The 72,089-nt window shown below is 37.1% G+C and overlaps 2 protein-coding genes and 1 long non-coding RNA gene across 4 annotated transcripts in view; 1 reads left to right on the top strand and 2 right to left on the bottom strand.

Annotated features, from left to right (window-relative positions):
* Positions 1-2,244: 2,244 nt before the first annotated feature.
* Positions 2,245-7,098, bottom strand: LOC147482302 (uncharacterized). Its single transcript, XR_015205006.1, has 2 exons — positions 6,488-7,098; positions 2,245-2,701 (listed from the first exon to the last, which is right to left on the bottom strand). It is a non-coding gene; the product is annotated as an uncharacterized LOC147482302 (long non-coding RNA).
* An 11,410-nt stretch (positions 7,099-18,508) lies between these two features.
* ARA6 (Ras-related small GTP-binding family protein) lies at positions 18,509-28,323 on the bottom strand. 2 transcript variants are annotated; one of them, XR_015203714.1, is made up of 9 exons: positions 28,120-28,299; positions 27,963-28,042; positions 27,791-27,874; positions 27,625-27,719; positions 24,104-24,209; positions 19,883-19,972; positions 19,651-19,737; positions 19,281-19,424; positions 18,509-18,639 (listed from the first exon to the last, which is right to left on the bottom strand). XR_015203714.1 is itself a non-coding variant. In XM_086575829.1 (8 exons), exons 1-8 carry the CDS (start codon positions 28,142-28,144, stop codon positions 19,386-19,388), a joined length of 606 nt encoding a protein of 201 aa, XP_086431955.1. In that variant the 5' UTR covers positions 28,145-28,323; the 3' UTR covers positions 19,244-19,385. The 2 variants fall into 2 exon arrangements, 1 of the variants encoding a protein (XP_086431955.1); XM_086575829.1 differs by lacking the exon at positions 18,509-18,639 and having other exon boundaries at positions 19,244-19,424; positions 28,120-28,323.
* Positions 28,324-65,550: 37,227 nt separating this feature from the next.
* Positions 65,551-72,089, top strand: part of LOC147482300 (TSL-kinase interacting protein 1-like) — a 10,881-nt gene continuing 4,342 nt past the window's right edge. Inside the window, 5 exon segments of the mRNA XM_086579275.1 lie at positions 65,551-65,784; positions 67,385-67,597; positions 68,247-68,329; positions 68,412-68,459; positions 71,133-71,242. Of these exon segments, the coding sequence (XP_086435401.1) occupies positions 67,480-67,597; positions 68,247-68,329; positions 68,412-68,459; positions 71,133-71,242 (359 nt within the window). The 5' untranslated portion in view covers positions 65,551-65,784; positions 67,385-67,479.

The following is a 72,089-nucleotide window of genomic DNA, read 5'->3' as shown; positions in this document are numbered from 1 at the left end:
ATTCCTTATATTTTCTTCTGTGATGCCTTCTTTCCCTGCCTGGTCGGACCTGTCTGGGATGGCAGTTTTTCTCAAATCTGCGAGGTCGGCCTTCCCTGTCAGGTCGGTCCAGTCTAGGATGAAGGTTTTCCTTATACTTTCTTCCGTGACGCCTTCTTTCCCTATCTGGTCAAACTTGTCTAGGATGGCAATTTTCCTCAAATCTGCGAGGTCGGCCTTCCCTGTCAGGTCGGTCTAGTCTGGGATGAAGGTTTTCCTTATACTTTCTTCCATGATGCCTTCTTTCGGAGGCGTTTGTATCGCCGTTTGCGGTAGCGGCGGCAGCGGTGCTGCTACAGTTGGATGTTGAGAATTGATCCTACCACTAGGAGCAACTCGATTGTTCAACGGTTCTTGCATTGCCCGACGAGGGTTGCGATTTCTATTGGCAGGAGGAATATGTTGTCTGTTCGGTCTGCTTCTCGTGCTTACCATCTTGATTGTTTTACGTGATAATGGATTCAAAAAACCCATAGACGGCGCCAATTATGTTTCGGCAGTAAACTGCTTCAACACAACGAGAGCAATGGTAAAGAACGCACTAAGAAACAGAGGAATTTGATGTTGAGGGAGATGAAACTGAACCAAATAATGGCTGCCTACGTACCCAAGATCTATTCTCTAGGGATCAAGTTTCAACGTAGTTCATTATGAAAAATAATGTGGTATTTATATATGTAGAGTAGAGAGTCCTTGTAGCTCAAGTAATCTTGTTGCTTGAGTAATTGTGATAGACTATAACTTTCAACTGATAATTATCTCTTTGATAATAAATGAATCTGGACATAAATCAATGTACATTAGTGGCAAGCCATGTGGCTAAGGTTCAGCCTTAGACACATGAGTTGATGGGCCTGTACATTGATTCATGGTATTGCAAATTGAACTTTAGCCCTATTGATTAAATGAATAAAATAGAGACCCCTAGTAATGGACGTTTGTCACGTAGGTGGGGGTCGAAACAATCTCCATTGGAGAACCTCAGATTGTAACAAGAACCCCTAGCTACTAGACCAAACAAACAAAACAAACCCAAATCAGATTAAGGCAGATTGTAACAAGAACCCCTAGTCACTCTATGTTTGGAGAGAGAATAGGAGAGAGGGAGAGAGTTTTGAGAACCCTTCGTAGAGATTATATTTTGAAATTTTGGTTTTTAAGTAAAGTCCGTAAATGGACGTCCGTCTAAGAGCCGGGCTATATATATATATATATATCAACTTGGGGCAATATTGGGAGTGTGGGTGGGGTTTTTTTGAGCAATTCTCGCCACTTTGTAAGGCAAAAGAAAGTTTTAATAATTAAAAAAACTAACTTGGTATCCACTTTTAATATAAAAGATGTTTAAAATGAAAATGGGTCTCACTATTAACTAACCAATTAGAGTTGGTCATTGTTTGAGGATATTTGTTCTCAAACATGACACTTGATGCCTCCACCTAGAGATGCTATTATATGACTAGCTTAACCAGACTACTAATCACAAACAAAAGAAAAAATATCAGACTTCGTACATTTTTTTAAGCCACAGACATTATGAAAGGAAAAACGGAAAAGCCCTAGGATTCTATATCGTTTACCAAGGAGCGCACTGCAATTGATTGTTAACAGTGCGTTACTTAAAAAAATTTATTGTGAAAGACTGAACATTCCCCAAATACATAAAGTAACAAAATTCCAACACTTAGGACATTTGTCTGGTATCGACCGTTTCTTAGATGCAATTAAAGACAAAAGCTTAGACTGGTAATTGTGAATTATAATTATCAAAAAAAAAAAAAAAGTAATTGTGAATTATCGCACTTGACCCACTACACTTGCTCTCATGCTACCACTCGGTCTTTTACTCTGTTACGACCTCAAAAAATATTAACGTTTTTTAAGTTGTCCTGGACGTGTGTTGTTTTCAGTTTTCACGGCCCTTTAAGTTTAAGAGGCAATCTATGTTGGACGAGAATACAACTTTGTACGCTACAACTTAAATGGAGCTTCTAGCACCTAAACGAACTAACTAAGCTGGCTATTAAGGCTTATATGATTAATAAGCAGACGACTGGGATTCCTTAAAACCATGGTCATGGATATGAATTTCCATTTGGACCAGCATTGGCAGCTATTGGTGGTTTGTTACAGCAAAATGGCACACTTTGTATTATGTAATTTATACACAAAGCAGGTCTCCGCAGGCTTAAATAGCACAATAGTATATAATCGTATTGCATTCTTCAATACTGCACTGAATAAAGAATCCAGAATATCTAATGCCTGGTAGAGTAGCTCAGTTCCACACCAACAAAACCAATGTAACATTATTGCTGCTTCTAGCCGCACAAAGGAACCCAAAAAGAGGTAACTGATACCTCAAAGCAGTTCCTTAATTTCCATTTCAACATGACAAACGTCATCCACATTCCTATACATAGTTACATACTATAAACTGTCCGTTCCATAAATAGGACCAGAAGTTCAGAAGTATGACTAGAATTTGAAAGTCAATAGACAATGGCACTTGCTTCTTAAGCACAGGTGATGAGTCTTCTGGGCACGCAGGCCACTGGCCACCTGTTGTAGACGATTACGAAATTGGTGAACCACCTTCACCTGAGCCTGGTACCAGTTATGGTAAATGGACAATCCAGATCTTTCCAATTCCAAAACCTTCCTGAACGTATGCACAACAACATTAGATTAGAAAAACAATACATATGATTTTTTATAATTTTTCTAAACTCATCGAAAATTGCTAATTTATAGAAAAAAATAGTGTTACCACTTACCAGACTATGATAAACATGTTACTCGTTAACTCACACTTCTAGCTTCAGTCTTAATACGACAAAAAACACTTCAACGTTGCTGCCTTCAACATCCTAAACTCTACTACTGGATAATAACAATCTTGTCACTTTTGCATTTACTTTCTGTGAGGTACACTTTCAGTAAAACAGGAAGGAAAATGGTTCCGTCAACCTCAACAGTCAGAAACGCACTCATTATAGCCCGTTACATTAACAAAGGGAATGTATAATATCTAGAAAAGAACGGGGGAAAAAAATAAAGTTTCCACAAATTAAATCAAATTCGTGAAATCTACAATTATGATTCCATGATGACGTTGCCCTTTGAGCTCCATCAATAATATGAACTTAAAGGAGGGGTGATGGAGCTCAAAGGAGGGATCTGTGGCATCCTCAAAAAGTAACAGCTTATAAGATAAATATTACGACTTAAACGTATTCCAAACAAGCTAAGGCTAGACTGAATTATTCTGACACAAGGCTCATGAATCACTTATAGTACATGTGGCACAGATGCACAAAACTCTGGTTGATGGAACTAATTGTAATGTATATATCAAATTTGCTAAGCCAGATCAAATTTATGATCAGTGCCTTCAATTCATTTTTTCCATGAAGTATAAGCAACACATGATACTAATAATATTGCACCACTAAATTCAAAAGAAAGTGTTACGGCAGAGTGTCTTAGTAGGGGGTAGTTTTCTCAAGAAAACTTCCTAGCAATAGTTGGTGACAGGGAGCAATTGCGAGTGACTTTCATTTGATCTCACCAGGTGTAGTGATATGTACACATACAGAAACCGATATTACACAGGTGAAAGGTGGTGTTCTTGGGGACCAAAGAGATCTCGAGGAGAGCATTATGGTTACACCTATCCAGAGTCACTAAGATATGATTACTCCTTTTCCCCGACTACCCAATAGACGAGAAAGAAATATGTATGAAGGGTTAGTTGCTGAAAATGAGGAGGTCGATGATATAGATGACCTATCAGATTATGAGGAAGAAATATTTAATGACCACTTGCCTAAAAGCAAGTCGAGGCATGAAACGTCTTCAGAGGATTGGTCCACTGTAAAGCCAAAAAGAAACAAAAGCATCCAAGAGCGTTCTTCTGGAGAAATTGAGCCTACTCTCGCAATGATGAAGAAGGTAAAGTCACTAACCAAAACTAAAATGAGATATCTTGAAGATTATACGAAAGAGTTTTGGGATGACACTTTGGGACTCACATACGTGTGTTGTGCTTGCGGGTGTTTTTTCTGTGACTATGAGAAAGCTCAACTTCATCTTAGGAAAGATCATCCTAAGATAGTAAAACAAGTGAGACGATTCCTATGAATACTTGATTGTGGTATGTGTAATGATTAATCTCAATTTTTTGAGGGCTTCATGCCTGCTGTAGTCTTTGTATGTTCCCTTTAATGATATGGGTCGAACGGCCGCAATACCGTCATGGATTATCAATAGGCCGCCTTAGTGGTATTTGCTCTCTGTCTTTGTTTAGGACTTGTGGATTGAAGGTAGACAGACGGTCCCTCAGGCTATGGTTGATGGGGTTGCTGATTGTAGTTTTCTTGCCAGTGTTTGTTCCTTCAGGAATGTACATGTAGGGAGAAATCTCAAGTGTTTTAGGCTTGATGTCTTATGTTATGTGTACCTCCCTCTAATGATCATACTCTTAGGGAGGGTATGTAATGTTTCTCTATGTGCAATAAACAGGTGGGGGTCTGCCTTAACCCCAGCAAACTTTAAAAAAAAAAAATAGTTGGTGACTATCAAATTCTAGAAGCTACTACTGGACAGTGTTTATCTTGTAGAATTTCAGCTACAGGTTCTCTATTGCAAGTTTGCAACTAACTGTTTTTCGATAATCCAAGTTTGCAACTAACTTAGTTTCAGGGTATATGAAACTTACATGAGCTAGAATCTATAGGCCATCAACTCTACCAAGCGGGTGGTGCAGCGGTCCTGAACAAGTTTCCTAACTCTAACGTGACAAACTATTTAGCAAAACATATTATTTTCTTCTTTTCCATAACTTCCTGTATGGAAATGAGCTCAAAAAATTATCTGGAAAATCGATAGCAGAAACTAGCCATAACATAACTCTCGGTGCGGCAGATAAAATTGTGTTAAGCAACACAAAATAATATTGAAAGCAAATAAGATGGTTTATGATATAACTGAATGGGAAACACAAATGTAAGTATGTACTACAATTTACTTAGTAAGTATATTAGTTCTCATTAATAGAAGAAATAAAAGTAAAAGACAAATCCATCGTAAGGTACACCACTGGAAAAAAATTGATCTGATTGCATCAAATCTGTATTTCCCAAAACATATAAGAGCAAATATCGGTCTGCACAGCAGGATTTCAGTCTGCATTAGGATCTTCTAAACAAGTATAGATTCCTTTATTTTCTTAATCTCCTAGTCTGAAAAAAATTATATTTAGAGTTCCATCTACAGACCAAAACTCCAATCTATCAAGATCTGAATCATTGGTGTGCACTACTCCTGATTCAAAACAGGAAGTTCAAAATAAAAGGGATTCAACAAGTAAAAAGTTGCCCTACAAATTTTAGATAGGAAAAGAGGATATGCAAATAAAAAAACGAAGGTTCACTAGGGATTACTCTGTGCAAGGTACATGGCACACGGAATGGAATAACCACTTCGAAAAATAAAGAATATTTTTGTGTATGTTCTTCTTTAAAATTATTCAGATGATGGTCAATCTTGTAACTGTGTGATATAGAGTCAGGGGTCACAAAGCAGCTTTTCATATTAGACGCAAGCCATTATAAACTTTCTCAGGGAAAAAACAATCGAGGGTCTTCTATTGACTATGTCAAGTGTGCGTGAGTCAGTTTACTGTCTTTAGACGATTTCTTAAGACTCTGGCGGACATGACTTAACGTATATTAAAAAACATCTTCTCATCATTCCTTGGAGGACACCTTCTAACATCAAGGAAGCCCTAAGTAATCTAACAAGGCATCATGGATCACGGAACACCTCCCTAGATCTATTGTTTGAATCTTGCGGAAGGAGAGAAATACAAGTATATTTGAGCAACTCGAAAAAGACATTCACAAGGTAGTGGAAGGATTCAAAGAGGAGTTATAAGATTGAGCATGTGCTGACTCATGTTTCAAAGGGGTGACCTACCAGGACTCTAACTGTAATTGGGATACTCTCGTACTATAAAAGGGCTTGGCCTTGTAACCAGGTACAGGGGATCTTTGCTTTGCGTAGCTCCTTGCTATGTGGGCAATTACTCATAATAGTGTAATACTACAATTTTAACACATTAATGAATTATATTTCACTGATTAAAAGAAATGGAATTTCAAAAACTGATATTCATCCTGAACACTCGAAGAAAAACTTTTCGATCAGCACACATATAATAATCTATGATAAGTTCACAAAACACAACAGAAATGTCCCAAATTGAGCAGAGTAGACAATTCCAACTAGTGTTCGAAAATCAATGTAATGCTAGTATATACTCTGGTCACTCAAATTGTTATAATAGTTCACACTTTCCAAACATTAGGATTGGGAACAAGAGAAGTATGATAATATAACGCATGTAAGGAATTAAGGGAGTTAGAGAAGAAAAAATATAGTATACCTAATTCTCTCAGATCAGCAAAGCAGAGATCGAATCGCCCTTCTCCCTCCTCTTTTATCTGGGCTTGGGACCAGCAATACAAAGTTAAAAAAAAGGTTACCTAATTGAAAACAATACAAAATTAATCCTTGACATCTTTGATCTTTCGGAGTAAATGGCCACAACAACATACATACTCAGCCAGAAAAAATAAAAAAATAAAAAAATAATAATAACCTCTGGAAAAAAAAAACGAAAAGCACACAATGTCTTTTGTAACATTAAAATTCAAACACGAATAAGACACTTTTTGTTCTCCATCAATAAACACCAACCAGATCACATGTTTCAAAACCAAAATATGAAGATAGAAAAACCAGGACATGCAACAAATTGAGAGATCACAAGTGAGAATTCACGCTTGTCTACAGTAAGGGTCTTTTTTATCCCACAAATCATTGAAATGGTTAATCTACTACATCTATAAAGAAGTCAGCTACTATTGAGATAATTGAAACCAATATATCTAAGTAAAGCTATTGTAACTGGACTTATCTATTCACATATAGCAAGACGCTAAGTGACTGCTTTAATATTCTATGAGCCCTACATAAACTTGAAAAAAAAAAACGGACAACCTTATTTTACATTGATTTCTTTTATCTTCTAATGCATAAACATCATAATTTGTCATCTAACGCGTGAAACAAAATCAATAAATAAATATTTTCCACCCATCGATATTTTTAAAAACTTCCCAAATAATAACAGGGTCGATAATAAATATTGGTTACGTTGAGAATCAAATAATATAAATGACAAGTACATTTTGTTGTTCCATAGTGTCTTTGGGAATTGTTGTTATCATAGCACCCCCACAAAGTAGGGGTGTCTCTTTTTGCCGAATTTCCGATTTTTCCGAAATCCGACCCGAAATTGTTCTGGGTGTAGTTTTTTTTCATGGGCCGATTTTCCAATTTCCGAAAATTCCGAAAAAAAATTGGATCGGATTTGGATATAATTCTAAAATCCGATCCGATCCGAAAATTCTGAAATTTCCGATATTATTGCCAATTTATTCCGAAAATATATACTTCTCTCACTATCCACTTGATTAGATCTCGACCGTTCATTCATTTTCTAGTTTTTTACTTCCAAAAACAAAACAAAAATATAACCTAGCCGCTACTTCTCCACTTGAATTGTTTCTCCACTTGAATTGTATCACTCTACTGTCATTACACCGTCTGCCATAACAACAATGATATGAAGAAAAAATGTCATTGAGTCATACAATGACTTCCAGACCAATCCAAAAGCCAAAATCCAATAGATAGAATATTATGTAAAGCTACTTAGAGTCCAAGACCATAATCTATTATTTATGCAGACACTTCACGCTTCAATTTTCACACACGAAAAAAGATTGAAACATTACAAATACCCAGACCTCAAAAGAATGCAATGCTTGCTATTGGTGGCTGCAGATTCTTTTTCTCGTTTTTTCTTGGATCACTTGTTTGAATGAAAATGGGTTTTCTCAGTAAACAAGTGCGTATTGTTGTTGGTACATTGGTGTTGTGGACATAGTTTTCTCTCCCTACAATAAACATTGGCGTATGATATTCCAAAAATAATTAAAAGTAAAGAGATCTTTGAAAATTTACCATGTATTCCGAAATTTCGAAATTTCCGAAATTGAAAATATATTTTGAATCCGAAAAAAAATTGGATCGGATTTGGCTAGCATATTAGGTTCCGAAAAAAATTTGGAAAAATTCCGAAGGAGGTTAATCCGATCAGATCCGATCCGAAGTCACCCCTACCACAAAGTAATAGTCAACTCAAATCGGTTAGTTACCTCTCAATACTGATTATTATGGTCTCTTCTAAAAAAATTAAAGCAACTTTTCAGATTTGCCAATCACATCTATATCTTAACATTAAAGCTCTCACAAGCGGTATTTTTCGAGCTCTATTAAAATTCCAAGTCATCAACTTAATAGTTAACTTAAAACGGAAAACCCATTTTTCTTTTAGAATCCAACTTTAAACGGGTATCTCTTTTCCTTTTAAAACAAAAGCTCAAATAGTAGTGTTTCGACCCCCACCTACGTGGCAAACGTTCATTAGTAGGGGTCTCTATTTTATTCATTTAATCGACAGGGCTAAAGCCTAATTTGCAATATCATGGATTAATGTACAGGCCCATTAACTCATATGTCTAAGGCTGAACCTTAGCCACATGGTTTGCCACTAATATACATTGATTTATGTCCAGATTCATTTCTTATCAAAGAGATAATTATCAGTTGAAAGTTATAGTCTATCACAATTACTCAAGCTACAAGATTACTTGAGCTACAAGGACTCTCTACTCTACCTATATAAATATCAAACTATTTTTCATTCAGAACTACGTTCTTGAGACTTGATCTCACTGATAATTTGGGTACGTAGGCAACCGTAAAGGTCTGATCTCATCATTCCCCCGATCACCATCATTTTTCTAATTACTTTTCTACGTTCTTCGTCTTTTTCATCAACACTTGGTGTTTTGATCATATTTGGTCGAAACATAATTGGCGCCGTCTGCGGTTCTTATACTACACCCTCGATCACGTCGAAAAGTTATGACGATACTTTCGAAGAGCTCAAGGTCCCGATGTGATTATTGGCGATCATCAATTAACATGATGGTCAAGGACAACTTGGCTAACAAAGATAATACCTTCTAATATCGTCGTTCCACCAATGCGCCAAATTATTCAATATGAGGTTATTGCCTCCGACGATTCTCCAAGATTCGATGCGGATAATGTAAGTCATATTTCTCGAGAAGCACTTCTTCAAAAGTTAAAGACTGTCCGCAAAACAAAATAATTACTACTACAGTGTCATCTTAAACGACGCTACCCACTCGTAGATGATGTTGTATCTGTCACACCACAACGTCACACACGCCCAACGACATAATAGTGTGTGGGATCGTTTAAGTGGTGAGGATGAGATTCGCGATATTCGCGGCAACAGCCATCAACGAAGTTAAGAGTAATGGGCTTAATTTAATTCCCGACCTCCGAGAAATCTCCACCCACTTGGTCACGCTTCACCGGTAGGCAAGGTAATCGCTAATAATCGTCCGACCGCACCCCACGATCCTACAAATTTTCTAAGAAGTCCCGAGGAATTCGAATGGCGAAACGAATAATGATTGCACTCATGATCGGAACCATCAAGATGGTGAAACTCTTTAGCAACGCGGTTCTTATCATTCGAACATTATCGCATCTTGAAAGCCCAACGCGTACCATCCACAATTATCTCTCGACATCGAAACGATGAATCTTCGCCGTTTTCTTCTCGCTCGTTCGCTCTCTCATAGGCGCCATCGCGGACTATGATCACGATCCAACGATAACGGATCGATGACTCCTCAACGTGTCGTCGGAGAAATAATTAAAAAGCTCTTTCCGACAACGATCCTTTTGAATCGACACTCGAAAATCTGGCATTTGAAGATGGTATTTTGGACAAATTTTCTCTCGCCGTCCAAAGGGCTACTCATAACAAAGACTTCAAACAACCAGAGTTTGATCAATATGATGATGTCGAGGGTTGCCCTATGCTTCATGTGATTAATTTCACAAACAAACTGGTTTTATCGGGAGGTGATGATGCTTTAAAATGCAAATTTTTCCCTTCTACATTAAAAGGGGAAGCGTTGGTATGGTTTAGCGAATTACCTCCGCACTCTATTCGTAGATTCAAGGACTTAACCGAAAAGTTTTCAAGACGTTTTCATCATAATCTCAAACGTCCAAATGGAGTCCGAGTTCTTTTCAACATCAAGCAACAACGTATGGAAACTCTCCGTAGTTTTATCGCGCGTTTCCGCCAAGCTGCAGCTGAGATTTCTGAACAATCCGATCTAATAGTGGTTTACGCTTTTAAAGAAGCTATCTTGTTTGATAAAGATGGGTTATACAACTCTCTTGTTTCGATATTCCATCTTCCCGACGTCGCGTTATACCAAATGAAGTTCAACAATTTATCAATGTTGAAGACGACACCTACCGCTTTCGAACTTCTCGTGACAAAGATAATAAAGGAAAGGATTTCAGATTGATCAAATAAATAAACGAAGAATCCGACTTTTGATCAACAAAGAACCCAAATTAAGCCTCCGTGATAAGAAAGAAGACTCCACGAAAGCAGGACCGAAAAGCCTTTTACTGATTTTGAATTAACTCCACTTAATACCAAATATGCGGTAGTTTACGACAAAATCAAGGATAAGAGTCTACTCACTCCGCCGTTTCCCTTGCGCGACGACACTAAAACAACTCACGATAAATCGTTATGGTGCAAATTTCATAATGATTATGGTCATGAGACGGAGAATTGTCGGTCTTTGCGGGGAAGAATTGAAAAGTTTGTGCAGAATGGGAAACTTGATCAATATGTGCAGAAGAAAGTAACAACTCAAGCTTTAACTATCACTGATCACAATATCATTAAGGTTGGACATGCCATCATTGATTCATTGTCCAATACTCACCGGAAAACCGCTTTCGTCGCTCTAAAGTCAAATATCCGCCTAATTTGTACGGTTAACGGGATCAATTTCGTGGAAGGTTTTCGCGACGGAGACTATTGAAGATGAACCATTATGTTTCACCGACTAAGATCTAATGGGCGTGCATGTTCCTCATTATGATGTTGTCGCGGATAACCGCTGCGAGATATCACCAGATGCGTGTACAACGATAATGATCGACACCGGTAGTTCAGCTGAAGCGTCATGTTTTCTCGGGTGTTATCGCAAGTATTCCTTTTATTGATAACTTGGTCACCCCCGAAAATGCTTCTATCGTTGGTTTTGATGGTACCGCTACTCATCATGCGTTGGAAAGGTGTCTCTCCGGTCACTCTTATGCGAAGAAGGAAGTCAATATTGATTTCTTATTGATGGATTGTAAATCCCTTACAATGTCATCCTTGGTCGAGATTGATTCATTATATGGAAGTTGTCGCCTCAACATATCATCAAGCCATCAAGTTCCCATTCAATAAAAAGTCCAGAAGGTGCGAAGCCGATCAACCGCATCTCTAATTTGCCGCGATAATGTTCTCGATGATTATAAGAAGTCCAAGTTGTTGGGACTAACTATTCGAAGTTCCAACGCCGTCAAATAGCAATTACAAAGATCCGGGACCTTCGGTTTACTCGCCAATAGAAATGTTGAAGGACCCCCGACGGTCGATCCACTTTTAGAAGTTCAAATTGGCCAACTCCCCTGAAGAGACTACTTTTATTTCAAAATTAACTTCCGTAAGAGAGAGACAAGAGCTTATTTTGTTATCAAGCGGAAGAATAATCACGTGTTTGCTTGGCTAATAGAGCAAATGCCCGGTATAGATCCGCGGTGGTTTGTCATAAACTCGACATTGATCCTAATGCAAAACCAGTTCGACAAAAGCCCCGAAGGATGGCCCCGATAGAAAGATGAAAGTGAAAGACTAAATCGACCGCCTCTCTTGTCCGTTAACTTTATAAGGCCCGTGACTTATCCAACATGGATGTCAAATGTTGTCGCAGATTGCCTAAAAAGAACGAAAATTACGTGTTTGTATCGATTTCACAAATCTCAATAAGGCTTGTCCGGTTCTTCCATATCCATTGCCTCGTAGATATCCGAAATGGTCGATGCAACATCCGGTTTTCAGCGTTTGTCTTTTTGGATGCTTATTCCGGTTATCATCGATTCCGTTATTCATTGAGGACCAAGAGTTCATCTGCATTCATTACGCATCAAGGCATTTATCGTTACCTGTAATGCCTTTCGGTCCGAAAATGCCGGAGTCACATATCAAAAGCTAGTCAACACTATTTTTCTAACATACTTGGAAAGACAAATAAATACATACATCGGCGACATGGTTGTCAAATCTACGTAAGCACCGATCATCTTACGATTTGCAAGCTGTTTGACGAACTCTCTCAATTTCAACATACGCGTTTGAATCCGGCTAAGTGTTCTTTTCGGTTTATCATCCGTAAATTCTTAGGATACATGATGACTAGACGCTGAATTGAAGCAAATCCGGATCGATTCGAAAGCTATCCTTGAAATGCCTTTTTCCGACGCCAAAGAAAGAAATTCAACGACTTTACAGACGCTTTGGCTGCCCTAAATCGCTTTATCTCGGTATTTCGATCGATGCCGCCCTTTTTCCAAACATTGAAAGACGATCAATTTGGACCAAGATCGCGTGAACTTGCATTTCGCCATTTGAAAGCATACTTAGTCCAACCTCCAATTCTTGCCACCCAAAGAACGGGCAGCCTATAGGTTCAGTATTTAGCCGCCAATCGATCATCATGCCGTAAGTGCCGCCTTTTATTTGTCAACGGTGGTGATGGTCGCCCTATATTCTTTGTTAGCAAAACTCTTTACAACGGCGCTGAAACAAGATATTCTCGAGTGGAGAAAATTGCATTGGTTTTTGGTTCATGCCCGGACGCCTTAAACCTTATTTCCGTGGACGAAGTCGCCAAAGTTTATCTGAGAATATCCATCGCGAAAACTTTTTCGCGAATGCCCGTGAATCAAGCCTCCGAGAATGGGAAAGTTACCTTTAGCGCTTTATAGCATTGTGTTTGAAACTTCGACCAAACGGAGAAAGGACAAGCTTTGGCTTTGCTAATGGCTGATTTTCCAATTGAGGATATTCTTATGTCCGACGCGATTACTAGGCGAAAAGAATGTCGTCGACAACACGCCATTACCTCTCGGGGACGATGATTTGCCAAACTTATCGATGTATCTGGCGATTGTTGGATTGTTTACACCGATGGTTCGCGATAATAAGTATGGCTCCGGTATTGGGTGTGTAATCTTGCAAACCGAATGGAGAAAAATTGAGAAGTCGGTCGTTTGGGTTTTGACGCTTCAAATAATGAGGCCGAGTCAATGAAGTCGTCATTTGCGGCTTGCGATCGCTCTTCTTCACTTGGGGCTTAACTAAACTACAATTATTCACAGATTCTAAGTTAGTCGTTAGCCGGTTTGGTGGATCGATGCAGCTCGTGGACGATAAAATGGCAGCTTATGTGGACTTAATTCATCGGATTGCTTTCGAAATTTTGATTCTATTAGTATTTGCGGCGTCCGGCGTCATGACGCATGACGCGACATCGCGGATTCTCTCGCTTTATTTATCCGCGGCAGTTAAGTCGATAAGCCTCGCCAGATTACCATTGAATTTCAAAAGGAACCGAAAGTATCGACCGTCCATCGAGGATGTGCGCGATATGTACATCACTTTCGAGTTGTTTTTCATCAAGACATTTTCTGAGGAATCACATTATGCCAATTTGATATCTTCTGTGCTGACTCGGAAGCGCAAGCATGATCTTGATAATCAAGCTATCATTGCAGAGAAAATGCTTGATCCACGACTTATGCTATCAGATGACCACAATGATCATGTCAATGATATTGTCTCGGTCCATACCGATAACGATCATGAAGCTGACAATGCTCCAGAGGTTCCTGATATAGAGCTAAGTTTTCCACTTACACCTTGTGACGAAGATGATTGGCGTCTTCCTTATATCACATATTTACATGATCACATCTTGCCTCCCGATCATAAAGTGGGTGATCGTGTCAAACGCGATGCTTGGAAATATTGTCTCATATCGCTTTGAATGGTCTTTGCAACTTTATCGCGAAAGGCACAAGTCTTAACCCTATGCTTTCATTGTTGTCTCGCCAGAGTCGGGCGTTTTGCTCGCCCCGGGCGGAAATTCATTCAGCCTATGTGGGAACCACTCCCGGGCTTAAGTCTCGCTTTATAGAGCAATGACACAAGGATACCGGTGGTCGATACATGCAAAAAGGATGCTAAGCGTTTGTCCGAGAAGTGTGTTCCTTGTCGAAATATGCTAACATGGGAAATCTTCCAAAGAACGGAACTTCATCTAATCTTGAGCCCTTGGCCGTTTGCAAAGTGGGGGTCTTGACATCGCCGGTCATCTTCCAAAGCTCCCGGCAGTGTTCGTTTTTACTCGTCGCGAATCGATTATTTTACCAAGTGGGGTGAAGCTATGCCCTTAGCCCGCATCCATGCTTCGGATGTTAAAAATTCTTATGGCGAGACATTGTTTGTCGTTTCGGTATTCCAACATCATTGACTTCCAACAATGGCAAACAATTTGATGTCAAGAAATTCGACAATTTTGTTTCGACTTGAAGATTAATCACAATTTCGGCACCATACCATCCTCAAGCTAATGGACAAGCCGGGCTACTAACAAATCCATTCTTGCAATGCTCGGCGGCGACTTCAACAGCCAAAGGAAATTGGGTTAAGGAACTTTCTGCGGTTATGTGGGCTTATCGAACCACACCTAAGCATTCAACCGGATTTTCTCCGTTTAATCTTGCTTATGGTGGAGGCGGTCTTGCCTACAGAGTTGATGACACCAACCACACCTAACTTCTAACGTGGAATTGGAGTCGAATGATCAAGCACTTGCTCAAGCCAAAGCCTTGATAGATGAGACAAGAGATGTTGGTCTTCAACGCTTAATTCGTTATCGTCGATATGAAACGAAAATATGATAAGAAAGTTCGACTTAAAGTGTTTGAGAAAGATGATCGGGTACTCGAAAAGACGAGGTTGATAGATTCCCAGAAATTTGAGAAAACCGGGATGTGTCCATACATCATAGATCGCCTCGCCACCAAAGGATCTTATTTTCTCCGAGATTTAGATGGGAATGTTCTCGATAAGCCGTGGAATGCGTTTCATCTGCGCAAGTTCTATAAGTAGATTTTCGTTGTGTTTTTCCGTTATCCTGGAGAAATAAAATAATACAATATTTAGTTTGTTTCCAGTTCAGGCATGTATTGTCTGTTGTTATCTTTGCATTTTTTAAGACTCGGTAATCAATAAAGAAGCAGTTATTTCACTTCAGTTCCAATGGTATGATTTTGGTTTTAGCGAACCTTATAATCGCTACAACAAAATCTGGTGAAATTACCATGTTTAATTTCGTCAGTTTAAGTGAAGTTGAATATTTTATTTCACTTAGTCGTTACTATCGCTACAACAAAATCGGCAAAATTACCACGTTAATTTTCGTCGCCTAAGTTGAGCGGCTTTTTTACGCCACTTAGTCGTTACTATCACTACAACAAAAATCTGGCGAAATTACCACGTTTAAATTCGTCGATCCTAAGTTGAACGCTTTTTTTTTCATTTAGTCGTTATTATTATCGCTACAACAAAATCTGGCAAAATTACCACGTTTAATTTCGTCAGTCTAAGTTGAACGCTTTTACGCTCGCTTAGTCGTTACTATCGCTACAACAAACTCTGGCAAAATTACCACGTTTAATTTCGTCAGTCTAAGTTGAACGCTTTTACGCTCGCTTAGTCGTTACTATCGCTCCGACAAAATCTGACGAAATTACCACGTTTAATTTCGGCAGTCTCAGTTGAATGTTGTTATGCTCGCTTAGTCGTATTATCGCTATAAAAACTCGGCAAAATTACCACATTTAATTTCACACCTAAGTTGAACGATGTTACGCCGCCTTAGTCGTTACTATCGCTCCGACAAAATCAGACGAAATTACCACGTTTAATTTCGGCAGTCTCAGTTGAATGTTGTTATGCTCGCTTAGTCGTATTATCGCTACGATAAAATCTGACGAACTTACCACATTTAATTTCGTCAATCTAAATTGAACGATGTTACGCTCGCTTAGTCGGTTACTCGCGCTATGTCAACATCTGATGAAGTTACCCCATTTCGTTTCGTCAGTTCTGCGTCGGAGCATTTTTTCGCTCAATCTAATTTTGCAAGCTTAAAGTTAGTATTGGGGGCGTTTCATTCTATTTCGTTTCATCTACATAACACAACAACATTGTCAGTTTTCCACAGGTATGTTATTTGACATCACAACGATATTTAATTGCCAACACATACTTTATTTTTATTTTCATCACAAGAATTTTTAGTTCTATGATATTACATTCACACAATCACATAATCATTGGTTTGGGAAAAGCCAATGGTTCCTTATCAGTTTTTTGCTTATATAACTCGTACAACTCTTTCCGTTTCAAGCGAAACTATATGCTAGCTTAATTTTTTATTTTATTTTTTCTAAGGCATTGTTCCGATCTTTCTACGAGAAATTTTTCGAGTAAATAATTTCAACAACTTCATGTCGATTTTTCTGAGCGAATCTTTCCGAGCGAATTGAACATTTCCAACAGTTTCATTATTTTTTCTAAGGCATTGAGCCGATTTTTTCGGGCGAATCTTTCCGAGTTAAACTTTCCGACAGCGCTATAAGACATTGAGCTGATCTTTCTCAACGAAACTTCTTTCAGCTTCTTTCATTCTTCTACGACATTAATTGACACCTTGTTACGCAAAACTTTTCTCCGTCGACTCTTTGTGCATTTTTCTCGACATTTTATTTTCATATCGTTTGCATTCACACGACATTTTGTTATACATTCCGCTCACTCTTTTCTTATTCTATTTTTTCCTCGATTTTTCTTCTCTTCTTTGCCATATGAACTTTGTTCGCATGCCAAAGAGGGGGTGGTGTTTCGACCCACACCTACGTGGCAAACATTCATTAGTAGGGGTCTCTATTTTATTCATTTAATCGACAGGGCTAAAGCCCAATTTGCAATATCATGGATCAATGTACAGGCCCATTAACTCATATGTCTAAGGCTGAACCTTAGCCACATGGTTTGCCACTAATGTACATTGATTTATGTCCAGATTCATTTCTTATCAAAGAGATAATTATCAGTTGAAAGTTATAGTCTATCACAATTACTCAAACTACAAGATTACTTGAGCTACAAGGACTCTCTACTCTACCTATATAAATATCAAACTATTTTTCATTCAGAACTACGTTCTTGAGACTTGATCCCACTAATAATTTGGGTACATAGGCAACCGCAAGGTACAGTCTCATCATTCTCCTGATCACCATCATTTTTCTAATTACTTTTCTACGTTCTTCGTCTTTTTCATCAACACTTGGTGTTTTGATCATATTTGGTCGAAACAAGTAGCATAAAAACTCTTTATTTCTAAATTAAAATGGTATCCCTCCCCCAATTAAAAAACACAGGTTTTTAAAACATAATTAAAACAATTTGTTAAGAAATTGAAATAGATTTTTAAGACTTGATTAAAAAAATTTGTTAGAAAATTAAAATAGGTTAGCAACGAAAACAAGAATCACGATTTATTATGATTGTTGAGCAAATTTTTAAAAGAGGCGGTGCATATACACGGGTCTACTTTATAGTCTAATAGTTATAGTTTATAACAAGGAAATGGTTAGAAATACTTTCATTTAAAAAGATTTTGAGGCCGCAAAAATAAATAGGAAAGTTTGCAGTTTCATTTTATATTCAATTACTTGTTGGAAAAGTTTGCTTCTTCATTAGTTGATTTGATCAACGGTCTCTAGTTTGAAATTGATTTACAGATAGTGACGAGAAAAAGGGGCTTGTACGTTACCTGCCCATAGAATAATTTTAGATGTCAGGTGGGTCGGGTTGTGCCCAGTCCGTTAAGTGAGTTTAGGCCAGAGGCCCAGAGTCCAAGCCGAAGCCTACTTCCGGATCCGATCTCACAAAATGTTCCGGGCTTAGGCCCAGATCCAATAGTCAGCAATCAACGTATCCAAGTACTGTTACTTCGTTAAAAACACTATTCACGACTCACAACTCACAACTCACAACTCCTATCCTATAGCTCAGTTGTGGTGACAAAACATTCCCCACGTATAAGTGTATAAAACAGCCACTACGCGTAGTAGACACATATACCCTATTTTATAACCAATTCCTTTGTGCACTGGATTTGCATACACACTTGGTCTGGATATCTAAATTTCACAACTAAAAACGTAAACACAAACCTTTCTTATCAATCCACGAAAAGACTCTGATCTTACAAGTGACAATAAACCATCCCAGGTATCTCCTAATGACCCATCTTTTACCATATATATTGTATAATTCACCTGGTTATCCAAAGCGTTTAACAAACACACCAGCTCCAAAGTGATTCCAAATCAGGTAACATTAACTACGTATACTAAGCACATATTGTTGTATGCAGATAAAAGAAAACAATAGAAGACAATGACAGAATAACAGGTAATAACCAAGGCACGGATTAGGCTGTCCTTAAGAAAATATTTCGCCCCTTTCAATGGTGCAGAAATGCAACAGTGGCGTCTTCCTCACAGGATTCAATGGTTAACAGCAGTCTGACTTTGCACTAAAACAGACTACCTTCTAGAACAGCAATATAACTCTCTCTGGCGGCTGACAGGAAGAAGAGAAAAAGAATAGGTGTGAATCTCTGTTTCTGAAAAGTGGGATGAAGGAAGAAGAGAAGAAGAATAGGTGTGAATCTCTGTTTCTGAAAAGTGGGATGAAGACTGATAGAGTATTCACTAAAAGCAGCACGACTTCTGGTATACACGAGTTCTCTCTCTCTCTCTCTTCTGTGATCAATTGGTAATCCACTACCCACTAGACAATCAGCCCAAGCCCGAGGCGGGCGGGCGCATGTGTGGCTTTGGGTGAGTCCTCCCTCCTAACACAAAACCTTTGTACCCTAAGAGCACGCCTTTATGCTAGAAGATCAACTCATATACCTCACTTGCTAGTGGTGGTTCACCAATGTGGGACTAAACAACACACAAGTATTTTGAAATACTCATTAGAGATTCCAACACATATTACATGCCAATTCACTATGACAAGCTTAATGGAATATTACACGAGAAAGAAATAGGTAGCATGATCAACCTTCCAGCTTTAGCAAATACTGCTCAAGGTTCTGTTATCATGAAGACAGTGTCCTTGGTAACCGTTTAGCTATTTCCTGTCATATAAAATAATATTAGCCTCGCCGATCACAAAGAATCTGAGAATATTAGACATTTCAAGAATGTAGAATGGAGATAACACTCAAACGCGGACACAACATATAACTCAACAATTTTCCATCAACCACCCTTGGGAAGGTAGCAAAAACAATGGATATGCGCCATATGGACCTTTTGGCAGTTTAAACTAAGACTTAAAGAGTACGGTATCAAGAATTATACCTCAAATAGTTGATTGATATTATCAGCTGTCTTTGCAGATGTCTCAATAAAGAACATCCCGTTCTTCTCTGCATAGTCCATGGCATCCTTCATACATACATTTGAATCAAACAAATTAGCTAAACTGGAAAGCTCCATCAAACAAACACTACAAAGATGAACCTTTCACCCATAATATATATGCTGTAGCAGTAGCTAAGTAGGAATCATATAATGAGAACAGAATACATACTTGAATAGGGACTTGACGACTGTCCTGAAGGTCCGCCTTGTTACCTACCAAGGCCATGACAATATCGGGACTCCCATGTTTCTGTAGTTCCTGTTAGATTTCAAAATCCAATTTCACTTAGAAATCACGTTCGTTTGTTTATCAAATGACATTAGTTACTTTGCCTTGATTAAATAATTTATTCTGAATGCAAGCTATGATAGTATATGTTACATCATCGTTTTCAGATAGAGCAAATGCAATATGAGGAATTAAACCACCACAACAGGCTATGAATTGTTGCCCTATGGCTACCTAGAGATATGCTGCCCAGACGCAAGCACTACCGACACTTTCATACAGATATGGAATCTCAGCAAAATTCTACGTAATTAAAGGATTTGCAGATACCTGGATATGGGTCCTCCGTATCATATTATTTTAATCTACACAGAAATTTATTTTACTTTTATTGAAGTGCCGACTGTGGGTGTCATATTCTCAGTGTCGTATCATGTGGATCTGGATACATAGGATATATTGAAGTATCAGGTATCATAGACGTAGAGTGAAAAACTAACAAAACTGGCTCAACATTTTGAAGAATTCATTGGCCATCATGAAGTTCATAAGACACATACAGTCAAATATTCAGACAATTAACTGGTAAAGCAATTATCTGATCAAAATTTTCAGATATTCAGCTCCCTAACAATCATAAGATATCTATTTCACTTTGCGAAGAAGTTAATAGGAGAAAAATAATACGAAAATCGAACCAATATCCTGCCATGCTACCCAGTTACTTCACGTTGTCCTCAAATATATCTTAGAGACACAGAAAAGCTAAGCTTTAAATAGTAGCACTATCTTCACAATGTATTGTCCCGGATCATGCCATTTGGGTATCATGGTAGTCAAAAATTATGAACTAAACTCCTCCAGATCAGTCAATTTCAGATTCCCTGTTACGTGAAAAACATGCTCGGCCTCCACTATTAGAGACTGAACGGACTTGGAAAAAAGGCATTAATCTTGTTTTCTCAAATGATAGAATTTGGCAATGACTGAAAAATCTATTGTCTGGGAATGATTTGTACACGTGAGAGATGTATGCTGTGAACTTGGGCAGATAAGCATAACGAATAGGTACGTCCTCCCATTATAAACTTCAATTATATGTCTTATCCTACCAACATACCAAAGGTTTAGAACAAGGCACACAAGTTTGTATCTTAATCCTTTTGGATTCTATGAAAAATTGTTTTGGCTGGAAATGCAACTGCAGGTGTGAGTTGTTTAGCACCTAAAGAACAAATGGTAGAGAAGGTATGCATACTGAATACAACTATGGGAACTTGAGTTTACAAACATAATAGAATAAGTCAACAAAGAAGAAATCAATTGTCAATGACTCCAAGCCACATGGCATTCTCTTGCGGTAGGAAGAAAAACTAAACATCGAGTCTCAACTGTCCTCTGGATACAATGAAGCCCCAACCAAAGTGGTTTGTTGGATTCAGATTGTGTAGAGTCTAACCAGAAAACACTCTTTTTGAGGTTCTGATGATGCCAAACACTATTCATGTATAGCAGTATAGAGAGTATGCTAGATAGAGACGGAATTGTTGAGCATAATTGGTTGAACAGGTTGAATTCTATGTTAACACATGTGCCTTTTCAACAAATGAGTACAAAAAACACTTTAACTGTTAAATTCTCATCGATTAAAGAACTGTCTTAAAAGCTCTTATTTTGGTAGCAAGTGGGTGAAAACATTTTAGTTAAAGCAATACATTTATGGGGAAGGATAATGTCACCCACCACAAGATAACCATCTCAAACAGTAAACCATAACAAATCCAAATGGTGTCTTTGACCTCGTAACAGATTTTTGTTCCATACACCAATCTTGCCATGGTTAAACAGGGAAAACCAAATTTGAGGGTGTTGCATCCAATTCATCCAAATTAAATGATCTACGTCCATAGCCAACCAAAAGGGATCAGCTACTGAAAATCTATTCAACTATGAATCTACCTAAAAAACGAATCCCATATATCTTTGCAAGAGAATATATTACCCATATTTTAAAAATTCCAATATTCCCCCACTAGTTCAGAATATGACATCTCCCCCAATATTTTGAAAATACTTAAAATCATATATATAGGCTGTGGTTGCTGACTAGCCCTTATCGGGATCAAACCATTCTAGTTCTTTATAGAAACCCCTCCAAAAAACTTCACAGAAAAGCAAGGCATTGATGGTAGAGACGGATACATAGTTGAAAGGTATCTTTTGGTTTTGAACCTTCACTTGGTGAGGACAACTTAAAGTTGTATGAAAGTCCTATGTTGAATGGATCTCGAACCAAGTACCTTGTAGATAAACAAACGCATCTCCCTTGATGGACCGTTCCTTTAAACCTGCACACTAATGGCCTTGCGTCATATCAGGATGTCATGAGGGGCTTTCTCAATGAAACATCCTTACTTCCTCACTCACAAGTAAGGTTCTACCAGGTGATCCTCCAAGTCATCATCTGTATCATGTTAAGTATCCAAGTATGAATCGAAGTTTATATAAGCTGTCTATTATTTTCATGTATAGTCATATATTAAGTTTTCATGTGCACGGCATGTGCCTATATCTCTCTAGAAATAAATTGGTGGTGTGTACAGATATCACACATACTTTTACCCTAAAATTGTTTTTGTTATCCTTCCTCTGATAAATATCCTCCACATAGAGACCCTAACATGCACAGTTTTCCTTTGACTTCTTCACTACTTATATAGTAAGCTCTAGTTGTCCAGGTATTCTTCTCAGCTGAAACTTGTACACAACAATATTAAAAGGGGTCTTCTTGGATAAGGAGCTTTTTATACTATTGTCAATAAGTTTCAGCTAGGAGCCTGAGAAGAATACATGGACAACCAGAGCTTGCTAAAAAAGTAGTGAAGATGTCAAAGCAAAATTGTGTACGTCAAGGTTTCCGTGTGGAGAATATTTCTCAAGGAAAGGAGCAGAGAAAACAGTCTAGGGTAAAAGTATGCGCATATTATGTACACACCAACAATATATTTATAGAGATATAAGCGCATGAGGCGCACATGACGACTAAATATATGAAAAAACATAAAATAATAGACTACGCAGTTTACTCTTTTGATGTATGGGACTGGGAGTTAATGTTCTGTTGATTTTGATAGAAGGGAAAACAGGATCCAACCATTTGGATTGTTGAAGAAGCTGGCCATACTTAACCATGGTAAGGTCAGTACACTTAGTACAAAGATAAGACACGTTGGATTTGTTATGGCTTACAATTTCAAATGAATAACTTGTTGTGTCTGAGATAATTCTACTTAACCGTTGCAACAAAAACAATTGAGTGCTCTCTGTCCATATAAATAGGTACATATGAATATATTCAACCCATTCAAAAGCCCGTTCAAAAACATTAAACTCGACAACTGTCTCTTTATCATGCATCTATGAAACAGCGCTACATCTAACTGAGTATTTAGCCTCATTAGAACCTCAAAAAGAGTATCTCCCAATCGGTCAGATTGTACATAATCTAAACCACGCTAAACAGTATTCATTGGGACTTCATTATATCCAGTGGACAATTTTCCCAAGACCCGTTGTGCATTACCCAACCATACCAAGGGGTGAAATTTGTGGATACAAACATGTTTTCTTTACCTTCAAGTCATTGATAATCTATTTTCTTATTCTTTTAAATTGTCTGTTCATTGTTTGTAAACCCAAATTCCAAAAACAACCTATAGTGGACTAAACGAAAACTCCAAATCTAATATGGCCCTGCTTAATATAACGCAAAAGATTGTGGATCTTATTTCATGTTGATATTGTTTGGTAAGTTGCTAGAAGGGAGTATCCTTTGTTTTGGTATGACAAACTACAATATCATGGAATGAAGAGGAAGCAAAGTTCCATCAAAGCATTTCAGGTAATTAATCTATAAATCTCTACACAAATTTTGCACATTTGCTGTGATTGGTAGATGAATCATCAGCTAAGAGCCTAAGATAATTAAATGTTTTAAAACACCGTTTGGAGCTGCGCTGCACGCTACAATTGTCTGTATTACACCAACACAGCCATATATGTAGCACCACACTCAGTCCACATCCTGAACTGACATTTCATACCACATAACTAGAACACAACTTAAGTATGTTCAGCATTTCAAGTAAAAGAGAAACATACCTTGACCCAGTACTGTGCTTTGTTGAATGACTCCGGGCTTGTTATGTCATATACAACAACTGCAACACCTGCTCCTCGGTAATAAAGTGGTGCCAATGCAGCATACCTGGTACATAGATCATCAACAATTAAGATACAAACAGTCTACGTCAGAACCAGAAAAGAGGTAAGAGAGAGCCACATAGTGCACAAGATGTTAATATTGCACAGTAGATACACTATAAAAGTAGTAAATCTCAAATGGTCATGGGGGGGGGAGGGGAGGACATTAGCCTGCCAATCTATCTGGACGGTCCAATCCAAGCTTGTAACCACAATTCTATCTTGTTCGAGACTCACTTTATTTGGAGACTACTTATTCTATGCAAACCTCTCCAATATTGGAAGTTATCTCGTTTTAGAAGTAGAAGCGCACTATGATTCTACTTTGAGAGGAAACTTCCCAAATTTACATGGTCAGTAGCCCGCCAAGGCACCTAAAAGTCTGTAAATATGGAAATCTCTGAAACATCCAAAACTACGTTTTGAGACTTGATCATGCCTCCTAGACTCCTCCTTCGGGTACGTGGGCAAACCAAATACCAATTCGTTGGTGTAGTCTCTTCTCCTCCCTTATATCCCTAGTTCTTTCAGCCTTTTCCTTTTTATGCATACCAACCTAGTGGGCTGACGTTTTGCCCGATAGTCACCAAATAATGAAAGGTCATAGACAACTACTCTAAATTCTACTTGAAATGCTTTTCCAAAATGTACCGAAAGCTTTTGATGGTACATCTCTTAACCAGAAGCCTTTAGTCCTTCATAGCAACTTTAGTTTCTCTCCAAAGTTCAAAAAACATACCTTAAACTTCTATTAGGTATATTTGGAAAATAGACAAAGAATTTATACAATTCTAGGACTCCCGGTTTCTGCAAATCAGACGCTTTTGGAGTTAAGATTAAGTTAGTGTGGCTAAACCATCACACGCGTTAGAACCTTTATTGAAATCCGACTTTGATAATTACAGAACCATTCTTTGTGGTGTGTGTGTTTTTTTTTTTTTTCCGGAAAAGTAATCTTTAATGAAATATAAAATATGCATGGAGAAGGATCACACAAGACGTACCAATAAACATCTCCCAACTAAATTTATAGTTCCCTAGTTAAGCCTAGAGGAAACTAATCTTCTTCCCCATATCACATCATTCCAATAAGTAAAGACATCTTTGAAGAGATATCTATTCTTTGTGGTGGTTTGATTTGCCATCTATGCTTATAAGTTTAAAACCATGCTTTGCATTTAAAGTTTAGAATCAACATCTACCACATTGATCTATCTTCACTCCCTAGAAACATATTGACAATCCTAAGCACATTTGAATAATCAAAAATTAGAGCAGCAACCCTCAGTATTCGGAGCCAAAGTTATGAAAGTATTATTAAACCTCTAGTTTAAGAATCCAATTTCTTGTAGCCCACAGTCCTTTAATCATGTGTTTCCAAAAAGTACGAATGTCAATTGCTGTTATGAATTCTATACTTCCACAGAAAAATTCACGGGTGTGGAGAATACCTTTGCAACTTCCACTCCTCTCTTGAACACATTTGAAGCACTATATTAATATTTTTAGTAGAAGTAGTTGTGACTTTGTGAGGTGCCACGGAGAAAATGTACCTTGTTCATCTCAGATTCACATGCAAAGCTCTAAGCTTCCTCTTAAGGTGCTCATATAGTTCCTATTTCTAACTAAAAAGTATAGTAAAAACATTTCAAAATTTAAAAACCTAGATAAAATAAATTCTCATTATAAAACCCATGGTCCTAAATCACAAATTCGCAGCGATTATAGCAAGTATTTTGTACTCAATATTAAGGATATAAATTGCAATTTTCACCTAAATTTGGCCTCCAACCACGCAAGAATTCTTATTAAGGATACAATCATCGTTATCAATACTGTACGAACGATACGATATGTATCGTATTGAAAGCAAATCAATACGTATCACACTAGTGTATCGAAAGTCTTATGTATAGCACGATTCAGGGAGCGTAACTTACGATACATGATACATTCTGCATCGTGCGATACGCTTCAAACACATGAAATATTAAAAAAAATTATCCGAAAACGAGTTTTCAAGATTTATTTAGTTTTTTGTTCTCCTTTCTAAGCCTTAGAGGTTTTAGTATATGCTAAACAACAACTGTAATGCAAAAGCAATAGCTAGCCTATCCCTTTATGTCTAATACTAATTTGGGCCTAGTGGTTGAAAATGATGACATTTTGTACCATATACTAGTAGTATTGTGTGTGATAAGATTATTTGTGTACAAAACTTACATGCACACGCACAAACACATAAAACTATAATCACAAGTCTTCACTCTTCAACCCTTACAAATTTTCTGCAAAGTATGAACTTATTGCATATATATATTCAAATAACTCATATATACATATTTTTTATAATTAATTTTAAAAATATCGTATCTTACGATACACGATACGATACATGATACGATATGCAAAAAATGGAAAACGATATATGATACGATATCCAATTTGACAACTATGGATACAATGACTCAGGGAACTAAAAGTTGTTTCTTAAGCCCTCCCACCTAAAGAAGAATTGGTATTCCAATATCCAAGCATAGTGGTGATTTCAAATTGTGATTAGCCAAGAATTTAGATTTTACACTACAGACCCAACTGTGAAAGTTCCCTTTAGTAGATACCGCCAACGGAACTTGATGACAACACTAACATTTGGACAAGAAGAAAACTTTTTTTTATCCCACTCCATAAGATGACGGCGCTTTTTATTCTTTCCTGTCTCTTAGCCTCAGATGACAATAATAAATTAGTAAAAAGGATTGGTTGATGAAGATCTGATCAAGTAACAAATCCCTGAAGAGTTAGAAAGACCTTCCAAAGTTAGCATCTTTTTCCTCATTAAATCTTTTGATCCCAAATTGACCTAGAGATAGACCTAGTAGAACTAAAGCATCAAATAAAATTCACCAACTCGTCACAATATTGTTCTTATCAGAAAACAACCAAAACATCAATAAAGGGAGTCTTATCACATTTGGTACTTAAATTGATTTATTAAATCTCGAATTTACACTTATCAAAAAATTTACTCTTTTTAAAAACTAATTTCTTGATTATGAAACTAAAGTTCAGTCTCGTTTCCTTGAGAACTATGCCCTTCACTTAAATTTTGTTTTCTTTGCTGGGTCTTCACTTAATTATTCAGTTAGAAGTTAGAACTAACACGAGTAACATTACGGACTCTTTACAATCCTCTAAATAGTTAGTATAAATTAAAGCAGATCTTTGAAGTTCAAAGACTCCGATCCAGTGCCTATGAATATACACCAAATGACCCAATCAAGTAGCTCATTGCATTGTAAATGACATTTAGTAGCAACTTAACACTACACAAAAAGGGCCATCAATAATAAAAGCATTTTCCAATTAATCATCTAGAATCAAGCAAGTACAAGTGTCAGAATTTTTAATTTCCATACCTCTCCTGGCCAGCAGTGTCCCATATTTCAAACTTAACCGTGCTGGAGTCTTGCAAAGCTATTGTCTGTGATAAGAACGAAGCACCAACTGTGACCTGCAAACCATTACGATGTCAATAAAGAAGCAAACATATAAGATGTCCCATGTCACCAGATAACAACTTACTTTGGATGTAGGGTCAAACTGGCCACGAACAAAACGAAGTACAATACAACTTTTGCCAACACCAGAATCTCCCAGAAGTACTAGCTGCACACAATGATTAGTAACTAGTTATTAAATAGATTAAATATTAACTAAAAGTGCCACGTGGATATATATATATATATATGTGTACCTTGACTTTCAAATTTTTGGAGTCGGTGGCTCCATTACTTTCCGAATTAAATCCGGTCAACCGTGCAGTAGAGTTCCTGTCTAAAACAATCAAATTTTTTACTATAAAACTGATTCAAGAAATTTAGCCTTAAACTAGAATTGTAACACGGGGGTACCTGGAAGGGAAGCAGAACAACCCATGCCGTTTCGATATTGCTGAAATTTTGATTTTTACAGAAAAATTGAGTTTTTTCTAAGCATGGAATATTTGTTGGTTTGACAATTCAGACACCGCTCTCTAGATGTGGCACGTGTCTAAGTATTTTGATTTTTTGAGACTAATACACTTTTGAGTCAAACTCGCTAATTCGAGTTCGACCAATTTATGCGTGTCCAAGTTGAATTCCATTTATTTGTTTTGTGGTTATAAATTGTGGGGTTTTTTTATACGAATCCTGGAAGGGAGTAATATTCTCGTTTTGAGGAATATTAATCACGCGTTAACCATAAACAGAGATCGTAGCGAACTCATATCATCCACATCCAAGATTGATTCGTGAGCAGCTTGCTTCATGTAGGTGGTACATTTCAGCTCGCACCATAATACATTGAGTTGAATGGACAACTTCAATCAGAACGCTTCGAGTGATGACAATCTCCCTTATCCAGATGCAATCATCACCGTAGCTATACATGTACTTCCAATCACCATGATATATGAACTATTGCACCCACTCCTAATCATTACACAATTCCTACCAAAACCAACCTAACACTCATACTCAATCTCCACCCTACATATGTACATGTCAGTACATGTGTCTCAGGGATCTAGACCTTCCAGTGCCTATATAAATACCACTTATATGAACTACGTGAGACCCGATTCTTCCGCCCCAGGAATCAATGGAGAAGATACGTAGGCAGTTCACTCCGCAACGAACTCGGTCTAAACCCTTTCCCAAATCCAATTTCATTCTCCTTCCTCCCCTGTATGTAAAGGAAACCAAAACGCACTTTTACATTGGCGCCGTCTGTGGTCTCGATCTCTTGAGAAATCACTCAACATATCTGTTTCGACCAAATATGATCAAAACACCAAATGTTGATGAAAAAGACGAAGAACATAGAAAAATAATTAGAAAAATGATGGTGATCGGGAGAATGATGAGATCAGTACGCTTTGCGGTTGCCTCACGCCTCCAAATTATCGGTGGGATCAAGTCTCAAGAACGTAATTTCGAATGAAAAATAGTTTGGTATTTATATAGGTAGAGTAAAGAGTCTTTGTAGCTCAAGTAATCTTGTAGCTTGAGTAATTGTGATATACTATAACTTTCAACCGATAATTATCTCTTTGATAAGAAGCGAATTTGGACATAAATCAACGTACATTAGTGGCAAGCCATGTGGCTAAGGTTCAAAGATTAGCCACATGAGTTAATGGCCCTGTACATTGATCCATGATATTGCTTAATCGGGCTTTAGCCTGTCGATTAAACGAATAAAGTGGAGACTCCTACCAATGGGCGTTTGCCACGTAGGTGGGGTCGAAACACGCCCCCTCTTTTTGGCACGCGAACAAAGTTCATATGGCAAAGAAGAAAGAAAAATGAGCGGAATGTATAACGAAGTGTCGTGCGAAAAGAAATAATTGGAAAATTGATTGTCGAAAAAAAATCGTGAATTAGCGGTAACGAAATAATGTCAAACTAACGTATACGGGACGCAATGTAGTTAAAGAAAAGATGGCCGAAAATGCACAGAAAAAAAAATGCACATAAATAAAATTGCAAAAAAAATCGATTGGCGAAAACTGTACAACGCGTCACGTAATAATACGAAATTTGAATTCGACGATGCGTGCCAACGGAATAGCGACCATTTCAGATATACGAGGCAATGGATACGGATGAACCGGACAAGCCTTATTGAGATTTTTGAAATCGATACAAACACGTAATTTGTCGTTCTTTTTAGGTACTGCGACAACATTTGACATCCATGTTGGATAAGTCACAGGCCTTATAAAGTTAACAGACAAGAGACGGTCGATTTCGTCTTTCACTTTCATCTTTCTATCGGGGCCATCCTTGGGGCTTTTGTCGAATGGTTTTGCATTAGGATCAATGTCGAAGTTTATGACAAACCACCGGAAGGATCTATACCGTGCATTTGCTCTATTCGCCAAGCAAACACATGATTATTCTTCCATGATAACAAAATAAGCTCTTGTCTCTCATCTTCCGGAAGTTAAATTTGAAATAAAAGTAGTCTCTTCGTGGAGTTGGCCAATTTGAACTTCTAAAATGGATCGACCGTCGGGGGTCCTTCAACATTTCAATTGGCAGAGTAAACCGAAGGTCACGGATCTTTGTAATTTCTATTTTTGGCGTTGGAACTCGAGAATAGTTCGATCCAACAACCGGACTTCTTATAATCATCGAGAACATTGTCGTGGCAAATTAGAGATGCGGTTGATCGCGCGCAAGACCTTACGGACTTTTTATTGAATGGGAACTTGATGGCTTGATGATATGTTGAGGGAGCGGCTTCCATATAATGAATCAATCTCGACCAAGGATGACATTGTAAGGGGATTTACAATCCATCAATAAGAAATCAATATTGACTTCTTTCTCGCATAAAAGTGATAGGGAGAGACACCTTTTCAAACGAATGAGTAGCGGTACCATCAAAACCAACGATAGCGCATTTCAGGGGTGACCAAGTTATCAATAAAAGGAATACTGCGATAACACCCGAGAAAACATGACGCTTAGCTGAACTACCGATTGTCGATCATTATCGTTGTACACATTATCACGGTGATATCTGCAGATTATCACGACAAACATCATAATGAGGAACATGCACACCCATTAGATCTTGGTTAGTGAAACATAATGGTTCATCTTCAATAGTCTCCGTGCGAAAACCTTCCATGAAATTGATCCCGTTAACTTTGTACAAATTAGATAGATATTTGACTTTAGAACGGCGAAAGCGGTTTTCGGCCGAGTATTGGACAATGAATCAATGATGGCATGTCCAACCTTAATGACATTGTGATCGATTGATAGTTAAAGCTTGAGTTGTTACTTTCTTACGCACATATTGATCAAGTTTCCCATTCCGCACAAGCTTTTCAATTCGCCCGCAAAGACCGACAATTCTCCGTCTCATGACCATAATCATTATGAAATTTGCACCATAACGATTTATCGCGAAGTTGTTTTAGTGTCGTCAAGGGGAAACGGCCGGAGTGAGCGGACTCTTATCCTTGATTTTGTAAGTAAACTACCGCGATATTTGGTATTAAGTGGAGTTAATTCAAAATCAGTAAAAGGCTTTCCGATCCCGCTTTCGTGGAGTCTTCTTTCTTATCACGGAGGCTTTGATTTGGGTTCTTTGTTGATCAAAAGTCGGATTCTTCATTTATTTCGCTGATCATTGAAATCATTTCCTTTATTATCTTTGTCACGAGAAGTTCGAGCGGCGGCGGTGTCGTCTTCAACATTGATAAATTGTTGAACTCATTTGGTATAATGCACGCGTCGGGAAGATGGAATATCGAACAAGAGAGTTGTATAACCCATCTTTATCAAACAAGATAGCTTCTTTAAAAGCGTAAACCACCATTAGATCGGATTGCTCATAAATCTCAGCTGCAGCTTGTCGGAAACGTGCGATAAAACTACGGAGAGTTTTCACGCGTTGTTGCTTGATGTTGAAAAGAACTTCGGACTCCATTTGGGCGTTTTAGATTATGATGAAAACGTCTTGAAAACTTTTCGGTTAAGTCCTTGAACCGACGAATGAAGCTTGGAGGTAATTCGCTAAACCATACCAACGCTTCCCCTTTTAATGTAGAAGGGAAAAGTTTGCATTTTAAAGCATCATCACCTCCCGATAAAACCAGTTTGTTTGTGAAATTAATCACATGAAGCATAGGGCAACCCTCGACATCATCATATTAATCAAACTCTGGCTGTTTGAAGTCTTTGTTATGAGTAGCCCTTTGGACGGCGAGAGAAAATTTGTCCAAAATACCATCTTCAACTGCCAGATTTTCTAGTGTCGATTCAAAAGGATCGCTGTCCAAAAGAGCTTTTTTAATCATTTCTCTGACACGTTTAGGAGTTTCACCATACTGATGGTTCACCAAAAGGATCGGAATGATAAGAACCGCATTGCTGAAGTGTTTCACCATATTGATGGTTCCGATCATGAGTGCGATCACTATTCTGTTCGCCACTCGAATTCTTCGGGACTTGTCGATAATTTGTAGGATCGTGGGGTGCAGTCGGACGATTATTAGCAATACCTTGCCTACCGAGAACGTGACCAAGTGGGTGGAGATTTCTCGGCGGAGGTCGGGGAATTCGTCGCCCATTACTCTTAACTCGTTGATGGCTGTTGTGAATATCGCGAATCTCATCCTCACCACTTAAACGATCCCACACACTATTATGTCGTTGGCGTGTGTGACGTTGTGGTGTGACATATATAACATCATCATCTGAAAGTGGAAGCGCATCGTTTAAGATGGCGCTTTGTAGTAATTATTACGTCTCGTGGACGATCTTTAACTTTGAAGAAGTGCTTCTCGAGACATATGACTTACATTATCCGCATCGAATCTTGGAGAATCGTCAGAGGCAATAACCTCACGCTGAATAATTTGGCGCATTGGTGGAACGACAGTATTATAAGGTATTATGCTATCAGCGCCAAGTTGCCCTTGACCATCATGTTCGTGATGATCGTCAGTAATCACATCGGGACCTTGAGCTCTCTTGGTATCGTCATAACTTCGCAGAACGTGATCGAGGGTGTAGTATAAGAACCGCAGACGGCGCCAATTATGTTTCGACCAAATATGATCAAAACACCAAGTATTGATGAAAAAAATGAAGAACGTAGAAAAGTAATTAGAAAAATGATGGTGATCGGGGGAATGATGAGAATGTACCTTGCGGTTGCCTACGTACCCAAATTATCGATGGGATCAAGAAGAAGCGTAGTTGAATGAAAAATAGTTTGGTATTTTATATAGGTAGAGTAGAGAGTCTTTGTAGCTCAAGTAATCTTGTAGCTTGAGTAATTGTGATATACTATAACTTTTAACTGATAATTATCTCATTGATAAGAAACACATTTGGACATAAATCAACGTACATTAGTGGCAAGCCATGTGGCTAAGGTTCAGCCTTAGCCACATGAGTTAATGGGCCTGTACATTGATCCATGATATTGCGAATTGGGCTTTAACCCTGTCGATTAAACGAATAAAGTGGAGACTTCTACTAATGGACGTTTGCCACGTAGGTGGGGGTCGAAACAATATCCTTAAACCAAAAAGAAAAAAACACTCAAGCCCACGAAGCATGGTAAGCCTCGAAGCTCAAATCCAGAGTTTAGCAAGGCAACTAAGAATGATGAATGAACAAATCACCCTGCTCAGGCAAGATAATGTCACTCTCTGCGCGCAAGTAGATACACATAATCCACCTGCTACCTTAGCAGAGGACGACATCAACGAGGTTATTCAACAGATTAACGAATTGTCACAAAGAATCGACCAAAGTGCAGTCAAGAAAGATACTTCCCAGATCGTTCAAAAGATGTTAAAGACATACCGGGCATCTCCGTTCGCTGCTGAGGTACTTAGTAAGGCTTCTCCTCCAGTTTTCATTCAACCTCGCTTTCCAATGTATGATGGGAGCACGTGTCCTGGTCAACACGTGGCTCGCTATATTCAAAGCCTGGCACTATGTAGTGAACCAGAGTTCGATCACCTCCACTGTTGCTTGTTTCCGCCAGTCTCAAAGATGGCGCACTCGATTGGTTTTTCTCACTCGAGCCAGACTCGATAAAGACCTTCGAGTAGCTCACTGATTCATTTGCTAGTCAGTACATCCATAACAAGCATAAAAAAGCTGATCTTGATTCGTTGTCCCAGCTCTCCCTTGGCGAAGGCGAAACAATTCGGGAATTTCTAGGTCGGTTCAAAGCCGAACTATTGTGGATGGAAACAAGTCTAAAAGAGTCCTTCGCCACCCTGACATTCTCCAACGCCTGCCGTGTGCGCAACACGGCACTCGCCAGATTGCTAATGAAAGAATTCCCCAAGACTTTATTTGAGCTATACGCTCGAGTCGACAAGTACATTAAGCTGCAGGAAGGCTTGAAGCGCCAAGGCCTACCAGAAGAAGAAGAGGTCGCAGCAATATCTGATGACCCCCGACCTCAAAAAGCGTTTAATTCCGGCAAAGCGGAAGTCGGAAGCGGAAGAATGAACAATGACCGTGAGTTCACCGTTCTCACACGATCTCCCAGTTACATACTAGAGAAGATCAAGAAAGCTACCTATTACCGACCTACTGTACGACAACCAGAAGATCGATCAGGCATGCCTTATTGTGTCTTTCACCAAGTCAAATGTCACGAGGCTGATGCGTGTTGGGGGCTAAAGCATTACAAAGCAGGACCTCATCAAAGCAGGACATATCAAGCATTACACCAAGATTGCTGATGGCGATCTGCGCCATAAGCTCATGGCTCACAGAGTGCGCAGTCGATCTCCACCTCGCCATGAATGTCACAATGTCCAAGCTCGCTCCTGTAGCAGAGGACAACCAATAGATCATTCTCGCCACGAGCGTCATCAGCATTCGTCAAACCGAGACAATGACAGAACCATTCACATGATAACATTTCCAGATGATTCAGTAACATCGTCCAGAGAGAAAAGACGGCGTGTTGGCGCCCTTCAAGAAGTTTACCATTTTTCTTCCCAGGCCGCACCTGCCGCACGCAGTTCCGATCGCAGTTCAGGTGATATCACTTTTATGGAGGCCGACCTCAACAAGGTTTGCCTCCCACACAATGACGCACTTGTAGTCCATGTCAAAATCAGTGACTGGACAGTCAAACGCGTCTTGATAGATCCCGGTAGTTCATGTGACATTCTGTTCTACCATACTATTCAAGAGATGAATCGCCCAAATCGGTCTTCATAGACCCCATCGCTCCTCTCTACGGGTTCAACGGCTCCAGAGCCGACCCAATCGGTGACATCATACTCCCAGTTTCGATAGGAACTAGAGAAGACAAAGTCAGTTTCAACACGCGCTTTGGCGTTCTTGATATCAAGTCGTCCTACAATGCTATTCTAGGACGACGTTGGATTCATCAAATGCAAGTTATACCATCAACGTTGCATCAAGTTCTCCGCTTCCCAGGCCCAAGGGGCATGATGGAGCTTCGAAGCAATCAGCTCGAGGCTTATCATTGTAATCAAATCCTCTCGACAAACAAACAAGATCAACCTACCTACCCCACACAGGAGAACGAGCCCACCCCATCATTGGCCTACCATAATGGCCAAAGACTTGGTCGCTGAGGTCAAAGCCAAAGCACCAACACAGAACGCTGGGGGCTCCAGCAAGAAGGTCTATTCATATGTTCAAACCCCAGAGGTCACTCTAATAGTTGTTGCTCCACCAGCCACGACCCTAGAAGTCACTCCGTTATTTGTTGCTCCGCTCATCAAAATTCCAGAGGTCGCACCATCATGGGTCACACAGCCAACATTGATTCTAGATATCACTCTAGCCCCTGTTATCATGACCACAGAGGCCACATCAGCCTCTGTTGTCATCACCACAGAGGTCGCTCCAGCTCCTGCTGCCAATTCCACTCTCCCTCAAGTCGATAAATCATCTCTAGCGATCGGTCCACTTGGGGATGCATCAGCGTCAAAGGCAGCATCTCAACCTGCAGACAGAGAGCGAGTGAACCTAGGAACAGAAGATGACCCTAAGTTCATATACGTAGGGGCTAACTTAGACCCTACACTCAAGGCTCAACTTGTAAACTTTTTAGCAATGAATAAAGATGTTTTCGCTTGGTCGTATATCGATGTACCGGGTATAGATCCTAATGTTGCATGTCATAGACTAAATGTAAATCTTAATGCTAGGCCAGTTCATCAGCGACCCAGAAGGTTATCTCTGAGGTTTCAAAAAGCAATCAACGATTAGGTCGACAAACTCAAGCAAGTAGGTTTCATCAGAAAAGTCGATTATCCAGACCGGATCAATAACATAGTAGTCGTTCCAAAAAATAATGGCACAGTTCGTCTTTGCGTTGACTTCACCAATGTTAACCAAGAAACACTGAAAGATAGCTTCCCTTTGACTAGAATTGACCTACTTGTGGACCAGACCTGTAGCCATGAGCTCCTGTCATTTATGGATGTATACAGTGGATACAATCAAATCCCACTCGCTGAAGAAGACCAGGAGAAAACATCATTCATCACTGAACAAGGAATTTACTGCTACAACGTCCTCCCGTTCGGCCTCAAGAACGCTGGAGCGACTTATCAACGGCTGGTCACTGACATGTTCCAAGACATGTTAGGGGATACCATGGAAGTCTATATCGATGACATGGTCGTCAAGAGCGAGAAAGCAGGTGACCACCTCACTCATCTTGAGCAAGCATTCTCCAGGTTATGCCGAACTCGAATGAAGCTGAATCCGGAAAAATGCCTTTTTGGAGCGTCCTCCGGGAAGTTCCTGGGGTACCAAGTATCACAGCGTGGGATCGAGGCTAACCCAGACCAAATCCGAGCGTTCTTGGACATTCCCGACCCTCAGACAAATAAGCAAATACAAAAGCTATCAAGAATGGTGGCAGCACTAAACCGATTTATATCCAGGGCGTCAGACAAATGCCGACCGTTCTTGCAACTTCTTAAAAAGGGTGAGCAGTTCTCGTGGAACGATCAGCGCCACCAAGCGTTCTCCACCCTCAAAGAGTACCTGACTACACCTCCCGTCCTGGCAAAACCAATAGATGGCGAAACGCTGGGACTGTATCTAGCAATATCAGACTTTGCCATCAGCTCGGTTCTCTTCAAAGAGGAAAATAACTCAGAGAAGCTGATTTATTTTACAAGTAAGACACTCACTCCAGCTGAAAAGAATTACTCTTACATCGAAAGAAGCAAATTACTAGCATTGTTATATTCATACGAAAGTTTAGACCTTACTTTCAAAGCATCCAATCAAAGTACTCATCGACCTCCTGTTGAAGAAAATCCTTCACAAGGAGAACAAAACAACTCGCATGGCAGTATAGGCCGAAGAGCTCGGGGAGCACCACATCGAGTTCGTCCCACGTACCTCACAGAAAGGACCAGTCATGGCAGATTTTCTGGCAGATTTCCCTGTCGACGACCTAAATTGGGAACCATAAACTGATATTCCATCCACAAAGAGGAATAACAAGACCGTCTGGTCTCTCTTTGTAGATAGATCTAGCAATCCTGGAGGAAGTGGAATCGGAGTTGTCCTAGTATCACCAGATGGAACAATGATGGAGAAATCAGTTCGCATCGACTTCGTGACCTCCAACAACGAAGTGGAGTATGATGCGTTAATCATGGGGCTCCGCATGGCGCTGCAACTCGAAGTACAATAGCTCCAAGTCTTTAGTGACTCGCAACTGGTCGTTCGCCAGGTTGCTAAAGAGTACACTACCCACAAAGGTAACCTTTCTAAGTACCTTTAAGTTGTTTATCAGTTGCTTCCGACTTTCAAGAAAGCCACCATACATCACTTTTTGCGTGACGAGAACCGTCACGCAGACAGTTTAGCTTACTTGGCTACTCAAACACCGAGCTGCGCCCCTAGACAATTACTCATTGAGGTAGTTGACCACCTGCTTACCAAGTGGAACACGTCTTAGAAATCAGCGACCTATTCCCACTCTCTAAGAATCAGATGAGTCTAACATGGATGCAACCCATCATAGAGTACATCCAACATGGCACGCTCTCGAAAGAGCGTGCAAAGCCGCAAATCCCATATCGGTAGCAAGCGTTCTTTTGGTCAATAATAAGTTGTTTAGAAAATCTGCTGGCGGCCCTCACTTGAGGTGCATTTTTTTTCCCAAAAAACTACTTGTACTTTTATTCTATCGTCCAAAATAATTGATTGGTAAAAAGGCTATGTAATTGTGTCTTCCAAGTTCAAATTATACAATTATGATATAATAAAATTCGTAACTTAACAATAACAATGATTGAGTATGATATGTACATATTAAGGAATTGGACTTGTCCAGGTAACAAAGTTGACCAAAAGAAAACAGTAACATCCTTGTTACAAAGCGGCATATATATGCCCAACTTCATCTACACATTGCTGATTTGAAAAGCAATTGACATAGCCTCATATAAAAATAAAATCACAATTATTAGTGGTGTTGTGAGAGGCCAGCGAGGACTAATCACATCAAGTCTGTTAAGAACCTGAGATGCATAAGGAAGCTCGATCTCTTGGGCCCCTCCTAGTGAAAATATGCTCAATGCGATCAATTTTTTTGTGGAAGATGTCAATTCATTGCCTGATTTTCTAAAGAGCTTAAGAAGAACATGGTTGGTGAGAATGATTCACACCCAGTCCAAGGTGGTGGCGTTATTGAACATCATTTTCTTGGTCGATTTGCTACAACAGACACGTCATCAAGAGTGTATAGAAGAAGGTCGTGGTTTAGGCAAGGTTACCAAGGTTGTGTTCTACTGTTGCAGACTATACCCCTTATCTTGTTGTAAATTGGTTTGGACATTAACCTAATTTGACTAGGGAGAATGAATGATAAGATCAAATGGTGGGTGTGTAGGAATTTCATCACGAATGTTAGATTCGAAGGTAGTCTAATTAATTCTACAAACTATATAAGCTACATTATTAAGGAAAAGACAACAATTAGAAAAATCAATTTTGTTTTCACAGTATGTAACAACATGTAATATCTTAGGTTGAATATTGGGATTTGAAGGTACAAACCTGTTATTCTAACCTATTAACTCAATCTGATTCATGTCATCGCTTAACAAAGGAGAAAAGATGGAAAACCTATTATTTCTTTTAAAATAAACCTGAGCATATAATCACTAGTTCATGAATAATAAAAGAAAATTCATATATTATGTAGTATATGTTAGGGGAATGTACAAGTTCTTTCGAAATGAAAATAGATTATCCTGGGCTCTGATCAGCTCTCAAATGTACGTTTTATTATCCGTATATTGCTGTATTACAGCCTTTCTTACGCTTCATGAAAAGACAACTCATAGCTTTTATTGCCTTTTTCAGGTTATGGAATATTTCAGACCACTTATCATAAAAGTTGCGTCTTAACACCAAAAGGAGCCTTAATCACGCTTATTATGAAGACCATAAGCTACTATAGAAAATTGCTAAAAAAATAAAAGTCAACGGTCAAAGTCAAAGGTCAATGTCAAAAAGTCAAAGCCCTCAATTGAGAAGACCAGATATGGAGGCCCTTATCTCAAAATATGACATTCTCCCAAAACCTACCTTGGTCATGAAGAAACCAAAAAGCAAAAGCAAAAGCAAAAGTGAAATGTGAGGTGTCTCATTTGTAATGGAGAAGGGCAAATCTGTAAAAGGCAAAAGTAGGGGCATATAATCCAAAAGTAGGGGAAAGATAAATCATCCATTGTCTTAGGATCCAAACCATTTGGTTTATTTAATTTCTTGTCTAGTTTTTCAATTCAAGTTTTTACTTTATTGTTTGTTTTATTTTCTTTCAATTAAAACTTATTATTTTACTTGTTCCTATTTCAATCTTCAATCTTACTTTACTTGTTCTTAATTCAATCTTCAACCAATCTTTATTTCAATATTTTCAAGTCATTTCAATACCAACAACTAAAGCTTCCATGTTTTCATTAGCTTAAAACCAATCTAATCTATACCAAGAGTATACTTTAATTTTCTTCTTCACAACTCCCACACTCAAACTATAAACAATTTAGGATATGATGAACCTCACTTCTAAACAAACTCTTTTGAAGTATCCACCACTGAATACAACTTTAGGCTCCTAATTTAAAGATCGTGGTTATTGTGAATTAAAAAATAACCGAGGATCTGCAAATATGCAATATCAATGACCAGGTGTAGAAATTGAGAAAAATTATAAAGTATACTGAAGTAGTTGTATATTGGTAAGTAAATCAAAGATTTATGAAGTTCACCATAGATTGTTTGGAAGATGGATTGATGGGAGTTGCGAAGGAAAAAAGGTAGTATTCTTAGCTTTAGGACTTGTTTTTAATGACTCAAACTTTGTATTGAATGAACAACTTAAATGAAACAACTTGATTGATGAAAAGAAAAACTTTGAGTGAAGATTGAAACATAAACTTGAAAAGAAACAACTTTAATTGAAGATTGAAACATAAACATGAAAAGAAAAATATTGAATTAAAGAACAAAAAGTAAAAAACAAAACTTGAATGTAAATTACTTGAAAATAAATCCTACTCTACTCCTACATGACACTAGAATAACTCTAGGTGCATTCTCTCCTCCTACTTTTAGGTTCTTACACCCCTACTTTTACAAAAGACTGATTTGTCCTCTCCCTCTACAATCAAGACACCTCCCCATGTTGTTTTATGCTTTTTCTTTTGATTTTTCATATCTTCTTGATCAAGCTAGGTTTTGAGCAAGTCTTATTTTGTATCAAGATCATCCATCTCTAGTCTTCTGAGTTAAGGACGTGACTTTTAGTTCTCTGGTATTGAGTCCTTGACTTTTGACATTTGACTTTGACTTTTTCAGCACTTTTTCATAGCAGCTTCGAGTCTTTATAATAAGTGTTAATAAGGCTCATTTTGGTGCTAAGATGCAACTTTTATGATAAGTAGTCTAAAATGCTATGTAACCTGAAAAATGCAATAAAAGCTATGAGTTGTCTTTTTATTATGCGTAAGAAGGGCTGTAATACAGTAATGTAAGGGTAATAAATAAAACACATACTTGGGAGTTGATCATATACCTATCTGAGACATGAGTTAATATCTTACCTGATGCTTGGCATTGAACAACTTAAGCAACAATAGCTTGGTGAGGACTGATGAGTAGATACACACTCAAATTATTATATTACCGATTTATTTTTTTATCCTAGAAAAGGCTGATCTCATCATGGGTTCATAATGCATCCGCAAACCGAAGCACAACAAATTGCATATGGCTTTAATAGATCGTTTTTGCCCATGCTATGAGCTACTCCTAAATTTTGTAATCATCATTGACTAAAGGGTTGAAGAATGCATCTACTGACATTAACATGCTCTAGTCCTGTTAATCAGAATTGCAAAATTTAGTAAGGTATGCTATTAGAAAAGTTAGGTTAATAAAAATCATACATATAATTACCACAATTAATGCAAATAAATACAATCAAAGAAATTACGAGATATATTATCAATGACACAATGAGAGGGAATTTACATGTTATGCATCAACATGGACAACTACATATTCTCTCCCAAGCCTCACACGTCCTTAACATTCATACTCTAGACCGAACTGCTACATGAAGTAATATTTTATTATGTAGTGACTAGTGAGTTTCTTTTGCATCATAGTTGGTAGTGAACAATTAGAATCCTAACAAATGGGAAAATTTTGAGAATGAAGAGTTATAACCCCCCCTAAAAATATAGATGGGTTAGTGATAAAGCATTTCATTTATCATGAGGCTGAAGTTTATTCTGTACTTCACACTCCACTCTTAGCTTGTAACTTTTCTTTGAAACTTTAACACTATGTTTAAGACACCAACCAAAGTTACTATGTCCAAATGATTTTCTATCCATTACACAATTATCTTGTATCACATCTAATACTAATATATCTTTATTTAGATTGAGCTGGAGACAGACAAATCTTTAGTACGTACAATTTAGAAACAGGAGTTGCATAACCAAGTCTCTAATTGTACTATAAACATAAGATTATCCAATATCCAACCTCAAAATTTATTTATCAACTATGCAAGCCAATGACAAATGAAATTCATTGAAGAATATGTCAAAATAATTTTGCTTTTTAAAGTTCTTTTACTTAAATTGCCCGATTGAAGGAGTTGAAGTCATGTCCCTAAGATGATATATGTTAACAATATGCCCAACCAAATGTATATCAAGTGGGTAGACACTTGTTGACAACTTAACTAAACCATCTTGAGAGAAAGCATTTACTTTCTTGGCAACCAATTCACTAAAGATGAATTATCTACAGATTATTTGAAGCAAATAAATCCTCGTAGTTGCAAAAGAACATCAATTACGCAATCTGATCACCTTAGTGCTTATACTAAACGAAAGTAATCAATTAAATACTTGGTTAGATTAGCAAATGTGTCACACCCCGAATTTCGACAAAATTCGGAAAAAACATTATTTGTCCCCGACTCTTCGATCTCCGAGGTGTGACGCACTCTCCACTCCCAAAAGCCCATAAACAGTTTAAAATATGCGGATAATTAAAACCAATAAAATTTTTAACTTAAACAAAGTCCTCTTCATTATAAAACAATTTACAAATGAAAATGCAAATAATATTATCTCAACTGAAAATCTATATCACCTCAAGGGAAAACAAAACACAACACGAGATCAATGCTAACGCTAAAACCACAAGCAAAGAACCAATCTTCTTCATCACTAAAACTCAAAACTTATCAACTATGTTCATTGAATGAACACACCCGATAAAGCAAACATGCAAATCGGGTTGACATTATAAAATCTTTGGTGTGAGTAGCCCTAAAATACAACATATAATTATACATATACATACACAATCCATATGGCGTTAGTTCCTCCATCGAGTACTTTAACTTTCAGCGACTAATACAACATCCTTAAGTTCAATAACTAAGGCAGGTAGTTCCTCCATCGAGGCGCTTTAACTTCCCACTAACCACACAACAACCTATACTCATAATAAATAAGGCATGTAGTTCCTCCATCGAGGTTTCTTAGGTTCTAACTAAACTATAACCACCAAGCATATACAATCATCTATCTAAAGATACATCATTAACTAACATATTACCATAATTAGATTATTTCGGGCTTTCTTTGTGTGTCCCTAAAATCACGTCAGTATCTATGTCTTACCTAGTTTCCTGGCTACCCAATCGCGAACCCCCGAACATGTACATCCACATGCCTCCCTTACATAATGAGCCACTCGATGCGTAACCACCCTGGCGGGATGCCGCGACACCGTAAATCCTCACACGGAAGCCAAATCTATGTAAAGCGCGCCACTATTCGGCATAAAATATTGCGCATCATCGTTCTATTTTGCGAGCGGAATAATCAAACCCACTATTCGACTCGCCCGGAGGAGAGCCGAAGGCCATTCAAATTTTAATCGAAACGCCGAAGTAAAGGCCCGAAGGCCATGGATTAAGATTAAGCGCCCGGAAGGGCCAATCACATGAGTTGTGGTAGTCGAGGGTTCTAGGATTTTCGTTATGTAATTTATTCAGTGTCATACATTAATAACTCATAAATATTTATACTATATCGCGTGGGGTCAATTACCTTATTGCACTAAGCCATAATATCTAGAAACATCTCAATTATATCTCATAGTCACTTTCATTATTTCACGTGCCAATATATTATCAGACTACACCACATTTCAGGTGGCAAATATTCACCGATACTATATTAGCATCTCACATATAAAATAATGTAGTGTATATACATTTCTCCAAGATATTGCATTAATATAACTATCCCAAAGATATTATATCATGTCACAATGCTTCAACGTATCGCGATACATTTTTATTATAGCGTATTAGGAATATAATATCTCCTAACATCTCAATATCGCCGTGTCAAAAATACACAACATCAAGGTCAAATCTTTCTTAGATAATGACCACCAAATTATACCAAAGCTTCCACAACATTTTATTACTATATGTGTCCATATAATATACACATAAAGCGTGAAGACAAATAAAGCGGTCCCACGATCCCACAATCAAAGCCCAATATATATATGCTTTACCCACTACTCACGTCAAATCTAAATTAGACCCAAATTATATAATATTCGACAACGTTTTATTATTACATTTATCCATATAGTCAAATATGTGAAAAACTGGAAAAGTCAACGGTCAAAGTCAAACGGTCAAAGTCAAACGGTCAAATGTCAAAGTCAACCGTCGACGGTCAAAGTCAAAGTCAACATGTCATAGTCCAAGTCAAACTGTCATCGTCAAAGTCAAACTGTCGTTTCCATGTTCGATAGGTTCATGGTCATAGCCATGGTTCATGGCTAAGGTCAAAGTCAAACATGCCCCCGGTCAAAGTCAATGGTCGTTTTAAGGTGTTCGACAGTCCGGGTCATAGTCAAAGTCAACATGTCCTGGTCAAAGTCAAACTGTCGTTTCCGTGTTCGACAGGTCCAGGGTCATAGTCAAAGTCAACATGTCCTGGTCAAGGGTGCATGGCTCATGGGCTCATGGCTAAGGAAATGGTTCGGACCCAACTGGTCGAGCCCAAACCCCAAGCCTTAGAACCCGAAAGTCTAAACATTGAAATACCCATATAGATCTATTTTAAGTCCAATGGACTGGTCCCAAGCAATATTAGAAACGGGCCCAAAAACTTTAGGTGAATCGCCCCCAAAATTTAATTAGTTTGGCCCAAATCCGGAATAGAACTCGGCCCACAACTAACACTAAACTGAAATTTCGGTCCAACCACTATTGAAATTTCGGCCCAAAGAACTAATCTAATCTGGCCCAAAACCAAAGGTTAAATTCGGCCCAAAACAAACCAAATTAGAATCGGCCCAACAAAGCGCCTAAGGCCCAAGCCCAAAATCGGTCAACAGTGCATCTTCTTCCTCCATTCTCTTCCACCACCACCAGCTAAAACCGGCCACCACCAAACCTCCACCCATTCCAAACTTCATCACATCGGTTTCACTCCAAATCCAAAACCCAACAACATTTGTTAAAACAAAAACCCCAAATTCTACAATCCAAACAATCACAAAACTAGATCTAGGAATTTTTCGCCGCCATTAATGGCGGCCCAACTTTCCAACAACCCACTCAACCCAACATTCAATCCGGACCCTCACAACCTAACCTCAACCCAACAAAGCAAAAAAAGACAACCAATTACACCAAAACAGCCCAACCCGGTGGCTCAATGGCGTTGCGGCCATTAACGCCTGTTCAAGGCTCCCAAATGACCAAAACCACTGTGACTCACTCAAACCCCACTCATCCATTCTCACCCCACATCACCACAAAACCACAACAACCAATCGACAAACCAACCAACAATCAAAAGATTACAAAAACGACAACCCAAAAGATTATCTAAATCGTACATGACGCCCGGGCTCATGCCGCCATTGTGACGAAGCTCGAAGCTTGAAATTTTAAGTTCAGAGTTTCAAAACCACGACAAACCGAAGTTTAAACGAAACCTAAGCCGACCTCTTTTCCCACGGTTCAACAGCGGTTTAATCAAATCGAAATTCAACAAAGTTTAATAAAATAGATGGCACGAAGTCCAAGACAACGGAAAATGAAAGCGATCAATACACAAAAACTATAAGTTGGTGAAATAGCAAAATAGCTACTCACCTGTATGAGCGACTCCTCTGAATTTCTCCGAGTCCGATGGCCGCTCCACCCTCTAGAAATCCAACTTTCATCTCGCCTCCATTTTCATTATTCTATTCTCCGGGGAACCCTATTTTCTAGAAAAATGTGTTTTATATACTTGGTCCGAAACCCAAAACAACACCTTCGGGCCCAAAAACCAGCCCACGTATCCCGGAGTCCAATCCGGCCAATTTTGAAAATAATTAATTAAATTAATTAATAAATAATTAAATATGTCTTTTAAAAAACAAGCATTCTGCCTATATACATCTCAAAAAGAATCTCGTCCCGAGATTCGGAAGTAAAGCTATACGAACAACTAACGTTGGTTATTAACTTAGAACCTATACAAGAATGCACGTTGATTAAACTTAACCAAGATAACATTGATATTAATTATTATTATTATTTTTTAAATAATACCCGAATATATATCCTCATGCCATTACAAAACCTATTGCAGTTTAGCTGTCTATATTAAAACAATTATTACGGTCACTTAAACGCAGGATAAATATATCATATCTCATTAGCATGCAATTTCTTGACACGTAGCAGACTCTACGAAAAATAATATTCTACGTAACTAATCAATAATATGGGGTAAGTTCATCCCGGTATAAAACATTAGGGAGTCTTTCATATCATGCATAAAAGAAAATTAGTGTCCTAACACACTTAAAACAAAATGTCACTCCTGTCATTGATACTACAATAAAACTTTATATTTAATTTAGTCATGCTCTCGGAAATATTAAATTTAAAACAACCCTTGAATCTAATTCATGCTTGCAACGGGATCAAATATATCGCGTATTCAAAAAAAATATATATATATATATATATTTTTTTCATATTCCTCTATCAAAATCATATAGACTGAAACAAAACAATTAAGAGTAAATACTCGAATATGCCAAAATCATGTGAAACTAATTTAACGATATTAATCAATCATGTCATAATTTATAAGCACGACACACTTATAAGACAACATACATATCCGTTTGTTGTTGAAATAAGATCATCATTATATTAAGACATCCTCTACATAAATTCCAATATAGTTTAAAAATAACAATTATCACTATTATATTAATTAATCATTAATAACGTGACCTTAAGAAAATCGACCTACACATGCATGTTTTCTTGGTAAAACAATATTAATCATCACATACGCACGGTAATAGTTCACCTATATACAATAATATAACAACGTGTATACGCAAGTATATACATCTCAAAAAGAATATACGTGTATACGCAAGTATACACGTCTCAAAAAAATACACGTGTATACGCAGGTATACACATCTCAAAAAGAATACACGTATATTTTATTATTATATTCAATCTATTTCTAACTAATCACCTCTAACAGATTAATCTCTTATACTTTAAAATACTATTCATCCATTAGCGGTAATGCGAGTGGTGAGATAGTTCCTCCAACACCGAGGCAATTAGTTCCTTACTCGATCGTCCACAAAGCCATCAGATAATACAACTCATTCAATATAGATTAAATATCTTATTATTTCTTGAATAATAACATGACACTCAAATACAACGTTCACAGACATGTTATCGCACTTAATCCATAACACATGTGAAAATGATCACCAACAATAAAACAACATTATAGCAGCACACATCATTTTGATCAAATCCATTAATATTTAACATATTACACATATAACCACTCATCATATAATAAGGAAAAATAAAAACATTCCATATGCACTCCACAAGAGTAACTAATATAAATATACACATTACACGTACAAACAAATCAAGAAAAATATTGACTCTCTTTGTTTCTATATCTCTTTCATTTTATTTGTAAAAATAAAACAACTAGCGGAAATAATTTTTAAAATAAAACTCCTTAAACACTACCCATAAACTACGATCCGAGAATCACCTAGACTCACCTAAGTCTAAGCTAACCAAATGCTCTGATACCAAACTGTCACACCCCGAATTTCGACAAAATTCGGAAAAAACATTATTTGTCCCCGACTCTTCGATCTCCGAGGTGTGACGCACTCTCCACTCCCAAAAGCCCATAAACAGTTTAAAATATGCGGATAATTAAAACCAATAAAATTTTTAACTTAAACAAAGTCCTCTTCATTATAAAACAATTTACAAATGAAAATGCAAATAATATTATCTCAACTGAAAATCTATATCACCTCGAGGAAAACAAAACACAACACGAGATGCAATGCTAACTTATAAACCACAAGCAAAGAACCAATCTTCTTCATCACTAAACTGTCAAAACTTATCAACTATGTTCATTGAATGAACACACCGATAAGCAAACATGCAATCGGTTGAGATTATAAAATCTTTGGTGTGAGTAGCCCTAAAATACAACATATAATTATACATATACATACACAATCCATATGGCGGTTAGTTCCTCCATCGGTAGCTTTAACTTTCAACGACTAATACAACATCCTTAAGTTCAATAACTAAGGCGGGGTAGTTCCTCCATCGAGGCTTTAACTTCCCACTAACCACACAACAACCTATACTCATAATAAATAAGGCATGTAGTTCCTCCATCGAAGTTTTAGGTTCTAACTAAACTATAACCGACCAAGCATATACAATCATCTATCTAAAGATACATCATTAACTAACATATTACCATAATTAGATTATTTCGGGCTTTCTTTGTGTGTCCCTAAATCACGTCGTATCTATGTCTTACCTAGTTTCCGGCTACCACAATCGCAGAACCCGACTTAACATGTACATCCACATGCCTCCCTTACATAATGAGCCACTCCGTGCGTAACCACCACTCGGCCGGGATGCCGCGACATGTAAATCCTCACACGGAAGCCAAATCTATGTAAGACCGCCACTATTCGGCATAAAATATTGCGATCATCGTTCTATTTTGCGAACGGAATAATCAAGCCACTATTCGGATTTCGTAGGGAGGGCCCGCCGAAGGCCATTTCCCCTTTAAGCAAACGCCGGAAGGGCCGAAGGCCATTCAGATTAAGCAAACGCCCGGAAGGGGCCAATCACATGAGTTGTGGTAGTCGGGGTTCTAGGATTTTCGTTATGTAATTTATTGGTGTCATACATTAATAACTTCATAAATATTTATACTATATCGCGAGGTCAATTACCTTATTGCACTAAGCCATAATATCTAGAAACATCTCAATTATATCTCATAGTCACTTTCATTATTTCACGTGCCAATATATTATTGCACTACACCACACTCCAGGTGGGCAAATATTCACCGATACTATATTAGCATCTCACATATAAAATAATGTAGTGTATATACATTTCTCCAAGATATTGCATTAATATAACTATCAAAGATATTATATCATGTCACAATGCTTCAACGATCGCGATACATTTTTATTATAACGTATTAGGAATATAATATCTCCTAACATCTCAATATGAATCACGTGTCAAAAAATACACAACATCAAGGTCAAATCTTTCTTAGATAATGACCACCAAATTATACCGACTTCCACAACATTTTATTACTATATGTGTCCATATAATATACACATAAAGCGTAAGACAAATAAGCAAATTCGATCCACAATCAAAGCCCAATATATATATATCTTTTACCACTACTCTTCGCGTCAAATCTAAATTAGACCCAAATTATATAATATTCGACAACGTTTTATTATTACATTTATCCATATAGTCAAATATGTGAAAAACTGGAAAAGTCAACGGTCAAAGTCAAACGGTCAAAGTCAAACGGTCAAATGTCAAAGTCAACCGTCGACGGTCAAAGTCAAAGTCAACATGTCATAGTCCAAGTCAAACTGTCATCGTCAAAGTCAAACTGTCGTTTCCATGTTCGATAGGTTCATGGTCATAGCCATGGTTCATGGCTAAGGTCAAAGTCAAACTGTCCTGGTCAAAGTCAAACTGTCGTTTCCGTGTTCGACAGGTCCAGGGTCATAGTCAAAGTCAACATGTCCTGGTCAAAGTCAAACTGTCGTTTCCGTGTTCGACAGGTCCAGGGTCATAGTCAAAGTCAACATGTCCTGGTCAAGGGTGCATGGCTCATGGGCTCATGGCTAAGGAAATGGTTCGGACTAACCGGTCGAGCCCAAACCCCAAGTTCCTTTAACCCGAAAGTCTAAACATTGAAATACCCATATAGATCTATTTTAAGTCCAATGGACTGGTCCCAAGCAATATTAGAAACGGGCCCAAAACTTTTAGATCGAATCGCCCAAAACACCTAATGGTTTGGCCCCAAATCAGGAATAGAACTTCGACCCACAACTAACACTAAACCGAAATTTCGGTCCAACCACTATTGAAATTTCGCCCAAAAAACTAATCTAATCCGCCTAAAACCAAAGGTTAAATTCGCCCAAAACAAACCAAATTAGAATCGGGCCCAACAAAAGCGCCTAAGGCCCAAGCCCCAAAATCGGTCAACAATTGCAGCATCTTCTTCCTCCATTCTCTTCCACCACCACCATTTAAACCGGCCACCACCAAACCTCCACCCATTCCAAACTTCATCACATCGGTTTCACTCCAAATCCAAACCCAACAACATTTGTTAAAACAAAACCCCAAATTCTACAATCCAAACAATCACAAAAACTAGATCTAGGAATTTTTGCCGCCATTAATGGCCGGCCTCAACCTTCCAATGTTGACCACTCAACCAACATTCAATCCGACCTCACAACCTAACCTCAACCCAACAAAGCAAAACAAAGACAACCAATTACACCAAAATCTTTCAACCCGGTTTCGGTAATGCCGTTAGCCATTAACGCTGTTCAAGGCTCCCAAATTGACCAAACCATGTACTCACTCAAAACCCCCACTCATCCATTCTAACCCACATCACCACAAAACACAACAACAACCAATCGACAACCAACCAACAATCAAAAGATTACAAAAACGACAACCACAACAAAGATCTAAAGCGTACATGACGTCGGGCTCATGCCGCCATTGACGAAGTCTCGAAGCTTGAATGTTTTAAGTTGAGTTTCAAAACCGCTACTAAAACCGAAGTTTAAACGAAACCTAAGCCGACCTCTTTTCCCACAGTTCAACAGTTTAATCACAAATCCGAAATTCAACAAAGTTTAATAAAATAGATGGCACGAAGTCCAAGACAACGGAAAATGAACAGTATCAATACACAAAAAAACCATAAGTTCGGTGAAATAGCAAAATAGCTACTCACCAGATGAGCAACTCTCCTAATTTAATTTTCCGAAGTCCTCCGGGCTCCACCCTCTAGAAATCCAACTTTCATCTCTGCCTCCATTTTCATTATTCTATTCTCCAGGAACCCTATTTTCTAGAAAAATGTGTTTATATACTTGGGTCCGAAACCCAAGCCCAACACCGACTCGGGCCCAAAAACCAGGCCCACGTATCCCGAGTCCAATCCGACGAATTTTGAAAATAATTAATTAAATTAATTAATAAATAATTAAATATGTCTTTTAAAAATACGGGCGTTACAAAATGAGTACCTCACAAAGTTTGATTATCAAACCGTAAATCCCTTGATACACGATTTAATTGGAAGTAATGTCACCAAGAGCTTGACATTTTCCAAACCTATATTAAACATGTGGCATGTTGTATTGAGGAGACATACAACCAATAAAAAAAAAGGAATCCCTAAAGCAAAAATAATCTCAATGAACATACTCATAACAAAATTTAAAACCCATTGAAATTTTCTAAAATCTTCTAAGCCCAAAGAGTTGAAATTTCAATATTCTTAAATATTTTTTCTAGTGGAAGTTCCAAGTGCATCTATCATATAGGAATTGTTTTCATTAGCAGCCAAAGCCTCCTTAACACAATCGTGTTGCCAACCATCTAAGAAGCAGAAAATATATGGAAAATATAAACAAGGCCCCCCACTAGATGGGAAATTTCTCTAAAACAACAGTCAATCTTGGTTTGACCGTTAACTTCAAGTCAAACAATTGAAAATTACACAAATGCCCTCATTGTTTTCAAAAAAAGAAAATGTTCAATTTTAATTAGGTGGGGGCATTTATGTTATTTTCAATTGTTTGATTTGAAAGTTAACGGTCAAACTAAGTTGACCATGTGTTTAGGGGGGAGACCCTAATTTCTTATACTAGTTAACCCTATAAACAATATTCTCAAAGAAAAGATAGGCAAAAATAGACAACAATGATGTATATTAAATGATCATTTTCTTTTATAAAGCAATAATTTGGATTGAACAGTAACAATAACAACATATAAACATAGTTAATGACGAATAAATCGAGAATATAAAACTGAATTGTTGCGGTAAAAAGTGGGAATAGAAAGAAAGAAAACGCTAGTACTTATAGACATGACAGAGACCAATCTCAATAACAATAATAGTGAACACAATCAGAATGAATAAATTAAACCCATTATGTTTTAACTCCATATGCAAGAAATGAATTTCCTCAATGTCTCACAATCTTCTTGTTTTACGTAGAATAGCGCAGGCACATCTATTGATGTCTTCTTTTGATGGATATAATGAGTCACGAATGCCTTTTCCAGATCACTAAACCTCCTTATACTCCCAGCTAGCAACCGATAAAACTAATCGCTCGCCCCTTTCCTTCAAACTTGTAGAAAAAAGCATACACCACAGACTATTGAATTTTTCTTCTTGCCATAATGCCAATTGTTGATGAAAGTGCTTGATTGAGGTGGTGTATTGGGTCTCTTACTTGTAGATTTGGTTCCTTCTCCACTTCCTTTCCATTTTCATGCTGCGACGGTTCCTCTTTTAAATCCCCTTCTTCCGACCCTTCTTCCACCTCATTTTCTTCTCTCTTTACCCCTACCTCCTCTTTCTTTCTTCTAAATCCTTCACTTGGTCTCTTCTCTTAATCAATCCATCTCAACCTCCATCTCCCTCATCTTGTCCGCCGCTGTCAAATCTGCATCCCCTTCTACTATGTCCACTTGATCTACTTCTTCTCTTAAGTCTGCCGCTATGACCTCCGTTTCTGCTTCTCCTCATATCTTTACTTTTGGTGGTGCCATCTTTTCTCTTATACGGTTATACCACGTTGGTCGTGGGTTCAATCTCGTTGAACGACGCCAATTGTTATGACCTAAATTTCTCGTGTTATCTGTGTTATCTATGTGACTACCCTCCCCCTTTTCTAGGGTTCTCATCTATTTATATTTGGTTCCTCCACGATACACGCTCAGCCCTCGATTTGTTTTCTCATCCATCCATTCTGTTATATACCCACGTGTTAATCAATCAACTGCATTTAACCTTTTATCTTATATATACACCCACTAATAGTCCACTTCTATATCACAGACGTGCCACATACATATCACTGCCCCTCTCAATTATTACGTGCATCTCTGCTTTATACCCTTGAACTCCTGGTCCATGGACTTCGATCTCTTAACCATAACATATTTTGCCTACCAAAACTCACAAGTGGACTCCTTTAGGCCTAAAATGTGCTATAACAAATTAACAATGGTAATAATGATTTTTTATTTATTAACTCATTAATTCCATTTCCAAATCTGATCAAATTCAAAATCTTCTGAAAAGTGACGACCAATATAAACCAAAGTACCAAACTAAATTGAAGCAAATTGAGAGTATGTGGTACTAATATGCGAGAAAAAAAAGTCAAGAAATGAGGCTCAGCCCCTTGGTTCTAACTCGGTTGAGTATAAACTCCTTCCCATCGACCCATATCACATAACCTCCCTATTATTTAGGTCTCGTTAAATAACCTCCCTATTTTCCAAAAAAGAGATAAAATTTGGTCTGTTTTTATTTCCTATTTTATTTTATTTCCTTTTTTACCCTATTGGGATTGAAAATTTCCCGACTATATGTAAATGTATTTTTACATAGTCATATATATATATATATATATATATATATATATATATATATATATATATATATATATATATATATATATATATATATATATATATATATATATATATATAAACTATATTTGCATAGTCATTGGGAGCGATAAAAACTTAAATTTACATAGTAATTTTTGGGATTGAAAATTTCTCCCGACACCTGACATAATATATGTAAATGTATTTTTACATGGTCATATATATGTACAACTATATTTATAGTCATTGGAGCTATGAAAACTTAAATTTACATAATAACTTTTGGAATTGAAAATTTTCCGACACCTGACAAAATATATGTAAATGTATTTTTACATAGTCATATATATGTAAAACTATATTTACATAGTTACTAGAGCTATGAAAACTTATATTTATATAGTAACTTGATCTATGAAAATTTAAATTTAGAAAAGTGTGTTTACAAGTCTGCAAAAAAATAAAAATTATGCATGATAAATTGTTTTCACATAACATTTCTTTGAAATTGACCAATCTAACATCTGACATAACGAACTCATGTAATTTTATACGACCTGTTAAAATATATTTTTATACAATAGATTACTACAACTGATATCCACAGAACTGATCTATGTAAATTTAAATTTACACAGTAACTTGACCTATAAAAAATTAAATTTTCATAGAGAAATTAGGTCGATCATAACTTATGCAAAATTATTTGAAATGAACAATAGCCCAAAAAGATTTCATCTTTAAATTGAAAAAAACTTGACTTTCATATTCAAAATATTCAAAGAGATTTCATCTTTGAATTGAAAAAGTAGACAATTATCAGATCCGATTTTGAATGGAAGAAACAAAATTTCCAAGTCTTGATATTGTTTCTCAAATCTAATTTTTGGTTGGAGAATAACAAATTTCAAGAAAAATTGATTGAGAGAAAGAAAAGAAGAATTTCGTATTTGAAAAAAATGAAAGAATGAAAGAAAGTGAGAAAGGAAAAAGAAATAGGGTAGGAGAAAGAGGAGAAGAATAAGAGTTTGTTTTCTGCCATTAAAGTAGTTTCGGGGGCATTTTCGTCCATATTGTGGGGGTTTCAAAAACAGAGAGTTTTAGTGGGTTGGTCCGTTGAGAGGGAGGTTTTATGAACCGAAAATTGGATTAGTGAGATTTTTCCCAAAACCTAGAAAAAAAGTACAGGTACCATTTAGGGAAAAAAAATAAAAGTTTGTGGTACTAAATAGTTACAAACTCATCCACTTTTTTATCTGTAATTTGTTTTGTTTATTTAAAATTTTATTGTGAGAGTTCATCCCCCTTGGATGTAATGTTTTAATGATATGAAGAATTTCATAAAAAATTTCATAATAATATTTGATCATATATATATATATATATATATATATATATATATATATATATAATATAATTATATATAAAATATAATTACTTAAAAAGTAAACGTAAAATAAGTAATTATGTAAAAACTTTACATACAAAATGAGTTCAAATATAATTTTTTGTGGTTATAAAGCACTCACCATAATGATTATCTTCCCAAAATTTCAGCTCATTTGGAAACCTCTAACATAGATAAAATTTGTTGGCATCTTTATGCATACATATTGAGATACGCATACATATTGAGATATGCACATTCAATGTTCATACTTATTCCGGTATGCACATAGTTAGCAATTCTTAATGCCCAAAAATTTGATACGAAAAGTATTCGAATAAATTTGGAGCCTCGACAAGAATTCATTTTTTCAATTCGGATTAAAAAAAAACATAAACGACAAAAGTTCAGTTCGTGAGTAACTCAAGTATAAAACGAAGCTAAAAGTAAAAAAAATACAAAAAAATTCGACAATAGAGTTACAGTGAAAATTCGACAAATGGCACTCATTGTTGCGCCAAATTGACATGAAAAGGCAGTAATCAAATCAAAATTATCAATTACATACATAATTGAAATCCACTAGCTAGAATCAACACATAAGAAAATGTCATCCAAATTCAAAGAAAAAGACAAAAGACAAATTCTAACTTCTAAACAAAAAACTTTCCATGCAATTATCACATGGACCAAGTAGGTCGTCAAACATCAAGAGTAGGAGCACTTGCACTTTGGTTCTTCTTCAATGTTGGTGGGAACGATTTTTTCAATCAATAAATATAAAAATTGTTGGCATCTTTAAAAAAAGGAAATTAAAAATATTTTCTGCATGCGTTCTCTAATTTCTCTCGACTGATTGATCTTTTCAATCTATAAATGTAAAGTTTCCCATCCGATGTTCCCACGCACCATATTTAGTTTGCCCACTTTTTGACCTTCCTTTTTAGTTCCACTTATTTCTTCATCTTTAATTCTTTTATAATGAATATCTTTTTTAAGGATTTCAATTAATATGGGATTATTATTCGAGAGAATACTTAATGCACGACTGAATTCACGAATTAATCCATATTTTTGAAAAATTCCACCATATTAAACGTTTGCTGATTTAACGATAGATTCGCAAATTATTCGCCGAAGTGCTAACTATGGGTATACACAATAATTATTTTGAATACCTAAAATAAATAACCTGTGTGCATACTTACTGTTTGAATACCTAAAATAGGTAATCATTGTGCATACTTGTTTAAGTATGTACATTCACATACCATGTATATACAATAATTAGTTTGAATACCTAAAATAGGTAATCAGTGTGCATACCTGTTTAAATATGTACATTCACGCAGAGTACAAAATATCCCGATATTTGGGGATATCTATCCAGATTTCAGATATATAAATATCACGATGTATTTAGAGATATATATGACTGCAAATACCGGTGGTATTTCGATGATATTTGCGATATTTGCAATATTTAGGGGTATTTTGTGATATTTGGTAATATTTTGTGTATATAACAATTTTATTTAATATTTACCATTATATTTCAAATAAATATAAATAATGTATCATTATATATCAAGAAATATCCACAATATCCACGATATTTGTCGATATTTTAGATATATCAACGATATTTGCATGTGAAACAATGTCAAATATCCCCAAAGAGCCGCGATATATCTACGATACATATCCATAAATTGAATATCGATAAATACCCATATCCTGATATTTTGTACTATGCATTCATGTACCATGCACATATATCTTGTTATGTTTATTAAATTGAGGTATATCCCATGGAATCCAATTCAAAACCGGGTATGTGATTTTAATCCGAATTGTGCTTTAAAAAATATATAAGATAAGATGGTAATCTCTATTAGTAAAATACACCATAATTAACCTGGCCTTTTAAATTAGACCAGCCTTTTTTCTACCACCTAATACCCCTGATTAAATACAAAAAAATATTATTCAATGTCTTTAAAAAGAACTATTTTGTCATTTAATTTTTTATTTCTATTTATACCCTTCAATTACAACACACACGACAAAGGAGTTTTATGTCAATTCGGGGCAAAACCAAATCCGCGCCTTATATTGACATATGCACGGTGTTGCCTTGCCATTAATACCCACTTAAATACCATTAATACCCACTTAACTACCATTAATACCGAAGTTCTTTCAACTTCCCTCCTTTTCGATCCTATTTATCCCTTCTCTCCCATCTCTTACGTTTTGGCATAAATATTTTTTCAACTACTACTCTCATTCTATTGCAAACTATATTTTTGTCTTCCAAAGTGTGTGTTCCCATTCACTTTAAAATGGGAGACGTCAAGCAATAAAACCGAGCAAGTAAGATTTTTTTTCCACATCATGATTTGGGCTTGAGCTCTTATAGTTTAAAAAGTTGAAGTCTGAAGGGGAGAAGTCAGTCAGTAAAGAATGGACAGCAGTGGTGGTGAGGTAAGAATAAGCGCGGAGGAGTTTCTTGCAAAACTTAAAGATGACGGGGATTTCGATAAACCACGCCTCAAAATCATTCAAAAGCTCAAAGAAAACGATCTTCTTTACCCCACCCCTTTCTTATGGTTTAATTCAATTATTATTAATTTTATGTGATGGAATTTCGTTACATTGGTAAAGTTGGTTGATGTTATGTATTTTAGCCGAACTACGGAATAATATTGTCTTGAAAGTGAGGCAATTGGCAGCACTTAATCGTGAAAGAGTTGAGAATTTGAAACCTAGACAACTTTTGATGCCATTCACGAAGAGATTGGGTAGGCTCACAATGGGAATATAGGCATATAGCCTTTGTTTCCTGGTATTTACTACATCGAAGTACATAATAAGTTCTTGATGTTTGCTAAGCCAGTTGTTTGTTGTAGGACTTCATGTTTCTCTTATATGATTGGACATAATGATGTTTAGGATTTAACCATTCTGTGATGTTATTTACAGAAACACAGTGACGGGCCAAATATCTGATGCGTTGTGGGGAGTGATTAGATCAACTGATGGGATGAAAAGTGAAATCAACAACATAGTAGAATCTGTATATAATAGGTTATTGAATGAAAATTTGTAATTAGAATTAGGTATTGATAAATCTGGTTTTAAATAGGTTGATTCATTGTGTTGTTGATTTCTTTGTAAGAATCGGCTAATTTTGGTGGGGAGTAGTTTCCCAATCCCACTAAAACTTCAGATGTTGTAGGGAGCCATAATGCATTGTCATGATTCATGAATGAGCCGATTAGGATGACTTTAACCGCGTTTGTCGGTTACTCTTTGAAGGATTGGTGCATTTTCGTACCTTGAGGTCCTTGGAAGTATCGATTATTCAGAATTTGGTGGAAAGCAAATTTTAGACCACGCTACCCTACTAATATTTTACAAGAAGAATCGGTGAAGCACATAATTCCTTGACCAACATGTTATTCTCACATTGAAGCTTCGTTGCGGATCATACAATCGACTACAATAAAAGCAAAGCTGCCGAGACTCTTTCACGGAAGGTTCTTTCTACTATTAGATTTTGGGTTGCTAGGAGAGTAACTCTAATTATTCTCTGTCTAAAATTTGATGTTATTATGTGCTCGGGCTATCCGAGCATTTGTCTCGACAGTCTGCGGGGATCCGTTTCCTATGCAGGCAAGTTATTATTAGCACGTGATTTCTACTACATTGAAGTTACAAGCATACTACTCTTCTTGGTTAATATTTAATTTTTAGGTGTAGGCCCAACAAAACTGTTTCTTCTTGTGAGAGCTCCTTCCACTTTCAATCTTCCATTGCATTTCCTTCCTAAATGCGACTTGAATCTGATCAAAAGGTATCAATGTTTTACCAAGGGGATAATTATATGCTTTTACTTGTTCTCGTGGGGATTAAAAGTGTTATAATCGTCTTACCTCTATATCCCTCTGTTTCTCTTTATTTTATATACTCTAACAACACGGAAGATGTGATGCTTGATTGTCACATGCGGTTTATGTAAATATTGTTGGGCGTGTCGGATTAACAAGTCTGTCGGTGACCAAAGAAATGCCAAGGGCTCAAGCGATGCTTAGCGTATTGATTTTATTCAGCGACAGTTTCAATTTGGTTAAAATACAAAAAATTCAAACGTTTCTTACCATGTGTAGAGTTGGTGTCCCATCTCGCATGCAACTACCTACGACAATGGGGCTATATAATCATAACTTGATCAAGTTATGCCTATAACTTGAACTAATTAAATTCACCCTATTTATCTAATGTTTTAAGGAAGTGAAAAACAGCTTAATAAAACAAAATAATCTTTAAATAGGTGCTCTATCGGAACCGATCTAGATTGTTTGACATATTTAGCAAGTAGCATCTAAAGATGAAAAACGGTAATCGATGATCGCTTCGTGATATTTGGTGTTTACCTAAATTAAAGCTATCAAAATAAAATTGTATGGTCTCCCTTTACACTAAAGTCATTATTATGAATGATTTTTCCGGGTTTGAGAAATAGGTTGAAAGGATTGATTCCTTCTTTTACCTTTTGAACTCCTCAACGAGGGCATAAGCGCTTGGACAAGGCCGGACATAGTGATATTGCTTCAAGATAATATAATCTCTTTTCGTACCTTGCGGCCATCCTTGGCATAGGTCATACTAGGTTTGTGTTTTGGAGTTATCTATTGTGCTACCAAATATTCTTTAAAATTACACTGCCATCCTTAGACAAAGATCGATGTGGGCGTGTCGGGGTTGCCTCTATGGAGCAGTTATGGTCTAGACATCACACTTACGGGGAAACATAGCTTATTGCATCACCATGATTTGCGAGGAAACTGTTTATGTCTTATCAATCCGAGTTTTGGGCCGTGTTCCATTTAATGATACTCCCATAAGTTAGAGAACCCTAATATATATGTTAGCTTATGAGGTGACATTTGGGCAGTTTTCATCAACTAACCAAACCAGGAAGTTGAAAAGAAACCCAACAATGAACGATGGTTTGTTTGCATCTAAAACCCAACAAACCCAAATAAATAAGAGTTCAAATCGACCGGTTATTCTAATCAACAGTTCAAAATATTTGCTTGAAATCTTACATGTCGATAGTAAGTTTAGTTCGAGGGGTATCAAATGCTTTCATTGTTTCTTTCTCCAGGTTTCTAAGGGGGTGTTATGTGTTGTAGGCCTTGAACAAAAATACTTAGGGCGTTGCCAACAGATCACTCCTTGATTCATTTTGTGTTATTCAAAGTGAACACTCTATTTGGATATTTTTCGATTGGTCCGAAAACTTTATCGAGTTACCGAGTATTGCATTTTGAAAACAATAATTCTTCATGCATAGTGATTCACAATCAAAAGTTTTGAGCATATTAATGTGTTTGTCATTTGATATTTAGTTTTAAATTGTAGAGATTTCTAATTTTGATACTCTACATTCAAATTCAGCGGCAAAAATCAGCGATGGAACTCAAGTTATAGATTGATGTCTTCTATACAGTGAGATAACAGGTGATAGCAATGGAGTTACTACATTTGTTGGGAGCAAACACTTTTTTTCCCAGAGGTTCAAATTGTTGAAGTTCATTGCTCGAAAGATAACAATATGAAAATTGAGGTGATGGTGTGCATGTTAGAGTTATTCAAGTGAAACATTTAGAAAAACAAGCTTTATATGTTGGTACTTTTAACTTAATTACTCTGTTTTACTAATGTAATTTAATTAATTGTGCAATTTGTTATACTTTTGTGTGTAACATATATTGATGTCATTCTAAACTAAGACCCGGTTCAATTTGGCCTTGAGGATGGATGTGCACTATGCATGTTTAACATCGTGCATATAACCTTTGAATTTGAAGGTACAATTCATGTTCATGCATTTTTTTTCATCCCATTTTTGTCCGAATTCGACGTGTCAAACTTATTGCTATTGCTAATTATACACACTTCTTTCCTTCGTAGGTCGGGCTGTCCGTATCAAATTTTGTTTTGTGCAAGACTTGAACTGGCAGAGAGGTTCTTTACAAGAAAGAATTGCTATATAGAGAAGCACTTGCATTTTAAGTGCTTACGTTTTACACAGACGTTACTTAAAGGTTCGCCATTTGTCATTGATTTTATTAGCTTCACCTTTTGGTTGACTCTTGCTATACCTTTGTTAAGTTCCTTGGTTGTGGCATCAGCATTGACCAAAAGCACAGAACAATGTCATTTGGGCTTAATAAGATAAAGTCACTTAAACTTGAGTTTTCATACCTGGTAGAAGTATTAAGATTAAATGTTTGAACATAATCAATCCCATTGGTAGAAGTATTAAGATTAAATGTTTGAACATAGCAATGCTATCATTAGGTTTTGGGTACTAATCCAATGGCCATCTTGGTGAAGTATTGAAATGCGATCAGATTATTAGCGTATCTAGCAATGAGATAAGATTATGTATCTAGCAATGAGATCAGATTATTAGTGTCTATAATGGACTACTACATGGATTGAAAAACTTCATGCATTTTTCTTTTATCAAATAATCAAAAGAAGAAAAAGGAGATGGAAGGAGTACCTTGACCATTGATGGGTAGAAGCTAGCTACAGGGTGTAAGATACAGCCTCTGTAGACGAGGCTGGCCTGACAGGGATAAAAACTGCTGCCTGATTCCTGCTTTCTTTTGTTAAAAGATCAGTTTTAGGACAACCTAAAATTATGTGACTGGAATCGATTTTTGCACAGGTGAAGTGGAGGCTACACTTCCTGTGGTAGGTATGCTACTACAATTCACCCTCTTGGCCTTTTGCGGGGTAAGTGACTATAGCCGGTACTTGCAAGTGACTATAGCCGTGTTACTTGCACCGGTGTCTCAACTCTTCACTCAAATTCAAGCCCGAGACGGGTTCTTTCATAATTGAGTAATAATCTTATGGTTTTACCTTCCATCGGATTTGGTCCTATTGCAGTGCGGGATTATCGAAAGGCTTTATCGACTCGAGAGATATTTGTTCTTGATTATCTTTCGTGAAATCCAAGGTTTGTGGTTTTGTGACTTTTGTCAATATATGTTCTTAAGGTATTTGAACAAACATCTTCAAGAAACTGATCTTTTTTTTTTTTTTGCCCCTTTCTTTGTTGTTGTTGTATTAGGATAGTTTAAAAAGATGAATACTTCGAAAGAAAACAATTCAGGCCTAATGGGACCCAAGAATCTGCAAGGTAATATTTTTTATCTTCTACTTGATGATGTGGGTGTGTTTTGGATTGAGCTGTAAAACTAAAACTAAACCCACAGTTGATTTGAATTTTTTTTGTTTGGTTTGTGGTTGATTAATAAAGGTGGTGCAAGAGTGGGATTAAATAGGAGACTTTTTGAAGGTATTCTTAATTTTTGGATCAACCATTGTCGAGAACCTCGAACTTATAAGCGACTGTCTTTGTGTACATTCCTATGATGGGAGAGCTGCGTGGAGGTGCATGGGTTGTTGTGGACAACAAGATCAATCCGACCACATTGAGATGTATCTTTGAAAGGACTGCGAAGGGAAATGTTCTTGAACCGAAGGAATGATCGAGATTAAATTCGGAAGAAGGAGCTACTAGAGTGCATGCATGGGGCTTGATCAACATTTAATCAATTTGAAAGTAAGACTTGGGATGCTATGCAAGAGCGGAGATACGATCCCGTGAGAAGCGGCTCTTGCCAAGATACACTCAGATTGCTACACGATTTGCCGAGTTACATGATACTTTCTCGGGATGGCCGCTAAAGGAGTAATCGAGAAGTTGTTGATTTGGAAAGATTCACGATCTTTCTTCTACAAAAGATTAAACCGGAGACTTTCGGAAGAGTCATTGGTCAAGATTGTTAGAAATGCAGTTGGTGATGAATTGTCTTATAGATCGTGAAGGACTTGATCAAGAAATGGTTCCTTGCGTCAAAATCCACGAAGTTGAAGATGATGCGTGGTTAAATGATGCAGATTTTTTCACCGGAGGGATGATCCCACGAATTATGCGAGAATACTTGCAGGAGTTGAGGGTCCAAAAGGTATTGCTTCGGTTTGTCAAGTATTGGTGAATCCACTTTGGATTCTGAGCTCTACCTCAAAGTCTCAGTGCCCTTCTAAGCAAGGTAAAGAATAGCTAGCTTAGGTTTTTGTGTTGTAGATCAAGATCTTTTTCTCATCTCTATGAACCATTACAATTATCTTCTGGATTCTAATGCAGGTAGAGCCATCAAGCCGGGACCAATTGATCGAGGAGCTCCGGAAAGTACTTGGCTGATAAGTTCCTATATCCTTTTAGCCAATGGTTTGTTTGGCTATTGACATAATAAGATATTCTGTAGAGTAAGCCCATTTTTCACAGAATTAGAAATCAGCCCATATGGTCAGGATCAAAATTATTTCCATGGGAACTTTAGCAATCCTAGAGGTACAATTGTTAATTCTAGATCAGCACCTTCTTACAATGAAATGTGGAAAAAACGAATTACGAGAGCACAAGAGAGGTATCGATCAAGAACGATACCACTTACAGACGAGGAAAATCGTCTTTGACAATCAAAGATGGTCCAACATACCAAAGCACTCTGTCACTTTGTTGCAATTGGTTCTTTAGTATTTTCATTGGGTTTTAGGCATGCCAATTCTTGCTTTTTGTCAAAATGATCCCGTAGGATCAACATAAGCACTATTAGAACTTCGAAGTGCTTTTGATTTTTTTGTAAGAGGCCTTCCCTTGCATACCGGTTTACGGTGTCACGGGTTTTCAAGCAAGTAATGGTTCTCTAGGACTGAAAATGCATGCTTGGCAAAGCGGTCCGAAAGAATTCGTCGGTCGGTCGCTGAACTTTTTTAATATCCAACTTTTTGATTGAATTCATATGCCGTTCTCAACAGTTCTAACATAAAGAAGTGTAAAGATTCTTCGTCAACAACCTTTCTCTTGGTAGTTCGAGAACTGTTTTCCCTTCCTAATAGCATTATGGACTTATTGTGATGTGTTATTATAGATTTACGGTTTATTGTAATTATCATGGGTTTTGCAAATGGCTTAGAAGTGATTTTTATGTAAAAGTAAAACACTTGGAATATTTACAAAGGGCCACACGATCTCAATAGTTCTATGTTAGGAAAGTACTACTTTAAAGTTTAAAGACCTGTTGTTTTGTGCCCAGGATTATTCGAGGTGCACCATCACCGCAGGACACTGGTGGGCAGAATAAAAAAATAAGAGACCTGTTGTTTCCAAAATTTACATTTGTTCCCCGGAAATTGGTATCCTTTTTAACAGGAGTTCATTTTCTTTTTGGTCGGTAACATGAGGCAATTGAACAACACGAGTGGCCAGGGCTTGAAAGATTGATGTGCACAGCTGTGTCATAAAATTCCAAGGTAGAATTGAAAGGTTAACTGATAGTTTGATTACTTTGATACAGTACTCAATTGATCCACAAACTGTCAAAACGTGTCAAGTTTGATACCCTTTTTAGTCGTTTTTTCTTTAAAGTTCGATATGCAATCAAACCTCCACATAAGCGTAAGCGCAATGGCTGAAGACAAAATCTATACAATCTTTCCAGGCCAGCTTAACCATTAACCCTTGAAAATTGATTACCTTGCTCCAAATTAACCTTGGTATTTGACAACTTAAGGTCGCTGGTTCAATCTTATTAATGTCCTCAATTCAAGTTATTTTGAACCTATATGGTTTCGAGTCTCATTTAAATTTGTCCTTTAACATGTTTTTATAGGACAAAATTTTAGAATATCTATTTCTATAGCTGATTCAATTTGACGCCAGAAGGCGTGCACATATGCTAGTAGTAATAATTTTGGATACCTCTTTAATCCCATTTCCAAATCTGGTAAAATTCAAAATCTAAAAAATAACTTTTTATTTTAACCTTTTCATCTTAATAACTAAAATAAAACCGCCCATTTTTTCCCATCAGTTAAAAATTTATCTCTCTCTCTCTCTCTCTCTCTTTGACATCTGTTAAAAAAAAAATTCCTTTTCCTCTTTTCTCCCATTTTCAATCATCATCACTTTCAAGTCTGAAGCTCCAACACCCAATTAGCCGTTACTTTCATTTAAGGTAAATAATTTGTTTACATTTTACTTTATTGACTTGATTTTGTTTCGTTGAATTTACAGTTAATAAACCCTAAATTGGTTAATTCAAGACGTTGTTTTATAGAATTTGATGCATTTGTTTAGTATTACATTATTATTATTTAGGGAGAATTGGAAAAGTTGAAATTATTGATTAGGTTAGTTAGGAAGCATTAGAAAGAGTCCATCGTCTTTACTAGGTTATGACTAGGTTATAATTGGTGGAGGAGTATATAGTAATTATAGATCTTTTACTGTTTTCAATAGAAACACGTGCAACTGCAATTGTACCTCTAAGAAACTAATTAATTCGTACCACTAATCCTGGTGACATTAGTGTACCCTTCTGATCTACTCTTGAAGGAGATCTGTGTTTTAGGAGTATGAGAACTCTTAAGAAGGAGACACGACCAGGTTCCATTCTCCTTAAGAACTTCTTTATCGAGACATTGTGACGTGTAAGTTGACTAGTTGTATAAGATATTTTAGGAGTACACATTTATCATTTTTTACTTATTGAATGGTTAATAACACTCCTAATCAGCATACTTGCTCAATTTGGTTGTATCACCGATTTTCTTGACATCATCACTTACCATAGGTATAGAATTACAGGTATGATGGAAGACACCAAATAACGAAGGGCGAAGGAGGGTAGTGGGACCATGGAAGGCAGCAAGGTCTTTGAAGCCTGATGATGAAGACGATGAACATGACTATCTCAGCTTTAGCTGCTTGGACAAAGAAGTAAGTTGGGGGAGGAGGAAGAAGAGGATTACGTGGCGGTAGTAAAGGGCTGAATGCTAGGGGATTGTGGGACGTTCATGGTCTTTACTACTGTTGGGAGGGGTGCGTTTTTAGATAGCATTTAGTTAAACGAGACAGACAAACATATTATTCTAGTTTGTGTGTATGGGGTTGGGGGCTCTCCTAGCTTCTTGCTTATCAGGTTAGAGTTGATGTATCAATACATGTCATTTACCTATATATGAAGAAAGGATTAGCGGTGTAATTTGTAGCGCGCATGTCCTTTACCTTTGTGTAAGTCAACTTTTATCAACAAAAATAAAAATAAACAACAACAACAATATTGAGGTCCTTTGAGGAAGAAAATTCTTTATGGTCCCTAATTGTTCCAGCTTCACCTAAAGTTCATGCAAAACATTGCCAATATAACTGCCTTGGGTGGTAACTTTGTCTGGTATAGCTGTTCTTTGGTCCTTGCTAGATGCTTGGAAGATTAGATGTCTGAAATGATGATTCTTTGTTCAATGTTCTCTTTATAAGTTAAACCAGACCACTTTATAGCTGTAAAAGTTAATTTAAGGTTTAGTCTGGGTGGTCCATCCCAAGTTTAATCAAGGAATATTCTTGTTCTGGAAACTCTGGAGCATTATCCAATAACTTGTTTAAGGTATTGACTGCGTTATGGATTTATAAGATGCATATAGGAGAGAACTACATGACAGTTCTATTCCCTGAGAACTGGTTGAAGAGATGCAAGAGACGGTTTAGAGTGGGAAATTTAGAAAAGATTATAGATCGAAGGGTTCATCATCCTTTGGTCGAAGATGTGAAGGAAGTCAAGGGATAACCTTTCCGAGTTTTTTTGTCTGATGCAAACTTTGTTGGTAACTGGTATACTTGTAGGTAGGAGTTTATTTCTATATGTGGGGGTAGCCTCTGGCTTGCAATGCATTTTATTTTCCCTTATTTGCTTAACTTTATTCATCACTGTTGTGATATGTATCATTTATATATAGTAGGCTATCTCGTCCTACAACCCTTGTTTTAATATGCGATATATGTTCACACCTTCTGGATAAAACATATAGCTCATTTATCTGTAGATTAGTTAATGTATGATGGGTCGTGTTCACGTCATCTTCATACATCATAGGCATCCCTAGCATCCAGTGCCCCAAGAGTCCAAGTTGGCCAAGCAACTTTATTTATGTTTTTATTTTACTTTATTTATTATTAGTTGGCCAAGTTGAGTCCTAGTCAAACTTGTTTGGATTGACTTGCAATTCAAGTAATTAAGTCCAACTAGGAGTTGGTTCCTTGATTTGCAAGGAAACCTATCTATAAATTTGGCCTGCAGCCCCAGTATTGGTTTTTGGTGTGTAATAAAACTGGTGTGTACTTTTTTTCTTAAGGAAGTCATGATATTTTTTTGTTGGGGTTTATTTAGAACCCTAGATAATCAATTTTCATTAGTATTCTTTTATTTAACTGCTTCTGCAAAAGGTTAAAATGATTTACTTCAGGCTATTTCAACTGCAGATAAGAAATACTAATGCTTACATTTTCTAATTGTTTCCCTGGCATGTATGTGGGTATGGGGCCCTAATATTTGTAGCTGCAGTTATCTTGGTATAGTCTCATCATATTTAGAGTTCTTGGTTAATAATTGTACTAATCTTTCTTTTCTTTTATTTTAACCTAGCTTGAATTGAGTGCCGATACGGGACTTTTGAGAAGCATCAGTCGACAAATTGCAGAATTATCGAACTCCAGTGCTTGTGATGTCCCGGTACTAATATGGAGTCAGTAATGACTTTGGGATATGAGGCTCCTCTTCCATTTGATGTTATTTCAAACAAGGATGGAGGTGCTGGTCTTACTTCTTTACCAGATGTCGTCGATTCTCATCAGCCTGGTATGTCTTTAGGTTTTTTTTTTTTTTCTTGTCTTTAGGTTTCTTGTTCATATCTTTATATGTTAAAGTTGGCTGTGAGAGCATGCAGCTTTGAGATTGTAAGAAGCTAGATAAGCAATATTCTTTTTAAGTCCCTCTAAAAAGTAAAATTACAAATGATGATCTCATTTTTTGTTAATTTCTTTTCTATTTATAACTGAAAATCCTAAACCTTTGGAAATATCCTTTAACATGTTTGGTAAGAGCACATATTAATCACTTGATATTAGTAAAATTTGTCTTTTATCAATAAATGAATCCCTAAAATTTAAGAAATGTCCTTTTAAAATTCGGTAACAATCTCAGCCGAAACAAGCCACTTATTAAATCTTGAAGCTGCTATTTAAAAACAAACCCATTAAAAAGAAAAAATTACCGAGTCGGAAAATCGTCGAAAAATCCGTTTATGGTAGTCTTTTAAGGTAATTTAGTAGTCCCCAAAAGGGCGTGCGCTTGGGAGTTGGGACAGGTTTTGAAATCTAGTATCCTCTAGTAATGGTTCTTCTAATTAACCTACTTTACCTGATAGATTCTGTAGAGAGATTATATGATGAGATCAAATAGTAAACTAGAGTGGCACTTCTTTATCATGGTAAGTTCTCTATTGCAGTGAAAAAACAAACAAGACAATGGGCTGCTTGGACACGTCAAGAGGAAGAAAAGTTCTTCAACGCACTCCGACAAGTCGGCAAAGTATGTCATTTTGGAGATGTATTTAGCAGTTAAGTTGTATATACTGAGTTCTTCTAAGAGAAATTTATTGCTATGGCTGCAGAATTTCGAGAAAATCAAATGCCGTGTCCAAAGTAAAAATAAGGATCAGGTACTGCTGGGCTCTAGCATGCTGTTTATTTTGAGTTATATGAGTGTTTCCATCTACCAGATTTTCCATCGACTTATTGCCTTTTTAACCTTTTTTTATTAAAGTTTTGTAGATGTTTATTGAGATTCTCGTTTCAGCAGTTCTGCAAATTAAAAAAATAAAAGTAAGGTAGAGGTTACATTTGGTAGCACATGCTTATCCTATTTGAAACTTTTTTCCCGGTAATTGAATTTAAATAGAAAATCTAAAGCATTTTGTGGTGAATTCGGGAGAAGAAGATAAAGCTAGACTAAGAAATGTGCTTTTTCTTCTTTCTTTATTCCTTTGAACTTGTGGATTTACAATTATAGTTCTTTACCAGTGAAAATTGAAGGTAAGTATTTATTATTCTGACTGGTAAATGAAGTGTATACGTATCCAATCAGAGATAAAGATGTTCTACGTGTAAGAAGATATACAAAACGAGAATACAAGGAGCACAACAAATCTAAATGGTAGTTAGTCGGGAGCGTGTAACTGGGTCGTCATAGGTGCGTAAATTTATTAAAGGAGTTCTTAGAATGGGCATTAGGACTTGGGAGGTGTCTGGTACTCCAGTATATAACTGGTTGCACCCTGTAAGTGAGCTTCTCTCTCATATTTGTGTCCCATCTAAATCCTATTCAATAGACTTTACTTATCACACACACACACCAAGGGTAGCTTACACGTGTATGTTTATATGTGTTTGTATTTATGTATAACGGGGTCTTTGCCACTGTATCTTTGGGATGAAGATCTCTTACAAAGATGTGCTAAAGATGTTTTCAAGTCTTACTGTGTAGAAAGACTAAAGTGAAAGAACATTTTTCTGTTTGCAGTTGTCTTCATCTTCCAGTGGAAACCAGTTGTAATTTCTAATCATCAAAAGAAGAAACATATGCCAAGTGTTACTGAATTTAGATACTATTCATTGATAAAACAATATTTACAATTATAGCAAAATGAAGGACTTGGTTAATTGTCAACCCATTTCCTGAATTCATGAGCACTTGGATTTGAGATGCCATAGAGATGAAAAAGCTTATATTTGAAGTTTAGTTGGGTAACATTGTGGCATTTGGAACATATGCCAAGTGTGACTGAATTTAGATACGTTTCATTGATAAAACAATATTTACAATTCTAGCAAAATGAAGGACTTGGTTGATTGTCATCCCATGTGCCTAATTCGTGAGCACTTGGATTTGAGATGCCATAGAGATGAAAAGGCTTATATTTGAAGCTTAGTTGGGTAACATTGTGGGATTTGGGGCCTTTTGGCCTGTAATTCTTTGGCATTATCTTTAGTAAGATTCTTACTCACACTTATCTTTTCAATTTCATTTTAATGAAATATCTGTTACCCATTGAAGGAAAAACAAGGGCTGAAACTCATGCAAAAGAGAGTACAATGGGTGCTCTGTGCACCATATATGCAGGTGAAATGCTTTTGTCCTTGTGAGATGATTTCCTCGGTGTTCGTGGAGCTTGAGTGCCTTCAACTCCCGCCGAAGGTCTGGTGAGCTTGTCTTCGCGTGCAAAGTCATTCTTGAGAAAGTGTAGGATTGGATTTATGCAGATCTATGGATTAAACACATTGCAGGAAAGGATGTAGAAATGTGTTTCCATTCACTCTTCCAACATAGGTTCTTACTTTCTCTTGACTTTTTCGGTGAGTATTAGTGGGTGCCTTTATATATTGCTGCAAAAAGGTTTCAGGAGGTTGGTCAAGAGTTGTGGATTAAGGAGTATTTGGAAAACTTTTCTATAGGAAGGCCTTACCTAGTTGTTCTTATACTTTTAATTTGTGGCTTGCACTGTTGTCTGGGGCTCATATGGTGTGTGCTAGGTTTTGAGGGTTGTGCTGTGACATTCAAGGTGGTCTCAGTGTCAAGATCAGCCTCAGAAAGAACGAACATTTGAGTTTGGATATGCTTCTCATTGAGGATGTTGGTGGAATTTGGTATGTTTGGATATGCATCTCATTGAGGATGTTGCTTTGTCATGAAGAGTAATTTGTTATGTTTACCAATCTATTATTTGAGAGGATCATGTGTTTATCTCTGAGAGAATCAAAATTGAACACACGCATGCATAACTGGGAAATTGAACCTTCAGTTGGGATAATAACCGATAATTGGTGGAAATGGATGTTGCGATTTGAGTAAGGACGCTGGAGTCTCCGGGGAAAGTAAATTCCTTTTCCATTTAATACTAAGGGAGGTGATTGCAAGGTTGTGAGGTTGCACTAACCTTGGGATGCGTACAGAATGTCAATTTTGACCACCTGCTGTACAGAATTTCAGGGATTGCCAAGAAGCTAGGAGAGCTCTCACCAGATCTTGTATACCCGAAAACATGGTACATCTCGAGAAAGATAAGTCCTGATGTTTTAAGTACAAAAAAAAATGAAAAGTGATTGATTAACTCATGTTAGAAAAACGAAGGGGACAAAGGTTGAAGAAGGAAACAAAAAAAAAGCCACTTTGTCCAAGGCTATCAAAGGGCTAGGATGTGGTGTTAAGAACAGCTTTGTTTCTTTTCATATCACGTTTACATGTCTAGTGGTTTAAGTTTAACATATAGGCTATTATGTGTCTGTCATTGTTTTTGTAAGAAGCCATCATATATTTGAATTTTCTTGTTTTGCAGGTCAGGCATTATTACTATCGTCTTGTAAGAAGAATGAACAAACTCTTGGGGCCTGGATTTAGTTTAGATGCAACAAACTCAAAAGATACTAATGCTGCAATGCTTCGATGGTAACCTCTAAGAATCATGAATCTTTCCGTTTTCTTTTTCTTTCTTTCTGTGTGTGTGTGTGTGTGTGCGCGTGCGGGCTTGTGTGTGTCTATGTGTGCTGGGGGTGAGGGGTGTATCATCAACTATAGGGTACTTGTTTCCTTGCTGTTTTTTACTTTATCCCTTTTGTTATTCTTTTCTGAGCTAGATCAATCACATAATCCTGTTTATCTGTCAAATGTGCATATATTGGAAACATGTGGATAATTTTTTTTTTTCTGATTCCGTAATAAGTGGTTTGGAAGTTGGATTTGTGAAAACACTATCTAGAGACCTAATGTCAGTTTTTCAGCATATAGGGTTTTGATTGTAATGTTTCAGTTTTCATAGGACCCATCTGTAGATATTGTTCATCTTTGAACTTTCAGTTATTTAGGCAGAAATTTTGTCAAACCGCTCTGACTGAGGCGGATATTACCTAAAAAGCAAGACAACACAAGGAAACAAGGTCCAGAAAAACTAGTCTTGCAACGGCTTTCCTGACAATGTGCTCCAGATACTAAAATATTTATTGTTATACTAGTTGGTTACATGTGTTTTTATATTTGTTTCATATGAAAAATGTATGCGTGTTGGCATTTATGCCAACTCAATTTTTTTTTCAAATTTAACAAGGCATGTTTATAGAAATGCAGGAGCTGTATTGCGTACAATTTGTATGATCACTGCTACTTGAGCTAGTTATATCTATATTGGCGGTTGCTATTGAACTTGATTATATAGGGATCTGATGTAACTCTAAATCTTTTCCTTGCTACTGCTATGTTCTGCTTTTTTTATCCGCTGGTATGCTGCACATTATACTTT

The sequence above is a fragment of the Coptis chinensis genome, chromosome 8, assembly GCF_015680905.1.
Source record: "Coptis chinensis isolate HL-2020 chromosome 8, ASM1568090v1, whole genome shotgun sequence".
NCBI lineage: Eukaryota > Viridiplantae > Streptophyta > Magnoliopsida > Ranunculales > Ranunculaceae > Coptis > Coptis chinensis.
The sequence above is the reverse complement of the archived record's forward strand: the minus strand, read 5'-3'. Positions and strand labels throughout refer to the sequence as shown.

Coding starts and splice junctions, on each gene's coding strand:
- ARA6 (XM_086575829.1), bottom strand. CDS start 28,144: ATGGGTTGTTCTGCTTCCCTTCCAG. Junction 24,210..27,624: donor GACACTGCTGGCCAGGAGAG/GTATGGAAATTA, acceptor TCTATGTACCAG/GTATGCTGCATTGGCACCAC. Junction 19,973..24,103: donor AAGCACAGTACTGGGTCAAG/GTATGTTTCTCT, acceptor GAAATCTAACAG/GAACTACAGAAACATGGGAG.